We start from the raw sequence: 72,089 nt of genomic DNA on the forward strand, positions 1-72,089 counted from the left end.
TTTTATGTTTCCATTTTCTCGGTTTAAATAATTTCTCAAATTTCTTGCTTGTTAGCATTCCAACAATGATAGATCAGTCAAACGAATCGAACGCTGTGGATTCACATCATTTGGTATTCACAGCCTGACCATCTAGATTTGGAATAGGAAAGGAAGTTTCTGACACAAAGTGTTTAACCGAAGGCCTTCCATGTTTATTTGTATTCGATTACGGAAGCGAAAACAATGTTGTGAACCAAAGTTTGGGGGAGAAACTCCAGTTACCAGCAACGTTTCACCTGGATCAAGCATGGATCAAATTCAGTACATGGCAACGTGTGAAAGAAGTATTATGTGATATTGCTCCCATGGACTCTTGTCATCTTCTATTGGGATGGGCATGGCTTCATTTTAAAACACTTCATCTTGATGAACGTTCCCTTTATTTGAGGCATGAGGGACATCAAAAGAAGTACAAGTTTATGACACCAAGACAAGTCAGTAAGGATCAACGTAGGCTGAAGGAGAAAACAGAAAAAGAAAGAATAGAAAAAGAATTAATAGAAACGGCAGAAGGAAGGGAAAATAAAGAAAAAGAAATGGAACTAGAGAAAGTTTATTCGTCAAGGTTTTTTCTTCTACAGTTTGTGATATCATTTTACAAGAACAAAAGGATAAGCATGTGAAGGAAATACACGAACTTCCATGTTTGAAAAGGAATCTTGTTCATAGTGCTTTATCATGCATTTGGTCCGTCGATAAGAAGCAAATTCGTCAAGCACAACGCATGGATTTATTTATTGTTACAGATCAAGGTGGGGTACTGTTGCCAAGAAATGTTATCGACGGATTGCAACCATTGGAAAGTAACAAATATCAAGTTGAATTTGATCCTGGAAGAAGAGAATTAGTTTCAACTTGTGAAAATATACAATTCCTTCACAAGATCATAATAAAAAGTTACATTAAAACTAGTGTCTTAAGATTCGGGACAAATCTTCTCGAAGAAGGAGGGTATGATGTGAATTGCATATGGGTCAAATGGAGGATGACTAATGCACCGTGTTGATGCAGTTTCTTTTATTTAAATAAGGACCCAATCCTTTGTAAAATTGGCTTTCCAAATTGTGTTTGTGCTGAACCAATTAATGGGCTTTAGTTTTGCTTTATCTTCAAGTTGAAATAAGGGTCCAATTGCCAACTTAAGAACCAACCTTTGGAAGATCAAGAGGACCTTTGCTCAAAGTTTGTGGATGACTTTTGGTAGCCTTAAATTCAGTTACAATCAACCATTAAGTAGCAGATCATTATTAGCATGAGTGGATCATTAATTAATAGCTTTAAGCGGGATGATATTGAAATTTATGTGTCTTTTGTAATTCTGATGGTTAAAGGTCCTATATAAGTTGAACCATTTTCATCAATGAAGGCAAGCTGAGTTTTATTCAGAAAATAAACGAGTTTTATCTCATCTATCTTAGTGAGAGTGATTCTCCTAAGTTCTTGAGTGATTCAAGAATCCATGAGTTTAATCAAAGGTCCTTTATCCCTTTGTGTGTTTCAACTCTTAGGCTTATCTGCCATTCTTGGAAGTGTGATGTCTATCAATTTTCATTCCATCTTCTTTTATGTTTCCATTTTCTCGGTTTAAATAATTTCTCAAATTTCTTGCTTGTTAGCATTCCAACAATGATAGATCAGTCAAACGAATCGAACGCTGTGGATTCACATCATTTGGTATTCACAGCCTGACCATCTAGATTTGGAATAGGAAAGGAAGTTTCTGACACAAAGTGTTTAACCGAAGGCCTTCCATGTTTATTTGTATTCGATTACGGAAGCGAAAACAATGTTGTGAACCAAAGTTTGGGGGAGAAACTCCAGTTACCAGCAACGTTTCACCTGGATCAAGCATGGATCAAATTCAGTACATGGCAACGTGTGAAAGAAGTATTATGTGATATTGCTCCCATGGACTCTTGTCATCTTCTATTGGGATGGGCATGGCTTCATTTTAAAACACTTCATCTTGATGAACGTTCCCTTTATTTGAGGCATGAGGGACATCAAAAGAAGTACAAGTTTATGACACCAAGACAAGTCAGTAAGGATCAACGTAGGCTGAAGGAGAAAACAGAAAAAGAAAGAATAGAAAAAGAATTAATAGAAACGGCAGAAGGAAGGGAAAATAAAGAAAAAGAAATGGAACTAGAGAATGTTTATTCGTCAAGGTTTTTTCTTCTACAGTTTGTGATATCATTTAACAGGAACAAAAGGATAAGCATGTGAAGGAAATACACGAACTTCCATCTTTGAAAAGGAAGCTTGTTCATAGTGCTTTATCATGCATTTGGTCCGTCGATAAGAAGCAAATTCGTCAAGCACAACACATGGATTTATTTATTGTTACATATCAAGGTGGGGTACTGTTGCCAAGAAATGTTATCGACGGATTGCAACCATTGGAAAGTAACAAATATCAAGTTGAATTTGATCCTGGAAGAAGAGAATTAGTTTCAACTTGTGAAAATATACAATTCCTTCACAAGATCATAATAAAAAGTTACATTAAAACTAGTGTCTTAAGATTCGGGACAAATCTTCTCGAAGAAGGAGGGTATGATGTGAATTGCATATGGGTCAAATGGAGGATGACTAATGCACCGTGTTGATGCAGTTTCTTTATTTAAATAAGGACCCAATCCTTTGTAAAATTGGCTGACCAAATTGTATTTGTGCTGAACCAATTAATGGGCTTTAGTTTTGCTTTATCTTCAAGTTGAAATAAGGGTCCAATTGCCAACTTAAGAACCAACCTTTGGAAGATCAAGAGGACCTTTGCTCAAAGTTTGTGGATGACTTTTGGTAGCCTTAAATTCAGTTACAATCAACCATTAAGTAGCAGATCATTATTAGCATGAGTGGATCATTAATTAATAGCTTTAAGCGGGATGATATTGAAATTTATGTGTCTTTTGTAATTCTGATGGTTAAAGGTCCTATATAAGTTGAACCATTTTCATCAATGAAGGCAAGCTGAGTTTTATTCAGAAAATAAACGAGTTTTATCTCATCTATCTTAGTGAGAGTGATTCTCCTAAGTTCTTGAGTGATTCAAGAATCCATGAGTTTAATCAAAGGTCCTTTATCCCTTTGTGTGTTTCAACTCTTAGGCTTATCTGCCATTCTTGGAAGTGTGATGTCTATCAATTTTCATTCCATCTTCTTTTATGTTTCCATTTTCTCGGTTTAAATAATTTCTCAAATTTCTTGCTTGGTAGCATTCCAACAATGATAGATCAGTCAAACGAATCGAACGCTGTGGATTCACATCATTTGGTATTCACAGCCTGACCATCTAGATTTGGAATAGGAAAGGAAGTTTCTGACACAAAGTGTTTAACCGAAGGCCTTCCATGTTTATTTGTATTCGATTACGGAAGCGAAAACAATGTTGTGAACCAAAGTTTGGGGGAGAAACTCCAGTTACCAGCAACATTTCATCTGGATCAAGCATGGATCAAATTCAGTACATGGCAACGTGTGAAAGAAGTATTATGTGATATTGCTCCCATGGACTCTTGTCATCTTCTATTGGGATGGGCATGGCTTGATTTTAAAACACTTCATCTTGATGAACGTTCCCTTTATTTAAGGCATGAGGGACATCAAAAGAAGTACAAGTTTATGACACCAAGACAAGTCAGTAAGGATCAACGTAGGCTGAAGGAGAAAACAGAAAAAGAATTAATAGAAACGGCAGAAGGAAGGGAAAATAAAGAAAAAGAAATGGAACTAGAGAAAGTTTATTCGTCAAGGTTTTTTCTTCTACAGTTTGTGATATCATTTTACAGGAACAAAAGGATAAGCATGTGAAGGAAATACACGAACTTCCATGTTTGAAAAGGAATCTTGTTCATAGTGCTTTATCATGCATTTGGTCCGTCGATAAGAAGCAAATTCGTCAAGCACAACGCATGGATTTATTTATTGTTACAGATCAAGGTGGGGTACTGTTGCCAAGAAATGTTATCGACGGATTGCAACCATTGGAAAGTAACAAATATCAAGTTGAATTTGATCCTGGAAGAAGAGAATTAGTTTCAACTTGTGAAAATATACAATTCCTTCACAAGATCATAATAAAAAGTTACATTAAAACTAGTGTCTTAAGATTCGGGACAAATCTTCTCGAAGAAGGAGGGTATGATGTGAATTGCATATGGGTCAAATGGAGGATGACTAATGCACCGTGTTGATGCAGTTTCTTTTATTTAAATAGGGACCCAATCCTTTGTAAAATTGGCTGACCAAATTGTGTTTGTGCTGAACCAATTAATGGGCTTTAGTTTTGCTTTATCTTCAAGTTGAAATAAGGGTCCAATTGCCAACTTAAGAACCAACCTTTGGAAGATCAAGAGGACCTTTGCTCAAAGTTTGTGGATGACTTTTGGTAGCCTTAAATTCAGTTACAATCAACCATTAAGTAGCAGATCATTATTAGCATGAGTGGATCATTAATTAATAGCTTTAAGCGGGATGATATTGAAATTTATGTGTCTTTTGTAATTCTGATGGTTAAAGGTCCTATATAAGTTGAACCATTTTCATCAATGAAGGCAAGCTGAGTTTTATTCAGAAAATAAACGAGTTTTATCTCATCTATCTTAGTGAGAGTGATTCTCCTAAGTTCTTGAGTGATTCAAGAATCCATGAGTTTAATCAAAGGTCCTTTATCCCTTTGTGTGTTTCAACTCTTAGGCTTATCTGCCATTCTTGGAAGTGTGATGTCTATCAATTTTCATTCCATCTTCTTTTATGTTTCCATTTTCTCGGTTTAAATAATTTCTCAAATTTCTTGCTTGGTAGCATTCCAACAATGATAGATCAGTCAAACGAATCGAACGCTGTGGATTCACATCATTTGGTATTCACAGCCTGACCATCTAGATTTGGAATAGGAAAGGAAGTTTCTGACACAAAGTGTTTAACCGAAGGCCTTCCATGTTTATTTGTATTCGATTACGGAAGCGAAAACAATGTTGTGAACCAAAGTTTGGGGGAGAAACTCCAGTTACCAGCAACGTTTCATCTGGATCAAGCATGGATCAAATTCAGTACATGGCAACGTGTGAAAGAAGTATTATCTGATATTGCTCCCATGGACTCTTGTCATCTTCTATTGGGATGGGCATGGCTTGATTTTAAAACACTTCATCTTGATGAACGTTCCCTTTATTTAAGGCATGAGGGACATCAAAAGAAGTACAAGTTTATGACACCAAGACAAGTCAGTAAGGATCAACGTAGGCTGAAGGAGAAAACAGAAAAAGAAAGAATAGAAAAAGAATTAATAGAAACGGCAGAAGGAAGGGAAAATAAAGAAAAAGAAATGGAACTAGAGAAAGTTTATTCGTCAAGGTTTTTTCTTCTACAGTTTGTGATATCATTTTACAGGAACAAAAGGATAAGCATGTGAAGGAAATACACGAACTTCCATGTTTGAAAAGGAATCTTGTTCATAGTGCTTTATCATGCATTTGGTCCGTCGATAAGAAGCAAATTCGTCAAGCACAACGCATGGATTTATTTATTGTTACAGATCAAGGTGGGGTACTGTTGCCAAGAAATGTTATCGACGGATTGCAACCATTGGAAAGTAACAAATATCAAGTTGAATTTGATCCTGGAAGAAGAGAATTAGTTTCAACTTGTGAAAATATACAATTCCTTCACAAGATCATAATAAAAAGTTACATTAAAACTAGTGTCTTAAGATTCGGGACAAATCTTCTCGAAGAAGGAGGGTATGATGTGAATTGCATATGGGTCAAATGGAGGATGACTAATGCACCGTGTTGATGCAGTTTCTTTTATTTAAATAGGGACCCAATCCTTTGTAAAATTGGCTGACCAAATTGTGTTTGTGCTGAACCAATTAATGGGCTTTAGTTTTGCTTTATCTTCAAGTTGAAATAAGGGTCCAATTGCCAACTTAAGAACCAACCTTTGGAAGATCAAGAGGACCTTTGCTCAAAGTTTGTGGATGACTTTTGGTAGCCTTAAATTCAGTTACAATCAACCATTAAGTAGCAGATCATTATTAGCATGAGTGGATCATTAATTAATAGCTTTAAGCGGGATGATATTGAAATTTATGTGTCTTTTGTAATTCTGATGGTTAAAGCTCCTATATAAGTTGAACCATTTTCATCAATGAAGGCAAGCTGAGTTTTATTCAGAAAATAAACGAGTTTTATCTCATCTATCTTAGTGAGAGTGATTCTCCTAAGTTCTTGAGTGATTCAAGAATCCATGAGTTTAATCAAAGGTCCTTTATCCCTTTGTGTGTTTCAACTCTTAGGCTTATCTGCCATTCTTGGAAGTGTGATGTCTATCAATTTTCATTCCATCTTCTTTTATGTTTCCATTTTCTCGGTTTAAATAATTTCTCAAATTTCTTGCTTGGTAGCATTCCAACAATGATAGATCAGTCAAACGAATCGAACGCTGTGGATTCACATCATTTGGTATTCACAGCCTGACCATCTAGATTTGGAATAGGAAAGGAAGTTTCTGACACAAAGTGTTTAACCGAAGGCCTTCCATGTTTATTTGTATTCGATTACGGAAGCGAAAACAATGTTGTGAACTAAAGTTTGGGGGAGAAACTCCAGTTACCAGCAACGTTTCATCTGGATCAAGCATGGATCAAATTCAGTACATGGCAACGTGTGAAAGAAGTATTATGTGATATTGCTCCCATGGACTCTTGTCATCTTCTATTGGGATGGGCATGGCTTGATTTTAAAACACTTCATCTTGATGAACGTTCCCTTTATTTAAGGCATGAGGGACATCAAAAGAAGTACAAGTTTATGACACCAAGACAAGTCAGTAAGGATCAACGTAGGCTGAAGGAGAAAACAGAAAAAGAAAGAATAGAAAAAGAATTAATAGAAACGGCAGAAGGAAGGGAAAATAAAGAAAAAGAAATGGAACTAGAGAAAGTTTATTCGTCAAGGTTTTTTCTTCTACAGTTTGTGATATCATTTTACAGGAACAAAAGGATAAGCATGTGAAGGAAATACACGAACTTCCATCTTTGAAAAGGAATCTTGTTCATAGTGCTTTATCATGCATTTGGTCCGTCGATAAGAAGCAAATTCGTCAAGCACAACGCATGGATTTATTTATTGTTACAGATCAAGGTGGGGTACTGTTGCCAAGAAATGTTATCGACGGATTGCAACCATTGGAAAGTAACAAATATCAAGTTGAATTTGATCCTGGAAGAAGAGAATTAGTTTCAACTTGTGAAAATATACAATTCCTTCACAAGATCATAATAAAAAGTTACATTAAAACTAGTGTCTTAAGATTCGGGACAAATCTTCTCGAAGAAGGAGGGTATGATGTGAATTGCATATGGGTCAAATGGAGGATGACTAATGCACCGTGTTGATGCAGTTTCTTTTATTTAAATAGGGACCCAATCCTTTGTAAAATTGGCTGACCAAATTGTGTTTGTGCTGAACCAATTAATGGGCTTTAGTTTTGCTTTATCTTCAAGTTGAAATAAGGGTCCAATTGCCAACTTAAGAACCAACCTTTGGAAGATCAAGAGGACCTTTGCTCAAAGTTTGTGGATGACTTTTGGTAGCCTTAAATTCAGTTACAATCAACCATTAAGTAGCAGATCATTATTAGCATGAGTGGATCATTAATTAATAGCTTTAAGCGGGATGATATTGAAATTTATGTGTCTTTTGTAATTCTGATGGTTAAAGCTCCTATATAAGTTGAACCATTTTCATCAATGAAGGCAAGCTGAGTTTTATTCAGAAAATAAACGAGTTTTATCTCATCTATCTTAGTGAGAGTGATTCTCCTAAGTTCTTGAGTGATTCAAGAATCCATGAGTTTAATCAAAGGTCCTTTATCCCTTTGTGTGTTTCAACTCTTAGGCTTATCTGCCATTCTTGGAAGTGTGATGTCTATCAATTTTCATTCCATCTTCTTTTATGTTTCCATTTTCTCGGTTTAAATAATTTCTCAAATTTCTTGCTTGGTAGCATTCCAACAATGATAGATCAGTCAAACGAATCGAACGCTGTGGATTCACATCATTTGGTATTCACAGCCTGACCATCTAGATTTGGAATAGGAAAGGAAGTTTCTGACACAAAGTGTTTAACCGAAGGCCTTCCATGTTTATTTGTATTCGATTACGGAAGCGAAAACAATGTTGTGAACCAAAGTTTGGGGGAGAAACTCCAGTTACCAGCAACGTTTCATCTGGATCAAGCATGGATCAAATTCAGTACATGGCAACGTGTGAAAGAAGTATTATGTGATATTGCTCCCATGGACTCTTGTCATCTTCTATTGGGATGGGCATGGCTTCATTTTAAAACACTTCATCTTGATGAACGTTCCCTTTATTTGAGGCATGAGGGACATCAAAAGAAGTACAAGTTTATGACACCAAGACAAGTCAGTAAGGATCAACGTAGGCTGAAGGAGAAAACAAAAAAAGAAAGAATAGAAAAAGAATTAATAGAAACGGCAGAAGGAAGGGAAAATAAAGAAAAAGAAATGGAACTAGAGAAAGTTTATTCGTCAAGGTTTTTTCTTCTACAGTTTGTGATATCATTTTACAGGAACAAAAGGATAAGCATGTGAAGGAAATACACGAACTTCCATGTTTGAAAAGGAAGCTTGTTCATAGTGCTTTATCATGCATTTGGTCCGTCGATAAGAAGCAAATTCGTCAAGCACAACGCATGGATTTATTTATTGTTACAGATCAAGGTGGGGTACTGTTGCCAAGAAATGTTATCGACGGATTGCAACCGTTGGAAAGTAACAAATATCAAGTTGAATTTGATCCTGGAAGAAGAGAATTAGTTTCAACTTGTGAAAATATACAATTCCTTCACAAGATCATAATAAAAAGTTACATTAAAACTAGTGTCTTAAGATTCGGGACAAATCTTCTCGAAGAAGGAGGGTATGATGTGAATTGCATATGGGTCAAATGGAGGATCACTAATGCACCGTGTTGATGCAGTTTCTTTTATTTAAATAAGGACCCAATCCTTTGTAAAATTGGCTGACCAAATTGTGTTTGTGCTGAACCAATTAATGGGCTTTAGTTTTGCTTTATCTTCAAGTTGAAATAAGGGTCCAATTGCCAACTTAAGAACCAACCTTTGGAAGATCAAGAGGACCTTTGCTCAAAGTTTGTGGATGACTTTTGGTAGCCTTAAATTCAGTTACAATCAACCATTAAGTAGCAGATCATTATTAGCATGAGTGGATCATTAATTAATAGCTTTAAGCGGGATGATATTGAAATTTATGTGTCTTTTGTAATTCTGATGGTTAAAGCTCCTATATAAGTTGAACCATTTTCATCAATGAAGGCAAGCTGAGTTTTATTCAGAAAATAAACGAGTTTTATCTCATCTATCTTAGTGAGAGTGATTCTCCTAAGTTCTTGAGTGATTCAAGAATCCATGAGTTTAATCAAAGGTCCTTTATCCCTTTGTGTGTTTCAACTCTTAGGCTTATCTGCCATTCTTGGAAGTGTGATGTCTATCAATTTTCATTCCATCTTCTTTTATGTTTCCATTTTCTCGGTTTAAATAATTTCTCAAATTTCTTGCTTGGTAGCATTCCAACAATGATAGATCAGTCAAACGAATCGAACGCTGTGGATTCACATCATTTGGTATTCACAGCCTCACCATCTAGATTTGGAATAGGAAAGGAAGTTTTTGACACAAAGTGTTTAACCGAAGGCCTTCCATGTTTATTTGTATTCGATTACGGAAGCGAAAACAATGTTGTGAACCAAAGTTTGGGGGAGAAACTCCAGTTACCAGCAACGTTTCATCTGGATCAAGCATGGATCAAATTCAGTACATGGCAACGTGTGAAAGAAGTATTATGTGATATTGCTCCCATGGACTCTTGTCATCTTCTTTTGGGATGGGCATGGCTTCATTTTAAAACACTTCATCTTGATGAACGTTCCCTTTATTTGAGGCATGAGGGACATCAAAAGAAGTACAAGTTTATGACACCAAGACAAGTCAGTAAGGATCAACGTAGGCTGAAGGAGAAAACAGAAAAAGAAAGAATAGAAAAAGAATTAATAGAAACTGCAGAAGGAAGGGAAAATAAAGAAAAAGAAATGGAACTAGAGAAAGTTTATTCGTCAAGGTTTTTTCTTCTACAGTTTGTGATATCATTTAACAGGAACAAAAGGATAAGCATGTGAAGGAAATACACGAACTTCCATCTTTGAAAAGGAAGCTTGTTCATAGTGCTTTATCATGCATTTGGTCCGTCGATAAGAAGCAAATTTGTCAAGCACAACACATGGATTTATTTATTGTTACATATCAAGGTGGGGTACTGTTGCCAAGAAATGTTATCGACGGATTGCAACCATTGGAAAGTAACAAATATCAAGTTGAATTTGATCCTGGAAGAAGAGAATTAGTTTCAACTTGTGAAAATATACAATTCCTTCACAAGATCATAATAAAAAGTTACATTAAAACTAGTGTCTTAAGATTCGGGACAAATCTTCTCGAAGAAGGAGGGTATGATGTGAATTGCATATGGGTCAAATGGAGGATCACTAATGCACCGTGTTGATGCAGTTTCTTTTATTTAAATAAGGACCCAATCCTTTGTAAAATTGGCTGACCAAATTGTATTTGTGCTGAACCAATTAATGGGCTTTAGTTTTGCTTTATCTTCAAGTTGAAATAAGGGTCCAATTGCCAACTTAAGAACCAACCTTTGGAAGATCAAGAGCACCTTTGCTCAAAGTTTGTGGATGACTTTTGGTAGCCTTAAATTCAGTTACAATCAACCATTAAGTAGCAGATCATTATTAGCATGAGTGGATCATTAATTAATAGCTTTAAGCGGGATGATATTAAAATTTATGTGTCTTTTGTAATTCTGATGGTTAAAGCTCCTATATAAGTTGAACCATTTTCATCAATGAAGGCAAGCTGAGTTTTATTCAGAAAATAAACGAGTTTTATCTCATCTATCTTAGTGAGAGTGATTCTCCTAAGTTCTTGAGTGATTCAAGAATCCATGAGTTTAATCAAAGGTCCTTTATCCCTTTGTGTGTTTCAACTCTTAGGCTTATCTGCCATTCTTGGAAGTGTGATGTCTATCAATTTTCATTCCATCTTCTTTTATGTTTCCATTTTCTCGGTTTAAATAATTTCTCAAATTTCTTGCTTGTTAGCATTCCAACAATAATAGATCAGTCAAACGAATCGAACGCTGTGGATTCACATCATTTGGTATTCACAGCCTCACCATCTAGATTTGGAATAGGAAAGGAAGTTTCTGACACAAAGTGTTTAACCGAAGGCCTTCCATGTTTATTTGTATTCGATTACAGAAGCGAAAACAATGTTGTGAACCAAAGTTTGGGGGAGAAACTCCAGTTACCAGCAACGTTTCATCTGGATCAAGCATGGATCAAATTCAGTACATGGCAACGTGTGAAAGAAGTATTATGTGATATTGCTCCCATGGACTCTTGTCATCTTCTATTGGGATGGGCATGGCTTCATTTTAAAACACTTCATCTTGATGAACGTTCCCTTTATTTGAGGCATGATGGACATCAAAAGAAGTACAAGTTTATGACACCAAGACAAGTCAGTAAGGATCAACGTAGGCTGAAGGAGAAAACAGAAAAAGAAAGAATAGAAAAAGAATTAATAGAAACTGCAGAAGGAAGGGAAAATAAAGAAAAAGAAATGGAACTAGAGAAAGTTTATTCGTCAATGTTTTTTCTTCTACAGTTTGTGATATCATTTAACAGGAACAAAAGGATAAGCATGTGAAGGAAATACACGAACTTCCATCTTTGAAAAGGAAGCTTGTTCATAGTGCTTTATCATGCATTTGGTCCGTCGATAAGAAGCAAATTCGTCAAGCACAACGCATGGATTTATTTATTGTTACATATCAAGGTGGGGTACTGTTGCCAAGAAATGTTATCGACGGATTGCAACCATTGGAAAGTAACAAATATCAAGTTGACTTTGATCCTGGAAGAAGAGAATTAGTTTCAACTTGTGAAAATATACAATTCCTTCACAAGATCATAATAAAAAGTTACATTAAAACTAGTGTCTTAAGATTCGGGACAAATCTTCTCGAAGAAGGAGGGTATGATGTGAATTGCATATGGGTCAAATGGAGGATCACTAATGCACCGTGTTGATGCAGTTTCTTTTATTTAAATAAGGACCCAATCCTTTGTAAAATTGGCTGACCAAATTGTATTTGTGCTGAACCAATTAATGGGCTTTAGTTTTGCTTTATCTTCAAGTTGAAATAAGGGTCCAATTGCCAACTTAAGAACCAACCTTTGGAAGATCAAGAGCACCTTTGCTCAAAGTTTGTGGATGACTTTTGGTAGCCTTAAATTCAGTTACAATCAACCATTAAGTAGCAGATCATTATTAGCATGAGTGGATCATTAATTAATAGCTTTAAGCGGGATGATATTAAAATTTATGTGTCTTTTGTAATTCTGATGGTTAAAGCTCCTATATAAGTTGAACCATTTTCATCAATGAAGGCAAGCTGAGTTTTACTCAGAAAATAAACGAGTTTTATCTCATCTATCTTAGTGAGAGTGATTCTCCTAAGTTCTTGAGTGATTCAAGAATCCATGAGTTTAATCAAAGGTCCTTTATCCCTTTGTGTGTTTCAACTCTTAGGCTTATCTGCCATTCTTGGAAGTGTGATGTCTATCAATTTTCATTCCATCTTCTTTTATGTTTCCATTTTCTCGGTTTAAATAATTTCTCAAATTTCTTGCTTGTTAGCATTCCAACAATAATAGATCAGTCAAACGAATCGAACGCTGTGGATTCACATCATTTGGTATTCACAGCCTCACCATCTAGATTTGGAATAGGAAAGGAAGTTTCTGACACAAAGTGTTTAACCGAAGGCCTTCCATGTTTATTTGTATTCGATTACAGAAGCGAAAACAATGTTGTGAACCAAAGTTTGGGGGAGAAACTCCAGTTACCAGCAACGTTTCATCTGGATCAAGCATGGATCAAATTCAGTACATGGCAACGTGTGAAAGAAGTATTATGTGATATTGCTCCCATGGACTCTTGTCATCTTCTATTGGGATGGGCATGGCTTCATTTTAAAACACTTCATCTTGATGAACGTTCCCTTTATTTGAGGCATGATGGACATCAAAAGAAGTACAAGTTTATGACACCAAGACAAGTCAGTAAGGATCAACGTAGGCTGAAGGAGAAAACAGAAAAAGAAAGAATAGAAAAAGAATTAATAGAAACTGCAGAAGGAAGGGAAAATAAAGAAAAAGAAATGGAACTAGAGAAAGTTTATTCGTCAATGTTTTTTCTTCTACAGTTTGTGATATCATTTAACAGGAACAAAAGGATAAGCATGTGAAGGAAATACACGAACTTCCATCTTTGAAAAGGAAGCTTGTTCATAGTGCTTTATCATGCATTTGGTCCGTCGATAAGAAGCAAATTCGTCAAGCACAATGCATGGATTTATTTATTGTTACATATCAAGGTGGGGTACTGTTGCCAAGAAATGTTATCGACGGATTGCAACCATTGGAAAGTAACAAATATCAAGTTGACTTTGATCCTGGAAGAAGAGAATTAGTTTCAACTTGTGAAAATATACAATTCCTTCACAAGATCATAATAAAAAGTTACATTAAAACTAGTGTCTTAAGATTCGGGACAAATCTTCTCGAAGAAGGAGGGTATGATGTGAATTGCATATGGGTCAAATGGAGGATCACTAATGCACCGTGTTGATGCAGTTTCTTTTATTTAAATAAGGACCCAATCCTTTGTAAAATTGGCTGACCAAATTGTATTTGTGCTGAACCAATTAATGGGCTTTAGTTTTGCTTTATCTTCAAGTTGAAATAAGGGTCCAATTGCCAACTTAAGAACCAACCTTTGGAAGATCAAGAGCACCTTTGCTCAAAGTTTGTGGATGACTTTTGGTAGCCTTAAATTCAGTTACAATCAACCATTAAGTAGCAGATCATTATTAGCATGAGTGGATCATTAATTAATAGCTTTAAGCGGGATGATATTAAAATTTATGTGTCTTTTGTAATTCTGATGGTTAAAGCTCCTATATAAGTTGAACCATTTTCATCAATGAAGGCAAGCTGAGTTTTATTCAGAAAATAAACGAGTTTTATCTCATCTATCTTAGTGAGAGTGATTCTCCTAAGTTCTTGAGTGATTCAAGAATCCATGAGTTTAATCAAAGGTCCTTTATCCCTTTGTGTGTTTCAACTCTTAGGCTTATCTGCCATTCTTGGAAGTGTGATGTCTATCAATTTTCATTCCATCTTCTTTTATGTTTCCATTTTCTCGGTTTAAATAATTTCTCAAATTTCTTGCTTGTTAGCATTCCAACAATAATAGATCAGTCAAACGAATCGAACGCTGTGGATTCACATCATTTGGTATTCACAGCCTCACCATCTAGATTTGGAATAGGAAAGGAAGTTTCTGACACAAAGTGTTTAACCGAAGGCCTTCCATGTTTATTTGTATTCGATTACAGAAGCGAAAACAATGTTGTGAACCAAAGTTTGGGGGAGAAACTCCAGTTACCAGCAACGTTTCATCTGGATCAAGCATGGATCAAATTCAGTACATGGCAACGTGTGAAAGAAGTATTATGTGATATTGCTCCCATGGACTCTTGTCATCTTCTATTGGGATGGGCATGGCTTCATTTTAAAACACTTCATCTTGATGAACGTTCCCTTTATTTGAGGCATGATGGACATCAAAAGAAGTACAAGTTTATGACACCAAGACAAGTCAGTAAGGATCAACGTAGGCTGAAGGAGAAAACAGAAAAAGAAAGAATAGAAAAAGAATTAATAGAAACTGCAGAAGGAAGGGAAAATAAAGAAAAAGAAATGGAACTAGAGAAAGTTTATTCGTCAATGTTTTTTCTTCTACAGTTTGTGATATCATTTAACAGGAACAAAAGGATAAGCATGTGAAGGAAATACACGAACTTCCATCTTTGAAAAGGAAGCTTGTTCATAGTGCTTTATCATGCATTTGGTCCGTCGATAAGAAGCAAATTCGTCAAGCACAATGCATGGATTTATTTATTGTTACATATCAAGGTGGGGTACTGTTGCCAAGAAATGTTATCGACGGATTGCAACCATTGGAAAGTAACAAATATCAAGTTGAATTTGATCCTGGAAGAAGAGAATTAGTTTCAACTTGTGAAAATATACAATTCCTTCACAAGATCATAATAAAAAGTTACATTAAAACTAGTGTCTTAAGATTCGGGACAAATCTTCTCGAAGAAGGAGGGTATGATGTTAATTGCATACGGGTCAAATGGAGGATCACTAATGCACCGTGTTGATGCAGTTTCTTTTATTTAAATAAGGGCCCAATGCTTTGTAAAATTGGCTGACCAAATTGTGTTTGTGCTGAACTAATTAATGGGCTTTAGTTTTGCTTTATCTTCAAGTTGAAATAAGGGTCCAATTGCCAACTTAAGAACCAACCTTTGGAAAATCAAGAGGACCTTTGCTCAAAGTTTGTGGATGACTTTTGGTAGCCTTAAATTCAGTTACAATCAACCATTAAGTAGAAGATCATTATTAGCATGAGTGGATCATTAATTAATAGCTTTAAGCGGGATGATATTGAAATTTATGTGTCTTTTGTAATTCTGATGGTTAAAGCTCCTATATAAGTTGAACCATTTTCATCAATGAAGGCAAGCTGAGTTTTATTCAGAAAATAAACGAGTTTTATCTCATCTATCTTAGTGAGAGTGATTCTCCTAAGTTCTTGAGTGATTCAAGAATCCATGAGTTTAATCAAAGGTCCTTTCTCCCTCTGTGTGTTTCAATTCTTAGGCTTATCTTCCATTCTTGGAAGTGTGATGTCTATCAATTTCCGTTCCATCTTCTTTTATGTTTCCATTTTCTCGTTTTAAATAATTTCTCAAATTTCTTGCTTGTTAGCATTCCAACAATGATAGATCAGTCAAACGAATCGAACGCTGTGGATTCACATCATTTGGTATTCACAGCCTGGCCATCTAGACCTAGAATAGGAAAGGAAGTTTATTATACAAAGTGTTTAACCGAAGGCCATCCATGTTTAGTTGCATTCGATTACGGAAGCGAAAACAATGTTGTGAGCCAAAGATTGGTGGAGAAACTCCAGTTACCAGCAACGTTTCATCTGGATCAAGCATGGATCAAATTCAGTACATGGCAACGTGTGAAAGAAGTATTATGTGATATTGCTCCCATGGACTCTTGTCATCTTCTTTTGGGATGGGCATGGCTTCATTTTAAAACACTTCATCTTGATGAACGTTCCCTTTATTTGAGGTATGAGGGACATCAAAGGAAGTACAAGTTTATGACACCAAGACAAGTCAGTAAGGATCAACGTAGGCTGAAGGAGAAAACAGAAAAACAAAGAATAGAAAAAGAATTAATAGAAACTGCAGAAGGAAGGGAAAATAAAGAAAAAGAAATGGAACTAGAGAAAGTTTATTCGTCAATGTTTTTTCTTCTACAGTTTGTGATATCATTTAACAGGAACAAAAGGATAAGCATGTGAAGGAAATACACGAACTTCCATCTTTGAAAAGGAAGCTTGTTCATAGTGCTTTATCATGCATTTGGTCCGTCGATAAGAAGCAAATTCGTCAAGCACAACGCAATGATTTATTTATTGTTACATATCAAGGTGGGGTACTGTTGTCAACAAGTGTTATTGACGGATTGCCACCATTGGAAAGTAACAAATATCAAGTTGAATTTGATCCTGGAAGAAGAAAATTAGTTTCAACTTGTGAAAATATACAATTCCTTCACAAGATCATAATAAAAAGTTACATTAAAACTAGTGTCTTAAGATTCGGGACAAATCTTCTCGAAGAAGGAGGGTATGATGTGAATTGCATATGGGTCAAATGGAGGATGACTAATGCACCGTGTTGATGCAGTTTCTTTTATTTAAATAAGGGCCCAATTCTTTGTAAAATTGGCTGATCAAATTGTGTTTGTTCTGAACCAATTAATGGGCTTTAGTTTTGCTTTATCTTCAAGTTGAAATAAGGGTCCAATTGCCAACTTAAGAACCAACCTTTGGAAAATCAAGAGGACCTTTGCTCAAAGTTTGTGGATGACTTTTGGTAGCCTTAAATTCAGTTACAATAAACCATTAAGTAGCAGATCATTATTAGCATGAGTGGATCATTAATTAATAGCTTTAAGCGGGATAATATTGAAATTTATGTGTCTTTTGTAATTCTGATGGTTAAAGCTCCTATATAAGTTGAACCATTTTCATCAATGAAGGCAAGCTGAGTTTTATTCAGAAAATAAACGAGTTTTATCTCATCTATCTTAGTGAGAGTGATTCTCCTAAGTTCTTGAGTGATTCAAGAATCCATGAGTTTAATCAAAGGTCCTTTATCCCTTTGTGTGTTTCAACTCTTAGGCTTATCTGCCATTCTTGGAAGTGTGATGTCTATCAATTTTCATTCCATCTTCTTTTATGTTTCCATTTTCTCGTTTTAAATAATTTCTCAAATTTCTCGCTTGTTAGCATTCCAACAATGATAGATCAGTCAAACGAATCGAACGCTGTGGATTCACATCATTCGGTATTCACAGCCTGGCCATCTAGACCTGGAATAGGAAAGGAAGTTTATTATACAAAGTGTTTAACCGAAGGCCATCCATGTTTAGTTGCATTCGATTACGGAAGCGAAAACAATGTTTTGAGCCAAAGATTGGTGGAGAAACTCCAGTTACCAGCAACCTTTCATCTGGATCAAGCATGGATCAAATTCAGTACATGGCAATGTGTGAAAGAAGTATTATGTGATATCGCTCCCATGGACTCTTGTCATCTTCTTTTGGGATGGGCTTGGCTTCATTTTAAAACACTCCATCTTGATGAACGTTCCCTTTATTTGAGGCATGAGGGACATCAAAGGAAGTAGAAGTTTATGACACCAAGACATGTCAGTAAGGATCAACGTAGGCTGAAGGAGAAAACAAAAAAAAGAAAGAATAGAAAAAGAAGTAATAGAAACTGCAGAAGGAAGGGAAAATAAAGAAAAAGAAATGGAACTAGAGAAAGTTTATTCGTCAATGTATTTTCTTCTACAGTTTCTGATATCATTTTACAGGAACAAAAGGATAAGCATGTGAAGGAAATACACGAACTTCCATGTTTGAAAAGGAAGCTTGTTCATAGTGCTTTATCACGCATTTGGTCCGTCGATAAGAAGCAAATTCGTCAAACACAACGCATGGAATTATTTATTGTTACATATCAAGGTGGGGTACTGTTGTCAACAAGTGTTATCGACGGATTGCCATCATTGGAAAGTAACAAATATCAAGTTTAATTTGATCCTGGAAGAAGAAAATTACTTTCAACTTGCGAAAAAGTAAATTTCCTTCACAAGATCATAATAAAAACTTACTTTACAACTAGTGTCTTAAGATTCGGGACAAATCTTCTCGAAGAAGGAGGGTATGATGTGAATTGCATATGGGTCAAATGGAGGATGACTAATGCGCCGTGTTGATGCAGTTTCTTTTATTTAAACAAGGGCCCAATGCTTTGTAAAATTGGTTGACCAAATTGTGTTTGTGCTTAACCAATTAATGGGCTTTAGTTTTGCTTTATCTTCAAGTTGAAATAAGGGTCCATATGCCAACCTATGAACCAACCTTTGGAAGATCAAGAGGACCTTTGCTCAAAGTTTGTGGATGACTTTTGGTAGCCTTAAATTCAGTTACAATCAACCATTAAGTAGCGGTTCATTATTAGCTTGAGTGGATCATTAATTAATAGCTTTTAGCGGGATGATATTGAAATTTATGTGTCTTTTGTAATTCTGATGGTTAAAGCTCCTATATAAGTTGAACCATTTTCATCAATGAAGGCAAGCTGAGTTTTATTCAGAAAATAAACGAGTTTTATCTCATCTATCTTAGTGAGAGTGATTCTCCTAAGTTCTTGAGTGATTCAAGAATCCATGAGTTTAATCAAAGGTCCTTTCTCCCTCTGTGTGTTTCAATTCTTAGGCTTATCTTCCATTCTTGGAAGTGTGATGTCTATCAATTTCCGTTCCATCTTCTTTTATGTTTCCATTTTCTCGTTTTAAATAATTTCTCAAATTTCTTGCTTGTTAGCATTCCAACAATGATAGATCAGTCAAACGAATCGAACGCTGTGGATTCACATCATTTGGTATTCACAGCCTGGCCATCTAGACCTAGAATAGGAAAGGAAGTTTATTATACAAAGTGTTTAACCGAAGGCCATCCATGTTTAGTTGCATTCGATTACGGAAGCGAAAACAATGTTGTGAGCCAAAGATTGGTGGAGAAACTCCAGTTACCAGCAACGTTTCATCTGGATCAAGCATGGATCAAATTCAGTACATGGCAACGTGTGAAAGAAGTATTATGTGATATTGCTCCCATGGACTCTTGTCATCTTCTTTTGGGATGGGCATGGCTTCATTTTAAAACACTTCATCTTGATGAACGTTCCCTTTATTTGAGGTATGAGGGACATCAAAGGAAGTACAAGTTTATGACACCAAGACAAGTCAGTAAGGATCAACGTAGGCTGAAGGAGAAAACAGAAAAACAAAGAATAGAAAAAGAATTAATAGAAACTGCAGAAGGAAGGGAAAATAAAGAAAAAGAAATGGAACTAGAGAAAGTTTATTCGTCAATGTTTTTTCTTCTACAGTTTGTGATATCATTTAACAGGAACAAAAGGATAAGCATGTGAAGGAAATACACGAACTTCCATCTTTGAAAAGGAAGCTTGTTCATAGTGCTTTATCATGCATTTGGTCCGTCGATAAGAAGCAAATTCGTCAAGCACAACGCAATGATTTATTTATTGTTACATATCAAGGTGGGGTACTGTTGTCAACAAGTATTATTGACGGATTGCCACCATTGGAAAGTAACAAATATCAAGTTGAATTTGATCCTGGAAGAAGAAAATTAGTTTCAACTTGTGAAAATATACAATTCCTTCACAAGATCATAATAAAAAGTTACATTAAAACTAGTGTCTTAAGATTCGGGACAAATCTTCTCGAAGAAGGAGGGTATGATGTGAATTGCATATGGGTCAAATGGAGGATGACTAATGCACCGTGTTGATGCAGTTTCTTTTATTTAAATAAGGGCCCAATTCTTTGTAAAATTGGCTGATCAAATTGTGTTTGTTCTGAACCAATTAATGGGCTTTAGTTTTGCTTTATCTTCAAGTTGAAATAAGGGTCCAATTGCCAACTTAAGAACCAACCTTTGGAAAATCAAGAGGACCTTTGCTCAAAGTTTGTGGATGACTTTTGGTAGCCTTAAATTCAGTTACAATCAACCATTAAGTAGCAGATCATTATTAGCATGAGTGGATCATTAATTAATAGCTTTAAGCGGGATGATATTGAAATTTATGTGTCTTTCGTAATTCTGATGGTTAAAGCTCCTATATAAGTTGAACCATTTTCATCAATGAAGGCAAGCTGAGTTTTATTCAGAAAATAAACGAGTTTTATCTCATCTATCTTAGTGAGAGTGATTCTCCTAAGTTCTTGAGTGATTAAAGAATTCATGAGTTTAATCAAAGGTCCTTTCTTCCTCTGTGTGTTTCAATTCTTAGGCTTATCTTCCATTCTTGGAAGTGTGATGTCTATCAATTTCCGTTCCATCTTCTTTTATGTTTCCATTTTCTCGTTTTAAATAATTTCTCAAATTTCTCGCTTGTTAGCATTCCAACAATGATAGATCAGTCAAACGAATCGAACGCTGTGGATTCACATCATTCGGTATTCACAGCCTGGCCATCTAGACCTGGAATAGGAAAGGAAGTTTATTATACAAAGTGTTTAACCGAAGGCCATCCATGTTTAGTTGCATTCGATTACGGAAGCGAAAACAATGTTTTGAGCCAAAGATTGGTGGAGAAACTCCAGTTACCAGCAACCTTTCATCTGGATCAAGCATGGATCAAATTCAGTACATGGCAATGTGTGAAAGAAGTATTATGTGATATTGCTCCCATGGACTCTTGTCATCTTCTTTTGGGATGGGCATGGCTTCATTTTAAAACACTCCATCTTGATGAACGTTCCCTTTATTTGAGGCATGAGGGACATCAAAGGAAGTAGAAGTTTATGACACCAAGACATGTCAGTAAGGATCAACGTAGGCTGAAGGAGAAAACAAAAAAAGAAAGAATAGAAAAAGAAGTAATAGAAACTGCAGAAGGAAGGGAAAATAAAGAAAATGAAATGGAACTAGAGAAAGTTTATTCGTCAATGTATTTTCTTCTACAGTTTGTGATGTCATTTTACAGGAACAAAAGGATAAGCATGTGAAGGAAATACACGAACTTCCATGTTTGAAAAGGAAGCTTGTTCATAGTGCTTTATCACGCATTTGGTCCGTCGATAAGAAGCAAATTCGTCAAACACAACGCATGGAATTATTTATTGTTACATATCAAGGTGGGGTACTGTTGTCAACAAGTGTTATTGACGGATTGCCACCATTGGAAAGTAACAAATATCAAGTTGAATTTGATCCTGGAAGAAGAAAATTAGTTTCAACTTGCGAAAAAGTAAAATTCCTTCACAAGATCATAATAAAAACTTACTTTACAACTAGTGTCTTAAGATTCGGGACAAATCTTCTCGAAGAAGGAGGGTATGATGTGAATTGCATATGGGTCAAATGGAGGATGACTAATGCGCCGTGTTGATGCAGTTTCTTTTATTTAAACAAGGGCCCAATGCTTTGTAAAATTGGCTGACCAAATTGTGTTTGTGCTTAACCAATTAATGGGCTTTAGTTTTGCTTTATCTTCAAGTTGAAATAAGGGTCCATATGCCAACCTATGAACCAACCTTTGGAAGATCAAGAGGACCTTTGCTCAAAGTTTGTGGATGACTTTTGGTAGCCTTAAATTCAGTTACAATCAACCATTAAGTAGCGGTTCATTATTAGCTTGAGTGGATCATTAATTAATAGCTTTAAGCAGGATGATATTGAAATTTATGTGTCTTTTGTAATTCTGATGGTTAAAGCTCCTATATAAGTTGAACCATTTTCATCAATGAAGGCAAGCTGAGTTTTATTCAGAAAATAAACGAGTTTTATCGCATCTATCTTAGTGAGAGTGATTCTCCTAAGTTCTTGAGTGATTCAAGAATCCATGAGTTTAATCAAAGGTCCTTTCTCCCTCTGTGTGTTTCAACTCTTAGGCTTATCTTCCATTCTTGGAAGTGTGATGTCTATCAATTTCCGTTCCATCTTCTTTTATGTTTCCATTTTCTCTTTTTAAATAATTTCTCATATTTCTTGCTTGTTAGCATTCCAACAATGATAGATCAGTCAAACGAATCGAACGCTGTGGATTCACATCATTTGGTATTCACAGCCTGGCCATCTAGACCTGGAATAGGAAAGGAAGTTTATTATACAAAGTGTTTAACCGAAGGCCATCCATGTTTAGTTGCATTCGATTACGGAAGCGAAAACAATATTTTGAGCCAAAGATTGGTGGAGAAACTCCAATTACCAGCAACCTTTCATCTGGATCAAGCATGGATCAAATTCAGTACATGGCAATGTGTGAAAGAAGTATTATGTGATATCGCTCCCATGGACTCTTGTCATCTTCTTTTGGGATGGGCATGGCTTCATTTTAAAACACTCCATCTTGATGAACGTTCCCTTTATTTGAGGCATGAGGGACATCAAAGGAAGTAGAAGTTTATGACACCAAGACATGTCAGTAAGGATCAACGTAGGCTGAAGGAGAAAACAAAAAAAAGAAAGAATAGAAAAAGAAGTAATAGAAACTGCAGAAGGAAGGGAAAATAAAGAAAAAGAAATGGAACTAGAGAAAGTTTATTCGTCAATGTATTTTCTTCTACAGTTTCTGATATCATTTTACAGGAACAAAAGGATAAGCATGTGAAGGAAATACACGAACTTCCATGTTTGAAAAGGAAGCTTGTTCATAGTGCTTTATCACGCATTTGGTCCGTCGATAAGAAGCAAATTCGTCAAACACAACGCATGGAATTATTTATTGTTACATATCAAGGTGGGGTACTGTTGTCAACAAGTGTTATCGACGGATTGCCATCATTGGAAAGTAACAAATATCAAGTTTAATTTGATCCTGGAAGAAGAAAATTACTTTCAACTTGCGAAAAAGTAAATTTCCTTCACAAGATCATAATAAAAACTTACTTTACAACTAGTGTCTTAAGATTCGGGACAAATCTTCTCGAAGAAGGAGGGTATGATGTGAATTGCATATGGGTCAAATGGAGGATGACTAATGCGCCGTGTTGATGCAGTTTCTTTTATTTAAACAAGGGCCCAATGCTTTGTAAAATTGGCTGACCAAATTGTGTTTGTGCTTAACCAATTAATGGGCTTTAGTTTTGCTTTATCTTCAAGTTGAAATAAGGGTCCATATGCCAACCTATGAACCAACCTTTGGAAGATCAAGAGGACCTTTGCTCAAAGTTTGTGGATGACTTTTGGTAGCCTTAAATTCAGTTACAATCAACCATTAAGTAGCGGATCATTATTAGCTTGAGTGGATAATTAATTAATAGCTTTCAGCGGGATGATATTGAAATTTATGTGTCTTTTGTAATTCTGATGGTTAAAGCTCCTATATAAGTTGAACCATTTTCATCAATGAAGGCAAGCTGAGTTTTATTCAGAAAATAAACGAGTTTTATCTCATCTATCTTAGTGAGAGTGATTCTCCTAAGTTCTTGAGTGATTCCAGAATCCATGAGTTTAATCAAAGGTCCTTTCTCCCTCTGTGTGTTTCAATTCTTAGGCTTATCTTCCATTCTTGGAAGTGTTATGTCTATCAATTTTCATTCCATCTTCTTTTATGTTTCCATTTTCTCATTTTAAATAATTTCTCAAATTTCTTGCTTGTTAGCATTCCAACAATGATAGATCAGTAAAACAAATTGAACGCTGTGGATTCACATCATTTGGTATTCACAGCGTGGCCATCTAGATTTGGAATAGGAAAGGAAGTTTATTATACAAAGTGTTTAACCGAAGGCCATCCATGTTTAGTTGCATTCGATTACGGAAGCGAAAACAATGTTGTGAGCCAAAGATTGGTGGAGAAACTCCAGTTACCAGCAACCTTTCATCTGGATCAAGCATGGATCAAATTCAGTACATGGATATGTGTGAAAGAAGTATTATGTGATATCGCTCCCATGGACTCTTGTCATCTTCTTATGGGATGGGCATGGCTTCATTTTAAAACACTCCATCTTGATGAACGTTCCCTTTATTTGAGGCATGAGGGACATCAAAGGAAGTAGAAGTTTATGACACCAAGACATGTCAGTAAGGATCAACGTAGGCTGAAGGAGAAAACAGAAAAAGAAAGAATAGAAAAAGAAGTAATAGAAACTGCAGAGGGAAGGGAAAATAAAGAAAAAGAAATGGAACTAGAGAAAGTTTATTCGTCAATGTATTTTCTTCTACAGTTTGTGATGTCATTTTACAGGAACAAAAGGATAAGCATGTGAAGGAAATACACGAACTTCCATGTTTGAAAAGGAAGCTTGTTCATAGTGCTTTATCATGCATTTGGTTCGTCGATAAGAAGCAAATTCGTCAAAGACAACGCATGGAATTATTTATTGTTACATATCAAGGTGGGGTACTATTGCCAAGAAATGTTATCGACGGATTGCAACCATTGGAAAGTAACAAATATCAAGTTGAATTTGATCCTGGAAGAAGAGAATTAGTTTCAACTTGTGAAAAAATAAAATTCCTTCAGAAGATCAGTATAAAAACTTACTTTAAAACTAGTGTCTTAAGATTCGGGACAAATCTTCTCGAAGAAGGAGGGTATGATGTGAATTGCATATGGGTCAAATGGAGGATGACTAATGCGCCGTGTTGATGCAGTTTCTTTTATTTAAATAAGGGCCCAATGCTTTGTAAAATTGGCTGACCAAATTATGTTTGTGCTTAATGATGGAGGCGTGGTTCGGGATCGTCACATGGTTTTCAGAGCAGTTGATGGGATCATGCCCAAGACCTTTAAAGAGATCTCGGATTAGCTTTAGATCATAGAATAGGAACTCTTATAATTCTTGTAATGTTTTTGTTTGGGCTTTACCGGACCTTTAGTTATGTTGGGCCTTTTTGGTGTTTCGGCCCATAGTATATAAGCCATTGTGAGACACATTTGTATGGAGATTTGAGTTTTATGAAACAGTGAGTTTTCTCTCAAGTCTCGAGGTTCTCCTGAGAACCACCGATCCTTATCTTTGAATCTCCGATTCAAAGTGGCGGATCTTCCTCACTTATCTTGGAATCTCCTCCAAGTGGCGTGATTTCCTTCCGTTCCGCAAAAACCCCCAATCGACGTCCTCCATTTTCCCCCTTTTCGTTTTAGGGTTCATACCCATTTTCGTTCTAGATGAATTCCTCCCCAAATCCGAGACGATCCTTCATCATCTGGTAATCAGAGCTCGGTTAGTTCTTCTTTCAAGATTGATTTTGGATTTTGTCGTTTCTCCTTCCAAAATAGTTCGTGCTACATTCGTTTGTTCGCGACTTGTTCGTTCTTTGTGGCTTCTGTCTCGTCTTCGATTGTGCACGTGTTTAGGAAGTTTGAGAAGGGGATTCCACGAACTGATTGCTTGGTTCATCTTTGGGCATCCTCGGCGCCGGATGTTTTGAAGTAGAAATTGTTATTCTTTCGTTTGTGTTGAGGGCGAACTGATTTCATAGGGTGTTGCACGTGTTTTGACCAGAATTGGAAGCTACTTCAAAATTAAGGTGTTATGTCTGAATCCGTGGCGATTGGAGGCAAATTGGTCAATGGAATTCGATGCATACCAAGTGCTTGTTCGCAATAGCTAGTTTGTTGAGGCAGTAGAGTAGCGTGAAGTGGGGAAGACATGTTGAGTTGGTGAATTGCTGCCACGTGAAGCTTGAACCCTTTGTTAAATTCTTACCATTGGACAGACTCATTTGGTGGACAGACTCATTTGGTGCATAGTTGTTTTGAAGCTAGCTGTTCAGGCCTGCCTTAGTTATGTTGTGCAGCAGCTCTCCTAAGTAAACAGTGCAATTTGGCAAGATTTTAGTGGAGCAGAGTTTCATTTTATGAAATCCCAGTCGGTGGGCTTGTGCTTGAAGCGGTTATGGGACAGTAGCTTGCTTAGTCTTTCGGTGCAGCAGCTCTTGGTCCAAGCGGTGTCCAAACTTTTGGTGCATTTTTCTGGTTTTTTTTTGTGCAAAATCTAGTGCAGACGGGTCCAGCAGAGTATTCATGCGGTCAACAAAGTGAGCTTATTACAAACCTCTTTTCAATTTGGTGCTGATTGTGGTAACGGGACAGTGGACTTATCAAGGACTGTTTGTGCTATGATTGGCTGATGTGTGGGGCATGAATTGAGTTGTTCAAACGGTGACAGCAGCTGGTTGGATTGGTCCAATTGACAGCAACATACACTGTTTTCGAGCGGTGGTGGCAGGAAAATTGGTGCTTGATGATTCTGAAACTGTTAAAGCAATTTTGGATAAGGGAAATCCCCATTACGTCTGTGAATCACGGGTTCTTGTGAAACCTTATAAAGAGAAGCCAAAACTTATGCTCAGAAAGCACTCAGATAGAGTTGAGCACCAGCACCCTGCTTATTACGCAGCACACTACCTAGATGTTGACACTGAACCTACGCCAATTCCAAGAGGTTGCAGGAACCCTCGATCTCTGAGGAGCCTGATCATTGAACAGCAAGAGGAGGCTGCATTTGAATTTCAGAGAAGACGTTTTGCAGAGCTGCAGTTGGCCCAAAAATCTTTCACCATTTCACCCCATTTAGGCTTTAACGCAGCAAAAACTTCAAATGATCATTTCAATGTCCATTCTGCAGAATCTCTCAATCATGTTCTGAATGACAAATCCGGATATATGGATAACAATTACACTGCTGAGGACAGCAATCAAGGACTGAATCTCCCAGATAGCCCATTTTCATTTCCAGTAGATAGTGGAATTTCAGCAGTTAAATAATGCTTGGAAGCAAAACATCTCTAGTTTTCTTGGTGCATCGGTGACAGAACAGAAATTTTGTGTAGTGCAGCAACCATTTCTTTATTTCAGTTGGTGGCAGCCTTTTTATTTTGATGTGGCAGCAGCCTTCAATCGTGTTTCGGTACAGCAGGTGTAGTGAATTGCCACGTGAAATTGGAGTTAGAAGTGCTAAAACAGTTTGGACTCACTGCAGCAGCGTGGCTTAGTCCTTTTGGTGCAGAAGTTTCACTTGAGTATCTAGTTCATGCGGCATTTCTTTGATTGGCACGTGAAATAGGCTAGCAGTGCAGCATGGTGAAAGTGGCAGATTCAAGTTGTTGGTGATTGTGATTGGCACATTTTTTTTGGTTTTGGTTTGTTTAATGTCAGGTGCAGATTTGTTTAAGCTGCCACATGGTGATGCATAATTAGACAGCAGCTACTTTCATTGGTGCAGCGGATATTAGTACCTTATTTGTTTTAGTGCTTTTTTTTACCAAACGGTGGCAGCAATAGGCTGGATTGGGTGCCTGTATCCCTTTAATTTCATTCGGTGCTTAGTCATTTTGGTGTAGGACATCAACCCCTCGCTTAAGAGAAACAATTTTGGTGCTGCTTCATTGGCTAAACAGTGCAGTTTTGGGTCGTGTTTTGGCTGGTTTGGATAGCAAGCGTGCTTGCTGGTTTGTTGCAGCTTTGCAGCTGTCTCACTTTGTTTTGGGCATGGATTGAGTTGATTTTTTTTTGGATGCTGTTGTGATTACTCTCCATTATGCATATGGTACTTATTCTTGTCAGTATAAGTCCTTTTCTTGAATTTCTAACTTTGTTTGAGTCTCTTGTCCATCAATTCTTTTCGAGTTTGATTTTCCCTTGGATTCTTGTGTTGTGGGACAATGTACCTTGAGCTAAATTGTTGGAAGTATTGCTTGTGTAAGTTTGTATTAATCATCACAATTTAGCTTGAGTATTTTGTTTCATATTTCCAGTAGTAATTCTAAATACTTTGTTTAGATTACACTTGTCTTTTAAAGTGCTTTTCTCGTTGTCAGAATCTTAGTTTGTCACATATTCACTCTCTTTGGTTTAACGCTTTCTTGCTTTTGGTGCTTTTTAGTTTGTCTTTAAATTTCCTTGGTTTTGTCTTGGAGTCATCCTTTCCTTGGCCTCCTGAGTTGAGCCTAGATTCATTACGTCTTTCACTTTGATGTTGATTTCTAGATGGGTTGATTGGCGGTTCTTTGAAGAACTGAACAAGAACTTGAGAGCGAGTGAATACACTTTGAGAGTGAAACACGAGTGGAATTGAGTGTAAACACGTAAGGAGTGGTGAGGCCCATTTAATAATTTTATCCCCATTACTTTTGCTAACCACTTACTGTGTTTTGTGTTAGTTCTTGTTTCCTCTCTTTCACTGCAGGAATTAGGAATTTTGAGCACTCCAGAATGTTCCATACACGTTCAACCTTGATAGAAGATATCAACTTCATTGTGTCCAGAATTATCAAGTTGAATAGCAAACTTGGGAATCTTAGAAAGGAGCACCATGAAGAAAGACGATCATTACCAAAAGACAAAACAAGTGTTATTAGCTGCACCAAGTGTGAAGGTTATGGACACGAAAATTATCAATGTCCTAATTGGAACGCAAAGTACATGAATCTTCAGGAACTCCAGGATTACATTGTATACTTGAAAGAGGTAAAGAGGAGTGTTAGGCGAAAGCTCGAAGTTAGGCAAGAGCAACGAGCAAAAAGGGAGCATGAAAAGGCGGAAAGAGCATTAAAGGAAATGTGGGAAAAAGCAAGACAAAAGAGAGAGCTAAAAGAGAGAAAGGAGCAAGAGCTAAGAGAACAAAAGATGAAAGAGCTTAGAGAAAGAAAAGAAAAACTGCTAAGAGAGCGAGAAGAGAAAGAACAAAGAGAGAAACACGAGAATGAGTCTCTCCTCACACCCGTGGCATGCATGGTTGAGATGAAATCCTTAAAGGGGGATGATAATATGTTAAATTGTTGTTCCCATTCACATCATGATTTTTCATTGGGAACACTTACTAATCCCTCTCTTTTTGTCTTAATGCCTAGGGAAGACTTATACATTAAGGAGCAATGGCATAAGCGATGGGGTGAGGAAAGGATGATAGAAAAGGCAACAACAACATGGGCAACACATGAACCTGCATTTAATCATCTGTTTGTGTGTTTGTCCTATCATGAAAATCCTGAAGGATTTCAGGGACACTCTTTTTCTATTCTGATTATTATGGGTTGTTCTCCTTTTTGTTCCACAGTGAATAGTATACTTGTGGTTAAACTTTTTGACGTGTTCTGCAGGTTTATCTTTGATCCTGGAAGACAATCTTTTAACACCTTGATAATAAGAGATTGGCCTCTTTTATGATTCCCATCTCCTTTTTTATATATATAGCATTTCATTTCTGTCTTTAGACTATTATGGTTTTTGTGTGCTTTCACACTTATGTTTGTGTGTCTGGTTGTAGGAAATAAAGCGCTAAAATTCGAGGTCGAATTTTGTCCAACCTGGAGGCAATGATGGAGGCGTGGTTCGGGATCGTCACATGGTTTTCAGAGCAGTTGATGGGATCATGCCCAAGACCTTTAAAGAGATCTCGGATTAGCTTTAGATCATAGAATAGGAACTCTTATAATTCTTGTAATGTTTTTGTTTGGACTTTACCGGACCTTTAGTTATGTTGGGCCTTTTTGGTGTTTCGGCCCATAGTATATAAGCCATTGTGAGACACATTTGTATGGAGATTTGAGTTTTATGAAACAGTGAGTTTTCTCTCAAGTCTCGAGGTTCTCCTCAGAACCACCGATCCTTATCTTTGAATCTCCGATTCAAAGTGGCGGATCATCCTCACTTATCTTGGAATCTCCTCCAAGTGGCGTGATTTCCTTCCGTTCCGCAAAAACCCCCAATCGACGTCCTCCATTTTCCCCCTTTTCGTTTTAGGGTTCATACCCATTTTCGTTCTAGATGAATTCCTCCCCAAATCCGAGACGATCCTTCATCATGCTTAACCAATTAATGGGCTTTAGTTTTGCTTTATCTTCAAGTTGAAATAAGGGTCCATATGCCAACTTAAGAACCAACCTTTGGAAGATCAAGAGGACCTTTGCTCAAAGTTTGTGGATGACTTTTGGTAGCCTTAAATTCAGTTACAATCAACCATTAAGTAGTGAATCATTATTAGCTTGAGTGGATCATTAATTAATAGCTTTTAGCGGAATGATATTGAAATTTATGTGTCTTTTGTAATTCTGATGGTTAAAGCTCCGATATAAGTTGAATCATTTTCATCAATGAAGGCAAGCTGAGTTTTATTCAGAAAATAAACGAGTTTTATCTCATCTATCTTAGTGAGAGTGATTCTCCTAAGTTCTTGAGTGATTCAAGAATCCATGAGTTTAATCAAAGGTCCTTTATCCCTTTGTGTGTTTCAACTCTTAGGCTTATCTTCCATTCTTGGAAGTCTGATGTCTATCAATTTCCATTCCATCTTCTTTTATGTTTCCATTTTCTCATTTTAAATAATTTCTCCAATTTCTTGCTTGTTAGCATTCCAACAATGATAGATCAGTCAAACGAATCGAACACTGTGGATTCACATCATTTGGTATTCACAGCCTGGCCATCTAGATTTGGAATAGGAAAGGAAGTTTATTATACAAAGTGTTTAACCGAAGGCCATCCATGTTTAGTTGCATTCGATTACGGAAGCGAAAATAATGTTGTGAACCAAAGTTTGGTGGAGAAACTCCAGTTACCAACAACCTTTAATCTGGATCAAGCATGGATCAAATTCAGTACATGGCAATGTGTGAAAGAAGTATTATGTGATATTGCTCCCATGGACTCTTGTCATCTTCTTTTGGGATGGGCATGGCTTTATTTTAAAACACTCCATCTTGATGAACGTTCCCTTTATTTGAGGCATGAGGGACATCAAAAGAAGTAGAAGTTTATGACACCAAGACAAGTCAGTAAGGATCAACGTAGGCTGAAGGAGAAAACAGAAAAAGAAAGAATAGAAAAAAAGTAATAGAAATTGCAGAAGGAAGGGAAAATAAAGAAAAAGAAATGGAACTAGAGAAAGTTTATTCGTCAATGTTTTTTCTTCTATAGTTTATGATGTCATTTTACAGGAACAAAAGGATAAGCATGTGAAGGAAATACACGAACTTCCATGTTTGAAAAGGAAGCTTGTTCATAGTGCTTTATCATGCATTTGGTCCGTCGATAAGAAGCAAATTCGTCAAACACAACGTATGGAATTATTTATTGTTACATATCAAGGTGGGGTACTGTTGCCAAGAATTGTTATCGACGGATTGCAACCATTGGAAAGTAACAAATATCAAGTTGAATTTGATCCTGGAAGAAGAGAATTAGTTTCAACTTGTGAAAAAATAAAATTCCTTCACAAGATCAGTATAAAAACTTACTTTAAAACTAGTGTCTTAAGATTCGGGACAAATCTTCTCGAAGAAGGAGGGTATGATGTGAATTGCATATGGGTCAAATGGAGGATGACTAATGCACCGTGTTGATGCAGTTTCTTTTATTTAAATAAGGGCCCAATGCTTTGTAAAATTGGCTGACCAAATTGTGTTTGTGCTTAACCAATTAATGGGCTTTAGTTTTGCTTTATCTTCAAGTTGAAATAAGGGTCCATATGCCAACTTAAGAACCAACCTTTGGAAGATCAAGAGGACCTTTGCTCAAAGTTTGTGGATGACTTTTGGTAGCCTTAAATTCAGTTACAATCAACCATTAAGTAGCGAATCATTATTAGCTTGAGTGGATCATTAATTAATAGCTTTTAGCGGAATGATATTGAAATTTATGTGTCTTTTGTAATTCTGATGGTTAAAGCTCCGATATAAGTTGAATCATTTTCATCAATGAAGGCAAGCTGAGTTTTATTCAGAAAATAAACGAGTTTTATCTCATCTATCTTAGTGAGAGTGATTCTCCTAAGTTCTTGAGTGATTCAAGAATCCATGAGTTTAATCAAAGGTCCTTTATCCCTTTGTGTGTTTCAACTCTTAGGCTTATCTTCCATTCTTGTAAGTCTGATGTCTATCAATTTCCATTCCATCTTCTTTTATGTTTCCATTTTCTCGTTTTAAATAATTTCTCCAATTTCTTGCTTGTTAGCATTCCAACAATGATAGATCAGTCAAACGAATCGAACACTGTGGATTCACATCATTTGGTATTCACAGCCTGGCCATCTAGATTTGGAATAGGAAAGGAAGTTTATTATACAAAGTGTTTAACCGAAGGCCATCCATGTTTAGTTGCATTCGATTACGGAAGCGAAAATAATGTTGTGAACCAAAGTTTGGTGGAGAAACTCCAGTTACCAACAACCTTTAATCTGGATCAAGCATGGATCAAATTCAGTACATGGCAATGTGTGAAAGAAGTATTATGTGATATTGCTCCCATGGACTCTTGTCATCTTCTTTTGGGATAGGCATGGCTTTATTTTAAAACACTCCATCTTGATGAACGTTCCCTTTATTTGAGGCATGAGAGACATCAAAAGAAGTAGAAGTTTATGACACCAAGACAAGTCGGTAAGGATCAACGTAGGCTGAAGGAGAAAACAGAAAAAGAAAGAATAGAAAAGAAAGTAATAGAAATTGCAGAAGGAAGGGAAAATAAAGAAAAAGAAATGGAACTAGAGAAAGTTTATTCGTCAATGTTTTTTCTTCTATAGTTTGTGATGTCATTTTACAGGAACAAAAGGATAAGCATGTGAAGGAAATACACGAACTTCCATGTTTGAAAAGGAAGCTTGTTCATAGTGCTTTATCATGCATTTGGTCCGTCGATAAGAAGCAAATTCGTCAAAGACAACGCATGGAATTATTTATTGTTACATATCAAGGTGGGGTACTGTTGCCAAGAAATGTTATCGACGGATTGCAACCATTGGAAAGTAACAAATATCAAGTTGAATTTGATCCTGGAAGAAGAGAATTAGTTTCAACTTGTGAAAAAATAAAGTTCCTTCAGAAGATCAGTATAAAAACTTACTTTAAAACTAGTGTCTTAAGATTCGGGACAAATCTTCTCGAAGAAGGAGGGTATGATGTGAATTGCATATGGGTCAAATGGAGGATGACTCATGCGCCGTGTTGATGCAGTTTCTTTTATTTAAATAAGGGCCCAATGCTTTGTAAAATTGGCTGACCAAATTGTGTTTGTGCTTAACCAATTAATGGGCTTTAGTTTTGCTTTATCTTCAAGTTGAAATAAGGGTCCATATGCCAACTTAAGAACCAACCTTTGGAAGATCAAGAGGACCTTTGCTCAAAGTTTGTGGATGACTTTTGGTAGCCTTAAATTCAGTTACAATCAACCATTAAGTAGCGAATCATTATTAGCTTGCGTGGATCATTAATTAATAGCTTTTAGCGGAATGATATTGAAATTTATGTGTCTTTTGTAATTCTGATGGTTAAAGCTCCGATATAAGTTGAATCATTTTCATCAATGAAGGCAAGCTGAGTTTTATTCAGAAAATAAACGAGTTTTATCTCATCTATCTTAGTAAGAGTGATTCTCCTAAGTTCTTGAGTGATTCAAGAATCCATGAGTTTAATCAAAGGTCCTTTATCTCTTTGTGTGTTTCAACTCTTAGGCTTATCTTCCATTCTTGGAAGTGTGATGTCTATCAATTTTCATTCCATCTTCTTTTATGTTTCCATTTTCTCGTTTTAAATAATTTCTCAAATTTCTTGCTTGTTAGCATTCCAACAATGATAGATCATTCAAACGAATCGAACGTAGTGGATTCATAGCCTGGCCATCTAGATTTGGACTAGGAAAGGAAGTTTATTATACAAAGTGTTTAGCCGAAGGCCATCCATGTTTAGTTGCATTCGATTACGGAAGCGAAAACAATGTTGTGAACCAAAGTTTGGTGGAGAAACTCCAGTTACCAACAACCTTTCATCTGGATCAAGCATGGATCAAATTCAGTACATGGCAATGTGTGAAAGAAGTATTATGTGATATTGCTCCCATGGACTCTTGTCATCTTCTTTTGGGATGGGCATGACTTTATTTTAAAACACTCCATCTTGATGAACGTTCCCTTTATTTGAGGCATGAGGGACATCAAAAGAAGTAGAAGTTTATGACACCAAGACAAGTCGGTAAGGATCAACGTAGGCTGAAGGAGAAAACAGAAAAAGAAAGAATAGAAAAAAAAGTAATAGAAATTGCAGAAGGAAGGGAAAATAAAGAAAAAGAAATGGAACTAGAGAAAGTTTATTCGTCAATGTTTTTTCTTCTATAGTTTGTGATGTCATTTTACAGGAACAAAAGGATAAGCATGTGAAGGAAATACACGAACTTCCATGTTTGAAAAGGAAGCTTGTTCATAGTGCTTTATCATGCATTTGGTCCGTCGATAAGAAGCAAATTCGTCAAACACAACGCATGGAATTATTTATTGTTACATATCAAGGTGGGGTACTGTTGCCAAGAAATGTTATCGACGGATTGCAACCATTGGAAAGTAACAAATATCAAGTTGAATTTGATCCTGGAAGAAGAGAATTAGTTTCAACTTGTGAAAAAATAAAATTCCTTCACAAGATCATTATAAAAACTTACTTTAAAACTAGTGTCTTAAGATTCGGGACAAATCTTCTCGAAGAAGGAGGGTATGATGTGAATTGCATATGGGTCAAATGGAGGATGACTAATGCGCCGTGTTGATGCAGTTTCTTTTATTTAAATAAGGGCCCAATGCTTTGTAAAATTGGCTGACCAAATTGTGTTTGTGCTTAACCAATTAATGGGCTTTAGTTTTGCTTTATCTTCAAGTTGAAATAAGGGTTCATATGCCAACTTAAGAACCAACCTTTGGAAGATCAAGAGGACCTTTGCTCAAAGTTTGTGGATGACTTTTGGTAGCCTTAAATTCAGTTACAATCAACCATTAAGTAGCGGATCATTATTAGCTTGAGTGGATCATTAATTAATAGCTTTTAGTGAGATGGTATTGAAATTTATGTGTCTTTTGTAATTCTGATGGTTAAAGCTCCGATATAAGTTGAATCATTTTCATCAATGAAGGCAAGCTGAGTTTTATTCAGAAAATAAACGAGTTTTATCTCATCTATCTTAGTGAGAGTGATTCTCCTAAGTTCTTGAGTGATTCAAGAATCCATGAGTTTAATCAAAGGTCCTTTATCTCTTTGTGTGTTCAACTCATAGGCTTATCTTCCATTCTTGGAAGTGTGATGTCTATCAATTTTCATTCCCTCTATTATGTTTCCATTTTCTCGTTTTAAATAATTTCTCAAATTTCTTGCTTGTTAGCATTCCAAGAATGATAGATCAGTCAAACGAATCGAACGTTGTGGATTCATAGCCTGGCCATCTAGATTTGGAATAGGAAAGGAAGTTTATTATACAAAGTGTTTAACCGAAGGCCATCCATGTTTAGTTGCATTTGATTACGGAAGCGAAAACAATGTTGTGAACCAAAGTTTGGTGGAGAAACTCCAGGTACCAACAACCTTTCATCTGGATCAAGCATGGATCAAATTCAGTACATGGCAATGTGTGAAAGAAGTATTATGTGATATTGCTCCCATGGACTCTTGTCATCTTCTTTTGGGATGGGCATGGCTTTATTTTAAAACACTCCATCTTGATGAACGTTCCCTTTATTTGAGGCATGAGGGACATCAAAAGAAGTAGAAGTTTATGACACCAAGACAGGTCGGTAAGGATCAACGTAGGCTGAAGGAGAAAACAGAAAAAGAAAGAATAGAAAAGAAAGTAATAGAAATTGCAGAAGGAAGGGAAAATAAAGAAAAAGAAATGGAACTAGAGAAAGTTTATTTGTCAATGTTTTTTCTTCTATAGTTTGTGATGTCATTTTATAGGAACAAAAGGATGAGCATGTGAAGGAAATACACGAACTTCCATGTTTGAAAAGGAAGCTTGTTCATAGTGCTCTATCATGCATTTGGTCCGTCGATAAGAAGCAAATTCGTCAAACACAACGCATGGAATTATTTATTGTTACATATCAAGGTGGGGTACTGTTGCCAAGAAATGTTATCGACGGATTGCAACCATTGGAAAGTAACAAATATCAAGTTGAATTTGATCCTGGAAGAAGAGAATTAGTTTCAACTTGTGAAAAAATAAAATTCCTTCACAAGATCATTATAAAAACTTACTTTAAAACTAGTGTCTTAAGATTCGGGACAAATCTTCTCGAAGAAGGAGGGTATGATGTGAATTGCATATAGGTCAAATGGAGGATGACTAATGCGCCGTGTTGATGCAGTTTCTTTTATTTAAATAAGGGCCCAATGCTTTGTAAAATTGGCTGACCAAATTGTGTTTGTGCTTAACCAATTAATGGGCTTTAGTTTTGCTTTATCTTCAAGTTGAAATAAGGGTCCATATGCCAACTTAAGAACCAACCTTTGGAAGATCAAGAGGACCTTTGCTCAAAGTTTGTGGATGACTTTTGGTAGCCTTAAATTCAGTTACAATCAACCATTAAGTAGCGGATCATTATTAGCTTGAGTGGATCATTAATTTATAGCTTTTAGTGAGATGGTATTGAAATTTATGTGTCTTTTGTAATTCTGATGGTTAAAGCTCCGATATAAGTTGAATCATTTTCATCAATGAAGGCAAGCTGAGTTTTATTCAGAAAATAAACGAGTTTTATCTCATCTATCTTAGTGAGAGTGATTCTCCTAATTCTTGAGTGATTCAAGAATCCATGAGTTTAAACAAAGGTCCTTTATCCCTTTGTGTGTCTCAACTCTTAGGCTTATCTTCCATTCTTGGAAGTGTGATGTCTATCAATTTTCATTCCATCTTCTTTTATATTTCCATTTTCTCGTTTTAAATAATTTCTCAAATTTCTTGCTTGTTAGCATTCCAACTATGATAGATCAGTCAAACGAATCGAACGTTGTGGATTCACAGCCTGGCCATCTAGATTTGGAATAGGAAAGGACGTTTATTATACAAAGTGTTCAACCGAAGGCCATCCATGTTTAGTTGCATTCGATTACGGAAGCGAAAACAATGTTGTGAACCAAAGTTTGGTGGAGAAACTCCACTTACCAGCAACCTTTCATCTGGATCAAGCATGGATCAAATTCAGTACATGGCAATGTGTGAAAGAAGTATTATGTGATATTGCTCCCATGGACTCTTGTCATCTTCTTTTGGGATGGGCATGGCTTCATTTTAAAGCACTCCATCGTGATGAACGTTCCCTTTATTTGAGGCATGAGGGACATCAAAAGAAGTAGAAGTTTATGACACCAAGACAAGTCAGTAAGGATCAACGTAGGCTGAAGGAGAAAACAGAAAAAGAAAGAATAGAAAAAGAAGTAATAGAAACTGCAGAAGGAAGGGAAAATAAAGAAAAAGAAATGGAACTAGAGAAAGTTTATTCGTCAATGTTTTTCCTTCTACAGTTTGTGATGTCATTTTACAGGAACAAAAGGATAAGCATGTGAAGGAAATACACGAACTTCCATGTTTGAAAAGGAAGCTTGTTCATAGTGCTCTATCATGCATTTGGTCCGTCGATAAGAAGCAAATTCGTCAAACACAACGCATGGAATTATTTATTGTTACATATCAAGGTGGGGTACTGTTGCCAAGAAATGTTATCGACGGATTGCAACCATTGGAAAGTAACAAATATCAAGTTGAATTTGATCCTGGAAGAAGAGAATTAGTTTCAACTTGTGAAAAAATAAAATTCCTTCACAAGATCATTATAAAAACTTACTTTAAAACTAGTGTCTTAAGATTCGGGACAAATCTTCTCGAAGAAGGAGGGTATGATAAGAATTGCATATGGGTCAAATGGAGGATGACTAATGCGCCGTGTTGATGCAGTTTCTTTTATTTAAATAAGGGCCCAATGCTTTGTAAAATGGGCTGACCAAATTGTGTTTGTGCTTAACCAATTAATGGGCTTTAGTTTTGCTTTATCTTCAAGTTGAAATAAGGGTCCATATGCCAACTTAAGAACCAACCTTTGGAAGATCAAGAGGACCTTTGCTCAAAGTTTGTGGATGACTTTTGGTAGCCTTAAATTCAGTTACAATCAACCATTAAGTAACGGATCATTATTAGCTTGAGTGGATCATTAATTAATAGCTTTTAGTGAGATGGTATTGAAATTTATGTGTCTTTTGTAATTCTGATGGTTAAAGCTCCGATATAAGTTGAATCATTTTCATCAATGAAGGCAAGCTGAGTTTTATTCAGAAAATAAACGAGTTTTATCTCATCTATCTTAGTGAGAGTGATTCTCCTAAGTTCTTGAGTGATTCAAGAATCCATGAGTTTAATCAAAGGTCCTTTATCCCTTTGTGTGTTTCAACTCTTAGGCTTATCTTCCATTCTTGGAAGTGTGATGTCTATCAATTTTCATTCCATCTTCTTTTATATTTCCATTTTCTCGTTTTAAATAATTTCTCAAATTTCTTGCTTGTTAGCATTCCAACTATGATAGATCAGTCAAACGAATCGAACGTTGTGGATTCACAGCCTGGCCATCTAGATTTGGAATAGGAAAGGACGTTTATTATACAAAGTGTTTAACCGAAGGCCATCCATGTTTAGTTGCATTCGATTACGGAAGCGAAAACAATGTTGTGAACCAAAGTTTGGTGGAGAAACTCCAGTTACCAGCAACCTTTCATCTGGATCAAGCATGGATCAAATTCAGTACATGGCAATGTGTGAAAGAAGTATTATGTGATATTGCTCCCATGGACTCTTGTCATCTTCTTTTGGGATGGGCATGGCTTCATTTTAAAGCACTCCATCGTGATGAACGTTCCCTTTATTTGAGGCATGAGGGACATCAAAAGAAGTAGAAGTTTATGACACCAAGACAAGTCAGTAAGGATCAACGTAGGCTGAAGGAGAAAACAGAAAAAGAAAGAATAGAAAAAGAAGTAATAGAAACTGCAGAAGGAAGGGAAAATAAAGAAAAAGAAATGGAACTAGAGAAAGTTTATTCGTCAATGTTTTTCCTTCTACAGTTTGTGATGTCATTTTACTGGAACAAAAGGATAACCATGTGTAGGAAATACACGAACTTCCATGTTTGAAATGGAAGCTTGTTCATAGTGCTTTATCATGCATTTGGTCCATCGATAAGAAGCAAATTTGTCAAACACAACGCATGGAATTATTTATTGTTACATATCAAGGTGGGGTACTGTTGCCAAGAAATGTTATCGACGGATTGCAACCATTGGAAAGTAACAAATATCAAGTTGAATTTGATCCTGGAAGAAGAGAATTAGTTTCAACTTGTGAAAAAATAAAATTCCTTCACAAGATCATTATAAAAACTTACTTTAAAACTAGTGTCTTAAGATTCGGGACAAATCTTCTCGAAGAAGGAGGGTATGATAAGAATTGCATATGGGTCAAATGGAGGATGACTAATGCGCCGTGTTGATGCAGTTTCTTTTATTTAAATAAGGGCCCAATGCTTTGTAAAATGGGCTGACCAAATTGTGTTTGTGCTTAACCAATTAATGGGCTTTAGTTTTGCTTTATCTTCAAGTTGAAATAAGGGTCCATATGCCAACTTAAGAACCAACCTTTGGAAGATCAAGAGGACCTTTGCTCAAAGTTTGTGGATGACTTTTGGTAGCCTTAAATTCAGTTACAATCAACCATTAAGTAGCGGATCATTATTAGCTTGAGTGGATCATTAATTAATAGCTTTTAGTGAGATGGTATTGAAATTTATGTGTCTTTTGTAATTCTGATGGTTAAAGCTCCGATATAAGTTGAATCATTTTCATCAATGAAGGCAAGCTGAGTTTTATTCAGAAAATAAACGAGTTTTATCTCATCTATCTTAGTGAGAGTGATTCTCCTAAGTTCTTGAGTGATTCAAGAATCCATGAGTTTAATCAAAGGTCCCTCATCCCTTTGTGTGTTTCAACTCTTAGGCTTATCTTCCATTCTTGGAAGTGTGATGTCTATCAATTTTCATTCCATCTTCTTTTATATTTCCATTTTCTCGTTTTAAATAATTTCTCAAATTTCTTGCTTGTTAGCATTCCAACAATGATAGATCAGTCAAACGAATCGAACGTTGTGGATTCACAGCCTGGCCATCTAGATTTGGAATAGGAAAGGAAGTTTATTATACAAAGTGTTTAACCGAAGGCCATCCATGTTTAGTTGCATTCGATTACGGAAGCGAAAACAATGTTGTGAACCAAAGTTTGGTGGAGAAACTCCAGTTACCAGCAACCTTTCATCTGGATCAAGCATGGATCAAATTCAGTACATAGCAATGTGAGAAAGAAGTACTATGTAAGATTGCTCCCATGGACTCTTGTCATCTTCTTTTGGGATGGGCATGGCTTCATTTTAAAGCACTCCATCTTGATGAACGTTCCCTTTATTTAAGGCATGAGGGACATCAAAAGAAGTAGAAGTTTATGACCCCAAGACAAGTCAGTAAGGATCAACGTAGGCTGAAGGAGAAAACAGAAAAAGAAAGAATAGAAAAAGAGGTAATAGAAACAGCAGAAGGAAGGGAAAATAAAGAAAAAGAAATGGAACTAGAGAAAGGTTATTCGTCAATGTTTTTCCTTCTACAGTTTCTGATGTCATTTTACTGGAACAAAAGGATAAGCATGTGAAGAAAATACACGAACTTCCATGTTTGAAATGGAAGCTTGTTCATAGTGCTTTATCATGCATTTGGTCCGTCGATAAGAAGCAAATTCGTCAAACACAACGCATGGAATTATTTATTGTTACATATCAAGGTGGGGTACTGTTGCCAAGAAATGTTATCGACGGATTGCAACCATTGGAAAGTAACAAATATCAAGTTGAATTTGATCCTGGAAGAAGAGAATTAGTTTCAACTTGTGAAAAAATAAAATTCCTTCACAAGATCATTATAAAAACTTACTTTAAAACTAGTGTCTTAAGATTCGGGACAAATCTTCTCGAAGAAGGAGGGTATGATAAGAATTGCATATGGGTCAAATGGAGGATGACTAATGCGCCGTGTTGATGCAGTTTCTTTTATTTAAATAAGGGCCCAATGCTTTGTAAAATGGGCTGACCAAATTGTGTTTGTGCTTAACCAATTAATGGGCTTTAGTTTTGCTTTATCTTCAAGTTGAAATAAGGGTCCATATGCCAACTTAAGAACCAACCTTTGGAAGATCAAGAGGACCTTTGCTCAAAGTTTGTGGATGACTTTTGGTAGCCTTAAATTCAGTTACAATCAACCATTAAGTAGCGGATCATTATTAGCTTGAGTGGATCATTAATTAATAGCTTTTAGTGAGATGGTATTGAAATTTATGTGTCTTTTGTAATTCTGATGGTTAAAGCTCCGATATAAGTTGAATCATTTTCATCAATGAAGGCAAGCTGAGTTTTATTCAGAAAATAAACGAGTTTTATCTCATCTATCTTAGTGAGAGTGATTCTCCTAAGTTCTTGAGTGATTCAAGAATCCATGAGTTTAATCAAAGGTCCCTCATCCCTTTGTGTGTTTCAACTCTTAGGCTTATCTTCCATTCTTGGAAGTGTGATGTCTATCAATTTTCATTCCGTCTTCTTTTATGTTTCCATTTTCTCGTTTTAAATAATTTCTCAAATTTCTTGCTTGTTAGCATTCCAACAATGATAGATCAGTCAAACGAATCGAACGTTGTGGATTCACAGCCTGGCCATCTAGATTTGGAATAGGAAAGGAAGTTTATTATACAAAGTGTTTAACCGTAGGCCATCCATGTTTAGTTGCATTCGATTACGGAAGCGAAAACAATGTTGTGAACCAAAGTTTGGTGGAGAAACTCCAGTTACCAGCAACCTTTCATCTGGATCAAGCATGGATCAAATTCAGTACATGGCAATGTGTGAAAGAAGTATTATGTGATATTGCTCCCATGGACTCTTGTCATCTTCTTTTGGGATGGGCATGGCTTCATTTTAAAGCACTCCATCGTGATGAACGTTCCCTTTATTTGAGGCATGAGGGACATCAAAAGAAGTAGAAGTTTATGACACCAAGACAAGTCAGTAAGGATCAACGTAGGCTGAAGGAGAAAACAGAAAAAGAAAGAATAGAAAAAGAAGTAATAGAAACTGCAGAAGGAAGGGAAAATAAAGAAAAAGAAATGGAACTAGAGAAAGTTTATTCGTCAATGTTTTTCCTTCTACAGTTTCTGATGTCATTTTACTGGAACAAAAGGATAAGCATTTGACGGAAATACACGAACTTCCATGTTTGAAATGGAAGCATGTTCATAGTGCTTTATCATGCATTTGGTCCGTCGATAAGAAGCAAATTCGTCAAACACAACGCATGGAATTATTTATTGTTACATATTAAGGTGGGGTACTGTTGCCAAGAAATGTTATCGACGGATTGCAACCATTGGAAAGTAACAAATATCAAGTTGAATTTGATCCTGGAAGACGAGAATTAGTTTCAACTTGTGAAAAAATAAAATTCCTTGACAAGATCATTATAAAAACTTACTTTAAAACTAGTGTCTTAAGATTCGGGACAAATCTTCTCGAAGAAGGAGGTTATGATGTGAATTGGATATGGGTCAAATGGAGGATGACTAATGCGCCGTGTTGATGCAGTTTCTTTTATTTAAATAATGGCCCAATGCTTTGTAAAATTGGCTGACCAAATTGTGTTTGTGCTTAACCAATTAGTAGGCTTTAGTTTTGCTTTATCTTCAAGTTGAAATAAGGGTCCATATGCCAACTTAAGAACCAACCTTTGGAAGATCAAGAGGACCTTTGCTCAAAGTTTGTGGATGACTTTTGGTAGCCTTAAATTCAGTTACAATCAACCATTAAGTAGCGGATCATTATTAGGTTAACTGGATCATTAATTAATAGCTTTAAGCGCGATGATATTGAAATTTATCTGTCTTTTGTAATTCTGATGGTTAAAGCTCCTATATAAGTTGGACCATTTTCATCAATGAAGGCAAGCTCAGTTTTATTCAAAAAATAAACGAGTTTTATCTCATTTATCTTAGTGAGAGTGATTCTCCTAAGTTCTTGAGTGATTCAAGAATCCATGAGTTTAATCAAAGGTCCTTTATCCCTTTGTGTGTTTCAACTCTTAGGCTTATCTTCCATTCTTGGAAGTGTGATGTCTATCAATTTTCATTCCATCTTCTTTTATGTTTCCATTTTCTCGTTTTAAATAATTTCTCAAATTTCTTGCTTGTTAGCATTCCAACAATGATAGATCAGTCAAAGGAATCGAACGCTGTGGATTCACATCATTTGGTTTTCATAGCCTGACCATCTAGATTAGGAATACGAAAGGAAGTTTATTATACAAAGTGTTTAACCGAAGGCCATCCATGTTTAGTTGCATTCGATTACGGAACCGAAAACAATGTTGTGAACCAAAGTTTGGTGGAGAAACTCCAGTTACCAGCAACCTTTCATCTGGATCAAGCATGGATCAAATTCAGTACATGGCAATGTGTGAAAGAAGTATTATGTGATATTGCTCCCATGGACTCTTGTCATCTTCTTTTGGGATGGGCAAGGCTTCATTTTAAAGCACTCCATCGTGATGAACGTTCCCTTTATTTGAGGTATGAGGGACATCAAAAGAAGTAGAAGTTTATGACACCAAGACAAGTCAGTAAGGATCAACGTAGGCTGAAGGAGAAAACAGAAAAAGAAAGAATAGAAAAAGAAGTAATAGAAACTGCAGAAGGAAGGGAAAATAAAGAAAAAGAAATGGAACTAGAGAAAGTTTATTCGTCAATGTTTTTCCTTCTACAGTTTGTGATGTCATTTTACTGGAACAAAAGGATAAGCATGTGACGGAAATACACGAACTTCCATGTTTGAAATGGAAGCTTGTTCATAGTGCTTTATCATGCATTTGGTCCATCGATAAGAAGCAAATTCGTCAAACACAACGCATGGAATTATTTATTGTTACATATCAAGGTGGGGTACTGTTGCCAAGAAATGTTATCGACGGATTGCAACCATTGGAAAGTAACAAATATCAAGTTGAATTTGATCCTGGAAGAAGAGAATTAGTTTCAACTTGTGAAAAAATAAAATTCCTTCACAAGATCATTATAAAAACTTACTTTAAAACTAGTGTCTTAAGATTCGGGACAAATCTTCTCGAAGAAGGAGGTTATGATGTGAATTGCATATGGGTCAAATGGAGGATGACTAATGCGCCGTGTTGATGCAGTTTCTTTTATTTAAATAGTGGCCCAATGCTTTGTAAAATTGGCTGACCAAATTGTGTTTGTGCTTAACCAATTAGTGGGCTTTAGTTTTGCTTTATCTTCAAGTTGAAATAAGGGTCCATATGCCAACTTAAGAACCAACCTTTGGAAGATCAAGAGGACCTTTGCTCAAAGTTTGTGGATGACTTTTGGTAGCCTTAAATTCAGTTACAATCAACCATTAAGTAGCGGATCATTATTAGCTTGAGTGCATCATTAATTAATAGCTTTAAGCGCGATGATATTGAAATTTATGTGTCTTTTGTAATTCTGATGGTTAAAGCTCCTATATAAGTTGAACCATTTTCATCAATGAAGGCAAGCTGAGTTTTATTCAGAAAATAAAGGAGTTTTATCTCATTTATCTTAGTGAGAGTGATTCTCCTAAGTTCTTGAGTGATTCAAGAATCCATGAGTTTAATCAAAGGTCCTTTATCCCTTTGTGTGTTTCAACTCTTAGGCTTATCTTCCATTCTTGGAAGTGTGATGTCTATCAATTTTCATTCCATCTTCTTTTATGTTTCCATTTTCTCGTTTTAAATAATTTCTCAAATTTCTTGCTTGTTAGCATTCCAACAATGGTAGATCAGTCAAACGAATCGAACGCTGTGGATTCACATCATTTGGTATTCACAGCCTGGCCATCTAGACCTGGAATAGGAAAGGAAGTTTATTATACAAAGTGTTTAACCGAAGGCCATCCATGTTTAGTTGCATTCGATTACGGAAACGAAAACAATGTTGTGAACCAAAGTTTTTGATGAAGGATTATCTTGTCTTCTTTTAAGATTATTGAATATGGTATGAGTTGATTAAGAAAGCTAAGTGAAATCCCCACTGGACATTAAGATAGCAAGCTATCTAGATGTGAAGGTTCCTTTCACAAAGCTCAAGAGAAGAAGATGATGGATTGATTCAAACAAAAAGGAAATGGAAAGCACATAAACCATAGAAAATCAAGAACAATTAAAGGAAGAAGAAAACATAAAATGGAAAGGAAAGGAATGGTAAAAATGTGAGAAGCACGCCACTACAAGGCTAGGCTAGAAGCCATGGCAACCTTGAAGATGAGTGGATGTGTGCCGCCACTTGCTATGCAAGATAAGGCTTAGAAGTATTCACTCCCAAGGGAGGAAACTCTCACAAATGGTTGAGACACAAGAGTGTTTTTACTTCAAAATGTTCAACCCTTTTACATGTCTAGGAGCACCCCTTATATAGAAGAGTTTAGGGGCCTCTAAGCAAATAAAAGATACCTAAGGATGTCTCTACAAAAACCTAACCCTATCTTCTAGAAACTAGGTCAAATAAGGTTACAAAAATGAGAGACAAAAGAGCCAACTATGGTGTGTGCAAGGCTAATTTCGTTCTAGCACAAAAGGAGACAAAGAATGTGTCTCATATGTCTCCAAAAAGTGGCTAAAGTGTGCTAAAAACAAAGGAGACCAAAGGTACATAGGTACACTTGTTTTATGCCTTTTACTTTATGCTTTATGCCTTTGCTTTACTCTCTCATCCACATCATTTATGCTCCCCAATCACCATGCACCACCTAGCATTACTTTCTTACTCCTAATTAACCTACAAAGCAAATAAACATATATTAGCATGTTGGCTTAAGTCAAGTCAACTATAGTCAACAAGTCAAACCTAGTCAAAGGTCAACAAGTCAACTAAAGTTGATTCAACTAAGTCAACTTAGGGAATCAAAAATAACAAACACAAATGAAAGGGATGAAGGATTAGTGAACTTCCTTTCTAAACATGCTTAGTCTTCTTAAGCATGTGCCTTCATCCTTGGTTGGGGTCATTCCTTCATCATCCTCCCCTTCTTGGAGAGAATTTGACCACAAATTCTTTGAGCCTTTGTAGATGGAGCTTGACTTGATTTGGGGGAGGATTTGCGCCTCCCTTTTATGAGCTCTTGTTCCATCCTTTCTAAGGGTATTACCCCTAGCCTTAGTTAGCCCATTTTTGTTTTCTACACTACTCTTCCTCTCTTGCTTGTGCTTTGGGCCTTCCTTTTTGGCTTGGGAAGAGAAGGAAGGGTGATGCACATCTTGCTTTTGAAGAATTTTTTTGTAGGCAAGTAACACCTTAGTGAAAGCTTGCCCCTTTTGTTTTTCTTCTTTATCTTTTCTTATTATATTTCTATCCTTATTAACTTCTTGAGGTGATAGAGGTAGTAAAGTTGTCTTTTTCCCATTTTTGAAGAAAATGTATTGGTTGGTATGACCATCATGTAAAGTTTGTTTATCAAATTGCCATGGCCTACCTAGTAAGATATGTGTGACTTCCATGGGAACAACATCACATAGCACCTCATCTTTGTAGCTTCCTATAGATAAGTTAATTAGGACTTGTTTATTGACATCTATTTCTCCCTCTTTACTTATCCAAGCAAGCTTGTAAGGCTTAGCATGAGGAATGGTCTCTAAGCTAAGCTTTTCCACCAACCTTGTGCTAGCTACATTGGTACTACTTCCTCTATCAATAATTAGAGAGCAAACCCATTTGTTAATTTTGCATCTAGATTGAAAAATGTTTTCTCTTTGAGTTGGCTCAAGCTCACTTTGATCTTGACCTATCATGCGACTTAATAACATAGGGTCTTTCTCAAAAATTTTAGTTTTACTAGAGGAAGAAGATTCTTTTGAAAGAGAATGGGGAGATGAGTGTTCACTTTCAACATCATTACTCTTCTTTAAGATCATGGTCCTCTTGGTTGGGCAATTTAAAGCAATGTGATTATAACCCAAACATTTAAAACATTTAATGGAACTTGATCTTGAAGAAGTGGAATGGTGAATGTGATCACTTGGAGACTTACTTTTACTTGGTGGTTCTTGATGAGAGTTAGAAGGGAACTTATCATGTTTCTTTTTATCCTTTCCCTTCCATGAGTGACTAAAGTAGTGGTTGGGTGAGTAACTCTTCTTTGCCCTTCTTTTTCTTTTCAATTGAATTTCAATCCCAAGGGCAAGTGTGAAAACATTTTCAAGAGTGGAGTACTCATACAACTCTACTTGGTCTTTTATGTCTCTCCTAAGACCACTCACAAATCTTTTTATTTTTTCTTTGTTAGTTTTTTTTATTTCAACCCTACGCATTTGAGACTCTAATTCTTTAAAGTATTCACTCACACTCATAGAACCTTGGTGAAGCCTTTGGAGCTTTAAAATAAGTTCCTTCCTATAGGAGGGAGGAACAAATCTAGCGCGCATAAGAGTTTTAATGTCCATCCAAGAAGCCGTGGGTGGCCCTTGGTCATAATTCTTACAAACTTTATGCCACCAAGTATTGGCGTACTCCAAAAATCCTAAAACTACTAGATCAACTTGTGTTTGATCCTTTACATGATTTTCAATGAAAATTTGATCAACTTTAGCTTCCCAATCAAGGAAGATTTTGGGATCACTTCCACCATAGAACTTAGGAATCTTTGGAGTTTGCTTCTCTTATGATGGGTTGCGCCTAGAATGCCCTCTTTTCCTAGGCTCTCTTTCTTTCTCCCTAGCTTCAAGCCTTTGAATGTGCTCTTGGATTCTTAGGTCACTTTGCTCCTTGTCTTTTCTCAATTGTTCAAAGGCCTCCTTCCTAGACAACTCCAAATCCCGAAGCAATCTCATCAATGTATTGTTTTTGTTTGGTGTAGGTGCATTTGATGAACTTGCCATGATTCCTACAACAAAAACACTCAAATCCGAGACAAAATAAATTGATTAGAGGTTAGACAACATGAAAACCAAGACCAAATCCAACCCAAATTGTAACCCAAGTGTTTAGATCACTCTCCCAAAGTAACAAGGCAAGGCTAGCACTCAAAATCCACCAAAGGAGTGAAGCAAACACGTTTAAAAACTTGTTCAAAACCTTTCAAATGCAAGACAAGTGATTCGGCCACAACATCCCAAGAGTTTCAAGAAAAGAAAACTACTAAGACACAACAAAGAACACCTAGTGACAAGCAAGAAAAGCACAAAAACAAGAAAGTTTAACTTCTAAGGAATTTTTTTTTTTTAAAGACAAAACTTGAACAAGACTAAAGCAATGAAAAACACTTTTAAAGACTCTATGGAAAGCATTTGAACAAGCCAAGATTATACCTCAAATTATGCATACACCAAGAAAGATCATAACCAAGTTAAAACATGGAATTAATTTGCCAATATCACCCAAAATCCAAGTATAAAATTTGGTAGCATAACACCTAGTAAAAATGGCCAAATGGATTCACCAAGCAACACATTAGCTCTCTTCCAAACTGTTTTTGGTCATGAAAATAATTTTTCTTTTCAAAACTAGGTACTTAAGATGATGAGAAGGATATTTTAGGGTGTCTTGAACACTTAGTTCCTTAAAATTAGGTCAAAATCAATTTCAAGGAGCATGCTACAACAAAAGGCATAGATCTCATGCAATAGCTCAAATACTTAGAAACAAGAATAAGAAAACTCAAAGAAGCATATGACATATGACTCAAGCAAAAGTTAGACACATTTAAAGACTCAACATGACATACACAAAGACACAAACATGTAGCTATCATGCATTTAAACTCATGGATTTGAGGCTCAAAGACTAAGCATCAAAATACATGTTATCCAACCACATTTAGGAGCAAAAGAGTCACAAAACCGAAGCCAAAATTGCCACAACATAACCTGAAAGCGTTGTTTTTCGTATTCTAGGCAGCTCTGACCTTTGCTCACCCATTTGATCATAACTCTCTCCACAGAACTCCAAATCCGTTAATTCTTTTTTTGTTGGAAACTAGACTCACAGAGATTTCTTTTGATATAAAGAACGTTACTTTTGGACCACTGAGCTAGCTGCAGTATTTTTTTCAAAAACGCACACGTTGCTGCCAGCACTGTTTTTATGTGGACCATTCAAAGATAGCTACACAAGACAAGGTTAGAACATGAAACCACCATATTCAAGGACAACCAAAGCTCTAGATACCAAATGATGAAGGATTATCTTGTCTTCTTTTAAGATTATTGAATATGGTATGAGTTGATTAAGAAAGCTAAGTGAAATCCCCACTGGACATTAAGATAGCAAGCTATCTAGATGTGAAGGTTCCTTTCACAAAGCTCAAGAGAAGAAGATGATGGATTGATTCAAAAAAAAAGGAAATGGAAAGCACATAAACCATAGAAAATCAAGAACAATTAAAGGAAGAAGAAAACATAAAATGGAAAGGAAAGGAATGGTAAAAATGTGAGAAGCACGCCACTACAAGGCTAGGCTAGAAGCCATGGCAACCTTGAAGATGAGTGGATGTGTGCCGCCACTTGCTATGCAAGATAAGGCTTAGAAGTATTCACTCCCAAGGGAGGAAACTCTCACAAATGGTTGAGACACAAGAGTGTTTTTACTTCAAAATGTTCAACCCTTTTACATGTCTAGGAGCACCCCTTATATAGAAGAGTTTAGGGGCCTCTAAGCAAATAAAAGATACCTAAGGATGTCTCTACAAAAACCTAACCCTATCTTCTAGAAACTAGGTCAAATAAGGTTACAAAAATGAGAGACAAAAGAGCCAACTATGGTGTGTGCAAGGCTAATTTCGTTCTAGCACAAAAGGAGACAAAGAATGTGTCTCATATGTCTCCAAAAAGTGGCTAAAGTGTGCTAAAAACAAAGGAGACCAAAGGTACATAGGTACACTTGTTTTATGCCTTTTACTTTATGCTTTATGACTTTGCTTTACTCTCTCATCCACATCATTTATGCTCCCCAATCACCATGCGCCACCTAGCATTACTTTCTTACTCCTAATTAACCTACAAAGCAAATAAACATATATTAGCATGTTGGCTTAAGTCAAGTCAACTATAGTTAACAAGTCAAACCTAGTCAAAGGTCAACAAGTCAACTAAAGTTGATTCAACTAAGTCAACTTAGGGAATCAAAAATAACAAACACAAATGAAAGGGATGAAGGATTAGTGAACTTCCTTTCTAAACATGCTTAGTCTTCTTAAGCATGTGCCTTCATCCTTGGTTGGGGTCATTCCTTCATCAGTTTTGGTGGAGAAACTCCAGTTACCAGCAACCTTTCATTTGGATCAAGCATGGATCAAATTCAGTACATGGCAATGTGTGAAAGAAGTATTATGTGATATTGCTCCCATGGACTCTTGTCATCTTCTTTTAGGATGGGAATGGCTTCATTTTAAAACACTCCATCTTGATGAACGTTCCCTTTATTTGAGGCATGAGGGACATCAAAGGAAGTAGAAGTTTATGACACCAAGACAAGTCAGTAAGGATAAACGTAAGCTGAAGGAGAAAACAGAAAAAGAAAGAATAGAAAAAGAAGTAATAGAAACTGTAGAAGGAAGGGAAAATAAAGAAAAAGAAATGGAACTAGAGAAAGTTTATTCGTCAATGTATTTTCTTCTACAATTTGTGATGTCATTTTACAGGAACAAAAGGTTAAGCATGTGAAGGAAATACACGAACTTCCATGTTTGAAAAGGAAACTTGTTCATAGTGCTTTATCATGCATTTGGTCCGTCGATAATAAGCAAATTCGTCAAACACAACGCATGGAATTATTTATTGTTACATATCAAGGTGGGGTATTGTTGTCAAGAAATGTTATCGACGGATTGCAACCATTGGAAAGTAACAAATATCAAGTTGAATTTGATCCTGGAAGAAGAGAATTAGTTTCAACTTGCGAAAAAATAAAATTCCTTCACAAGATCATAATAAAAACTTACTTTAAAACTAGTTGATGAAGGATTATCTTGTTCCTTTTTAAGATTATTGAATATGGTGAGTTGATTAAGAAAACCAAGGAAATCCCCACTGGACATTAAGATAGCAAGCTATCTAGATGTGAAGGTTCCTTTCCAAGGTTCTAGAGAGGAGGAGAATGGATTGATGGGGAGTAAGAAATCAAAAGGAAAAACATATAATAGAAACAATATAAACCAAGAAGAGTAAAGAAACATAAAATGAAAAACAAGGGAAATGGGAGGAATGGAGGATTCACGCCACTACAAGGCTATGCTAGAAGAAGCCATGGCAACCTTGAAGATGAGTGGTGTATGCCGCCACTTGCCAAGGCAAGAGAAGGCTTGAAAGAACTCCACTCCCTAAGGAGGAATGCTCTCATAAAAGGTTGAAACACAAAGTGTATAATTTCTCCAAAATGTTCAACCCTTGTACAAGTGTTAGAGGTCCCCTTAAATAGACAAGTCTATGGGCCCCTTAGCAAAACAACTAAGTTAAAGGATTACAAAAGAAACCTAGCATGTTCTAGAAAGTAAATCATCCTAGGGTGCACATGGGTGAATTTTCGTCCAAGCCATCTAGGTGGCAAGTCTTCATGGCCAAGGCTCCCAAAGGAAGGTTCTAAAACATTATAGAAGACTTGGTGTCCAAGGCATGTGGGCCTCCCCTTTCTAGATGCTTCTAGAAAGTCTTATTCCTTCTCTCTCTTCCTTAGGACGCCAAGTGTCTCCTATGTGGTCCTCCTCCTTTCTTATTCCTACAAAAGCAAATTAAGGAATTTATTAGCATGTTGGTTTAAGGTTAAGCTAATCTTTTGAGTCAACAAGTCAACCCAAAGTCAAGGTCAACAAGTCAACTCAAAAATAGTCAACCAAGCCAACTTAAAGGAATTTTAAACTAAAGAAAATAAAAGCAAAGGAAGGGATCAAGGAACTCCCTTTCTTCTAAGCATGTGCCATGAGCCATCATCCTTGGTAGGGATCAATCCTTTATCATTCTCCCCTTGTTGGAGAGAATTTGACCTCAAATTCTTGAAGTCTTTGTTGATGGAGCTTGACTTGAGTTGATGAGAACTTTCTTCATCTTTAATGATTTGATCCCTAGTCTTAGAGATGCCCTCTTTCTTTTTAATGCCACTCTCCTTTTCTTGCTTGTGTTTTTGTTCATCTCTCTTTGTTTGGGAAGAGAATGAAGAGTGGTGTTGCACCTCGTGCTTTGAAAAACTCTTTTTGTAGTCAAGTAACTCCTTGGTGAAAGCTTGCCCCTTTTCTTTTTCTTTTTCTTCTTTTATTTTATTTTTGTCCTCATTTTCTTGTGGAGGTGGGAGAGGTAGGATTGTGAACTTCTTTCCTAGGGAGGAGAAAACATAAGTGTTTGCATGGCCATCATAAACAACTTTTCTATCAAATTGCCATGGCCTACCTAGCAAAATATGGTTGGCTTCCATAGGCACAATGTCACATAATACCTCATCCTTAAAATTGCCAATTGAAAAGTTAATGAGGACTTGTTTTGTTACTTTTATTTCTTCTTGTTAAGCCATGATGGGTTGTAGGGTTTGACATGAGGAATGGTTTTCAAGCCAAACTTGTCCACCACCCTTGGGCTAGCCATATTTACACAACTTCCACTATCTATGATGAAGTGACATATCTTGTCATTGATAAGGCATCCTCCATGAAAAAGGTTTTGTCTTTGAGAAGGATCAAGTTCTTTGGGAACTTGTCCTAGTTGGCGCCTTACCATTAACAATCCACTTTCAAAGGGTTTAGTCCTTTCAATTGAAGAAGAAGTGTGGGAAGAAGTATTTTGGGGGGAAGGGGAAGAAAAATGTTCACTCTCATCATCACTCTTCTTTAAGATCATTGTCCTCTTGATTGGGCAATTCAAAGCAATGTGTTTATACCCCAAACATTTAAAACATTTAATGGAACTTGATCTTTGAGAAGTGGAATGGTGAGTGTGACCACTTGGTAACTTATTTTTACTTGATGGTACTTGGTGAGACTTAGAAGGAAATTTATCATGTTTCTCTTTAGTTTTTCCCTTCCATGAGTGACTATAGTAGTGGTTGGGTGAGTAACTCTTCCTTGCCCTATTCTTTCTTTTCAAATGAGTTTCAATCCTAAGAGCAAGTGTGAAATCATTTTGAAGAGTGGAGTACTCATACAACTCTACTTGGTCTTGTATGTCTCTCCTAAGACCATTCACAAACCTTTTCATTTTTTCTTTGTTAGTTTCTCTTATTCCAACCCTAAACATTTGAGACTCTAATTCTTTAAAGTACTCACTCACACACATAGGACCTTGGTGAAGCCTTTGGAGCTTCAAAAGAAGTTCCTTCCTATAGGAGGGAGGAACAAATCTAGCGCGCATAAGAGTTTTAATGTCCATCCAAGAAGCCGCGGGTGGCCCTTGGTCATAATTTTTACAAACTTTATCCCACCAAGTTTTGGCATACTCAAAAAATCCTAACACTACTAGATCAACTTGTGTTTGATCCTTTACATGATTTTCATTGAAAATTTGATCAACTTTAGCTTCCCAATCAAGGAAGATTTTGGGATCACTTCCTCCATAGAACTTAGGAATCTTTGGAGTTTGCTTCTCTTGTGATGGGTTGCGCCTAAAATGCCCTCTTTTCCTAGCCTCTCTTTCTTGCTCTTTAGCTTCAAGCCTTTGAATGTGCTCTTGGATTCTTAGGTCACTTTGCTCCTTGTCTTTTCTTAATTGTTCAAAGGCCTCCTTCCTAGATAACTCCAAATCCCGAAGCAATCTCATCAATGTATTGTTTTTGTTTGGTGTAGGTGCATTTGATGAACTTGCCATGATTCCTACAACAAAAACACTCAAATCCGAGACAAAATAAATGAATTAGGGGTTAGACAACATGAAAACCGAGACCAATTCCAACCCAAAATGTGACCCAAGTGTTTACATCACTCTCCCAAAGTAACAAGGCAAGGCTACACTCAAAGCTCCTCCAAGGAGTGAAGAAAACACTTTGTTCAAAAATCCTTTTCTTGCGTACAAGTGGCTCGGTTCAAACACTCAAGAATTTCAAGAAGACAAACTTACTATGACAAAACCAAGAGTACCTAAAGACAAGCAAGAAAAGCACAAAAACAAGAAATGCTAAACTCTAAAGAAGAAAAGTTTGAGACAAACTTTTAACAAGACTAAAACAAGAAAAGCACATTATAAGAATGACATGGAAAATACTTGAACATGCATTCCTAGTCCTAAATCATGCATACACCAAGAAAGATCATAACCAAGTCAAAGAATGGAACTAATTTGCCAATATCACCCATTTCTCAAGCATGAAAACTACTAGCATAACACTTAGTGACAAACACACTTTTGGTTCATCAAAGAGCCATCTTGCTCTTAGTAAGATTGTAAAAGTGTACCAAAATTTTTCTTCTTTCAAAAACTAGTTTCACAAAATGATGAGAAAGGTGTTTTGGGTAGCTTGGACACTTAGTTCCCAAATTTTAGGCCAAAATCAAGTCCAAGGAGCATACATCAAACAAGACATAAGGTGAATGCAATATTCAAATACTTGGAATAACAAGAATAAGAAAACTTCAAGCTAACATATGACATATGACTCAAGCAAAAGTTAGACACATTTAAAGACTCAAACATGTAGCTATCATGCATTTAAACTTTTGGAAATGAAGGTCAATGATTAAGAACACAAAGACATGTTATCCAACAACATTTAGGAGTAAGAAGAGTAACAAAAACAGTAGCCAAAACTGCCCAACATAACCTGAAAAACGTTGATTGGCGGTGATCTCGGCAGCTCTGACCTTTGCTTACTATTTTAATCATAACTCTCTCCACAGAACTCCAAATGCATTGGTTATTTTTTTTTTAAAACTAGACTAACAGAGCTTTCTTTTGACATCAAGAACGTAACTTTTGGACAACTGAGCAGGTGCAGTTTAATCTTTTAAAATCGTGAACAGTTTCTGCCAGCATTGTTTTTATGTGGACCATTCAAAGATAGCTACACAAGACAAGGTTAGAACATGAAAACACCATACTCAAGGACAACCAAAGCACTAGATAGCAAATGATGAAGGATTCTCCTGTTTCTTTTTGAGATTATTGAATATGGTGAGTTGATTAAGAAAACCAAGGAAATCCCCACTGGACATTAAGATAGCAAGCTATCTAGATGTGAAGGTTCCTTTCCAAGGTTCTAGAGAGGAGGAGAATGGATTGATGGGGAGTAAGAAATCAAAAGGAAAAACATATCATAGAAACAATATAAACCAAGAAGAGTAAAGAAACATAAAATGAAAAACAAGGGAAATGGGAGGAATGGAGGATTCACGCCACTACAAGGCTATGCTAGAAGAAGCCATGGCAACCTTGAAGATGAGTGGTGTATGCCGCCACTTGCCAAGGCAAGAGAAGGCTTGAAAGAACTCCACTCCCTAAGGAGGAATGCTCTCATAAAAGGTTGAAACACAAAGTGTATAATTTCTCCAAAATGTTCAACCCTTGTACAAGTGTTAGAGGTCCCCTTAAATAGACAAGTCTATGGGCCCCTTAGCAAAACAACTAAGTTAAAGGATTACAAAAGAAACCTAGCATGTTCTAGAAAGTAAATCATCCTAGGGTGCACATGGGTGAATTTTCGTCCAAGCCATCTAGGTGGCAAGTCTTCATGGCCAAGGCTCCCAAAGGAAGGTTCTAAAACATTATAGAAGACTTGGTGTCCAAGGCATGTGGGCCTCCCCTTTCTAGATGCTTCTAGAAAGTCTTATTCCTTCTCTCTCTTCCTTAGGACGCCAAGTGTCTCCTATGTGGTCCTCCTCCTTTCTTATTCCTACAAAAGCAAATTAAGGAATTTATTAGCATGTTGGTTTAAGGTTAAGCTAATCTTTTGAGTCAACAAGTCAACCCAAAGTCAAGGTCAACAAGTCAACTCAAAAATAGTCAACCAAGCCAACTTAAAGGAATTTTAAACTAAAGAAAATAAAAGCAAAGGAAGGGATCAAGGAACTCCCTTTCTTCTAAGCATGTGCCATGAGCCATCATCCTTGGTAGGGATCAATCCTTTATCACTAGTGTCTTAAGATTCGAGAACAAATCTTCTCGAAGAAGGAGGGTATGATGTGAATTGCATATGGGTCAAATGGAGGATGACTAATGCGCCGTGTTGATGCAGTTTCTTTTATTTAAACAAGGGCCCAATGCTTTGTAAAATTGGCTGACCAAATTGTGTTTGTGCTTAACCAATTAATGGGCTTTAGTTTCGCTTTATCTTCAAGTTGAAATAAGGGTCCATATGCCAACTTAAGAACCAACCTTTGGAAGATCAAGAGGACATTTGCAAAAAAGATTGTGGATGACTTTTGGTAGCCTTAAATTCAGTTACAATCAACCATTAAGTAGCGGATCGTTATTAGCTTGAGTGGATCATTAATTAATAGCTTTAAGCGGGATGATATTGAAATTTATGTGTCTTTTGTAATTCTGATGGTTAAAGCTCCTATATAAGTTGAACCATTTTCATCAATGAAGGCAAGCTGAGTTTTATTCAGAAAATAAACGAGTTTTATCTCATCTATCTTAGTTGGAGTGATTCTCCTAAGTTCTTGAGTGATTCAAGAATCAATGAGTTTAATCAAAGGTCCTTTATCCCCTTGTGTGTTTCAACTCTTAGGCTTATCTTCCATTCTTGGAAGTGTGATGTCTATAAATTTTCATTCCATCTTCTTTTATGTTTCCATTTTCTCGTTTTAAATAATTTCTCAAATTTCTTGCTTGTTAGCATTCCAACAATGATAGATCAGTCAAACGAATCGAACGTTGTGGCTTCACATCATGTGGTATTCACAGCCTGGCCATCTAGATTTGGAATAGGAAAGGAATTTTATTATACAAAGTGTTTAACCGAAGGCCATCCATGTTTAGTTGCATTCAATTACGGAAGCGAAAACAATGTTGTGAGCCAAAGATTGGTGGAGAAACAACAGTTACCAGCAACCTTTCATCTGGATCAGGCATGGATCAAATTCAGTACATGGCAATGTGTGAAAGAAGTATTATGTGATATTTGCTCCCATGGACTCTTGTCATTTTCTTTTGGGATGGGCATGGCTTCATTAGAAAACACTCGATGTTGATGAACGTTCACTTTATTTTAGGCATGAGGGACATCAAAAGAAGTACAAGTTTATGACACCAAGACAAGTCAGTAAGGATCAACGTAGGCTGAAGGAGAAAACAGAAAAAGAAAGAATAGAAAAAGAAGTAATAGAAACTGCAGAAGGAAGGGAAAATAAAGAAAAAGAAATGGAACTAGAGAAAGTTTATTCGTCAATGTTTTTTCTTCTACAGTTTGTGATGTCATTTTACTGGAACAAAAGGATAAGCATGTGAAGGAAATACACGAACTTCCATGTTTGAAAAGGAAGCTTGTTCATAGTGCTTTATCATGCATTTGGTCCGTCGATAAGAAGCAAATTCGTCAAACACAACTCATGGAATTATTTATTGTTACATATCAAGTTGGGGTACTGTTGCCAAGAAATGTTATCGACGGATTGCAACCATTGGAAAGTAACAAATATCAAGTTGAATTTGATCCTGGAAGAAGAGAATTAGTTTCAACTTGTGAAAAAATAAAATTCCTTCACAAGATCATAATAAAAACTTACTTTAAAACTACTGTTTTCAGATTCGGGACAAATCTTCTCGAAGAAGGAGGGTATGATTTGAATTGCATATGGGTCAAATGGAGGATGACTAATGCGCCGTGTTGATGCAGTTTCTTTTATTTCAATAAGGGACCAATGCTTTGTAAAATTGGCTGACCAAATTGTGTTGTGCTTAAACAATTAATGCGCTTTACTTTTGCTTTATCCTCAAGTTGAAATAAGGGTCCATATGCCAACTTAAGAACCAACCTTTGGAAGATCAAGAGGACCTTTGCTCAAAGTTTGTGGATGACTTTTGGTAGCCTTAAATTCAGTTACAATCAACCATTAAGTAGCAGATCATTATTAGCTTGAGTGGATCATTAATTAATAGCTTTAAGCGGGATGATATTGAAATTTATGTGTCTTTTGTAATTCTGATGGTTAAAGCTCCTATATAAGTCGAACCATTTTCATCAATGAAGGCAAGCTGAGTTTTATTCAGAAAATAAACGAGTTTTAACTCATCTATCTTAGTGAGAGTGATTCTCCTAAGTTCTTGAGTGATTCAAGAATCCATGAGTTTAATCAAAGGTCCTTTATCCCCTTGTGTGTTTGAACTCTTAGGCTTATCTTCCATTCTTAGAAGTGTGATGTCTATCAATTTTCATTCCATCTTCTTTTATGTTTCCATTTTCTCGTTTTAAATAATTTCTCAAATTTCTTGCTTGTTAGCATTCCAACAATGATAGATCAGTCAAACGAATCGAACGCTGTGGATTCACATCATTTAGTATTCACAGCCTGGCCATCTAGACCTGGAATAGGAAAGGAAGTTTATTATACAAAGTGTTTAACCGAAGGCCATCCATGTTTAGTTGCATTCGATTACGGAAGCGAAAACAATGTTGTGAGCCAAAGATTGGTGGAGAAACAACAGTTACCAGCAACCTTTCATCTGGATCAGGCATGGATCAAATTCAGTACATGGAAATGTGTGAAAGAAGTATTATGTGATATTGCTCCCATGGACACTTGTCATCTTCTTTTGGGATGGGCATGGCTTCATTTTAAAACACTCCATCTTGATGAACGTTCCCTTTATTTGAGGCTTGGGGGACATCAAAGGAAGTAGAAGTTTATGACACCAAGACAAGTCAGTAAGGATCAACGCAGGCTGAAGGAGAAAACAGAAAAAGAAAGAATAGAAAAAGAAGTAATAGAAACTACAGAAGGAAGGGAAAATAAAGAAAAAGAAATGGAACTAGAGAAAGTTTATTCGTCAATGTGTTTTCTTCTACAGTTTGTGGTGTCATTTTACAGGAACAAAAGGATAAGCATGTGAAGGAAATACACGAACTTCCATGTTTGAAAAGGAAGCTTGTTCATAGTGCTTTATCATGCATTTGGTCCGTCGATAAGAAGCAAATTCGTCAAACACAATGCATGGAATTATTTATTGTTACATATCAAGGTGGGGTACTGTTGTCAAGAAATGTTATCGACGGATTGCAACCATTGGAAAGTAACAAATATCAAGTTGAATTTGATCCTGGAAGAAGAGAATTAGTTTCACCTTGCGAAAAAGTAAAATTCCTTCACAAGATCATAATAAAAACTTACTTTAAAACTAGTGTCTTAAGATTCGGGACAAATCTTCTCGAAGAAGGAGGGTATGATGTGAATTGCATATGGGTCAAATGGAGGATGACTAATGCGCCGTGTTGATGAAGTTTCTTTTATTTAAACAAGGGCCCAATGCTTTGTAAAATTGGCTGACCAAATTGTGTTTGTGCTTAACCAATTAATGGGCTTTAGTTTTGCTTTATCTTCAAGTTGAAATAAGGGTCCATATGCCAACCTAAGAACCAACCTTTGGAAGATCAAGAGGACCTTCTCTCAAAGTTTGTGGATGACTTTTGGTAGCCTTAAATTCAGTTACAATCAACCATTAAGTAGCGGATCGTTATTAGCATGAGTGGATCATTAATTAATAGCTTTAAGCGGGATGATATTGAAATTTATGTGTCTTTTGTAATTCTGATGGTTAAAGCTCCTATATAAGTTGAACCATTTTCATCAATGAAGGCAAGCTGAGTTTTATTCAGAAAATAAACGAGTTTTATCTCATCTATCTTAGTGAGAGTGATTCTCCTATGTTCTTGAGTGATTCAAGAATCCATGAGTTTAATCAAAGGTCCTTTATCCCCTTGTGTGTTTCAACTCTTAGGCTTATCTTCCATTCTTAGAAGTGTGATGTCTATCAATTTCCGTTCCATCTTCTTTTATGTTTCCATTTTCTCGTTTTAAATAATTTCTCAAATTTCTTGCTTGTTAGCATTCCAACAATGATAGATCAGTCAAACGTATCGAACGCTGTGGATTCACATCATTTGGTATTCACAGCCTGGCCATCTAGACCTGGAATAGGCAAGGAAGTTTATTATACAAAGTGTTTAACCGAAGGCCATCCATGTTTAGTTGCATTCGATTACGGAAGCGAAAACAATGTTGTGAGCCAAAGATTGGTGGAGAAACTCCAGTTACCAGCAACCTTTCATCTGGATGAAGCATGGATCAAATTCAGTACATGGCAACGTGTGAAAGAAGTATTATGTGATATTGCTCCCATGGACTCTTGTCATCTTCTTTGGGGATGGGCATGGCTTCATTTTAAAACACTCCATCTTGATGAACGTTCACTTTATTTGACGCATGAGGGACATCAAAAGAAGTACAAGTTTATGACACCAAGACAAGTCAGTAAGGATCAACGTAGGCTGAAGGAGAAAGCAGAAAAAGAAAGAACAGAAAAAGAAGTAATAGAAACTACAGAAGGAAGGGAAAATAAAGAAAAAGAAATGGAACTAGAGAAAGTTTATTCGTCAATGTTTTTTCTTCTACAGTTTGTGATGTCATTTTACAGGAACAAAAGGATAAGCATGTGAAGGAAATAGACGAACTTCCATGTTTGAAAAGGAAGCTTGTTCATAGTGCTTTATCATGCATTTCGTCCGTCGATAAGAAGCAAATTCGTCAAACACAACGCATGGAATTATTTATTGTTACATATAAAGCTGGGGTACTGTTGCGAAGAAATGTTATCGACGGATTGCAACCATTGGAAAGTAACAAATATCAAGTTGAATTTGATCCTGGAAGAAGAGAATTAGTTTCAACTTGTGAAAATATACAATTCCTTCACAAGATCATAATAAAAACTTACATTAAAACTAGTGTCTTAAGATTCGGGTCAAATCTTCTCGAAGAAGGAGGGTATGATGTGAATTGCATACGGGTCAAATGGAGGATGACTAATGCACCGTGTTGATGCAGTTTGTTTTATTTAAACAAGGGCCCAATGCTTTGTAAAATTGGCTGACCAAATTGTGTTTGTGCTTAACCAATTAATGGGCTTTAGTTTTGCTTTATCTTCAAGTTGAAATAAGGGTCCATATGCCAACTTAAGAACCAACCTTTGGAAGATCAAGAGGACCTTTGCTCAAAGTTTGTGGATGACTTTTGGTAGCCTTAAATTCAGTTACAATCAACCATTAAGTAGCGGATCGTTATTAGCTTGAGTGGATCATTAATTAATAGCTTTAAGCGGGATGATATTGAAATTTATGTGTCTTTTGTAATTCTGATGGTTAAAGCTCCTATATAAGTTGAACTATTTTCATCAATGAAGGCAAGTTGAGTTTTATTCAGAAAAAAAACGAGTTTTATCTCATCTATCTTAGTGAGAGTGATTCTCCAAAGTTCTTCAGTGATTCAAGAATCCATGAGTTTAATCAAAGGTCCTTTATCCCTTTGTGTGTTTCAACTCTTAGGCTTATCTTTCATTCTTGGAAGTGTGATGTCTATCAATTTCCTTTCCATCTTCTTTTATGTTTCCACTTTCTCGTTTTAAATAATTTCTCAAATTTCTTGCTTGTTAGCATGCCAACAATGATAGAGCAGTCAAACGAATCGAACCCTGTGGATTCACATCATTTGGTATTCACAGCCTGGCCATCTAGATTTGGAATAGGAAAGGAAGTTTCTTACACAAGTGTTTAACCGAAGGCCTTCCATGTTTATTTGTATTTGATTACGAAAGCGAAAACAATGTTGTGAACCAAAGTTTGGGGGAGAAACTCCAGTTACCAGCAACCTTTCATCTGGATGAAGCATGGATCAAATTCAGTACATGGCAATGTGTGAAAGAAGTATTATGTGATATTGCTCCCATGGACTCCTGTCATCTTCTTTTGGGATGGGCATGGCTTCATTTTAAAACACTCCATCTTGATGAACGTTCCCTTTATTTGAGGCATGAGGGATATCAAAGGAAGTAGAAGTTTAGGACACCAAGACATGTCAGTAAGGATCAACGTAGGCTAAAGGAGAAAACGGAAAAAGGAAGAATAGAAAAAGAAGTAATAGAAACTGCAGAAGGAAGGGAAAGTAAAGAAAAAGAAATGGAACTAGAGAAAGTTTATTCTTTTCAATGTATTTTCTTCTACAGTTTGTGATGTCATTTTACAGGAACAAAAGGATAAGCATGTCAAGGAAATACACCAACTTCCATGTTTGAAAAGGAAGCTTGTTCATAATGCTTTATCACGCATTTGGTCCGTCGATAAGAAGCAAATTCGTCAAACACAACGCATGGAATTATTTATTGTTACATATCAAGGTGGGGTACTGTTGTCAAGAAATGTTATCGACGGATTGCCACCATTGGAAAGTAAGAAATATCAAGTTGAATTTGATCCTGGAAGAAGAGAATTAGTTTCAACTTGCGAAAAAGTAAAATTCCTTCACAAGATCATAATAAAAACTTACTTTAAAACTAGTGTCTTAAGATTCGGGACAAATCTTCTCGAAGAAGGAGGGTATGATATGAATTGCATATGGGTCAAATGGAGGATGACTAATGCGCCGTGTTGATGCAGTTTCTTTTATTTAAACAAGGGCCCAATGCTTTGTAAAATTGGCTGACCAAATTGTGTTTGTGCTTAACCAATTAATGTGCTTTAGTTTTGCTTTATCTTCAAGTTGAAATAAGGGTCCATATGCCAACCTAAGAACCAACCTTTGGAAGATCAAGAGGACCTTTGCTCAAAGCTTGTGGATGACTTTTGGTAGCCTTAAATTCAGTTACAATCAACCATTAAGTAGCGGATCATTATTAGCTTGAGTGGATAATTAATTCATAGCTTTAAGCGGGATGATATTGAAATTTATGTGTCTTTTGTAATTCTGATGGTTAAAGCTCCTATATAAGTTAAATCATTTTCATCAATGAAGGCAAGCTGAGTTTTATTCAGAAAATAAACGAGTTTTATCTTATCTATCTTAGTGAGAGTGATTCTCCTAAGTTCTTGAGTGATTCAAGAATCCATGAGTTTAATCAAAGGTCCTTTCTCCCTCTGTGTGTTTCAATTCTTAGGCTTATCTTCCATTCTTGGAAGTGTGATGTCTATCAATTTCCGTTCCATCTTCTTTTATGTTTCCATTTTCTCGTTTTAAATAATTTCTCAAATTTCTTGCTTGTTAGCATTCCAACAGTGATAGATCAGTCAAACGAATAGAACGGTGTGGATTCACATCATTTGGTATTCACAGCCTGGCCATCTAGACCTGGAATAGGAAAGGAAGTTTATTATACAAAGTGTTTAACAGAAGGCCATCCATGTTTGGTTGCATTCGATTACAGAAGCGAAAACAATGTTGTGAGCCAAAGATTGGTGGAGAAACTCCAGTTACGAGCAACCTTTCATCTGGATCAAGGATGGATCAAATTCAGTACATGGCAATGTGTGAAAGAAGTATTATGTGATATTGCTCCCATGGACTCTTGTCATCTTCTTTTGGGATGGGCATGGCTTCATTTTAAAACACTCCATCTTGATGAACGTTCCCTTTATTTGAAGCACGAGGGACATCAAAGGAAGTAGAAGTTTATGACACCAAGACAAGTCAGTAAGGATCAACGTAGGCTGAAGGAGAAAACAGAAAAAGAAAGAATAGAAAAAGAAGTAATAGAAACTGCAGAAGGAAGGGAAAATAAAGAAAAAGAAATGGAACTAGAGAAAGTTTATTCGTCAATGTTTTTTCTTCTACAGTGTGTGATGTCATTTTATAGGAACAAAAGGATAAGCATGTGAAGGAAATACACGAACTTCCATGTTTGAAAAAGAAGCTTGTTCATAGTGCTTTATCATGCATTTGGTCCGTCGATAAGAAGCAAATTCGTCAAAGACAACGCATGGAATTATTTATCGTTACATATCAAGGTGGGGTACTGTTGCCAAGAAATGTTATCGACGGATTGCAACCATTGGAAAGTAACAAATATCAAGTTGAATTTCATCCTGGAAGAAGAGAATTAGTTTCAACTTGTGAAAAAATAAAATTCCTTCACAAGATCAGTATAAAAACTTACTTTAAAACTAGTGTCTTAAGATTCGGGACAAATCTTCTCGAAGAAGGAGGGTATGATGTGAATTGCATATGGGTCAAATGGAGGATGACTAATACGCCGTGTTGATGCAGTTTCTTTTATTTAAATAAGGGCCCAATACTTTGTAAAATTGGCTGACCAAATTGTGTTTGTGCTTATCCAATTAATGGGCTTTAGTTTTGCTTTATCTTCAAGTTGAAATAAGGGTCCATATGCCAACTTAAGAACCAACCTTTGGAAGATCAAGAGGACCTTTGCTCAAAGTTTGTGGATGACTTTTAGTAGCCTTAAATTCAGTTACAATCCACCATTAAGTAGCGGATCATTATTAGCTTGAGTGGATCATTAATTAATAGCTTTTAGCGGGATGATATTGAAATTATTGTGTCTTTTGTAATTCTGATGGTTAAAGCTCCAATATAAGTTGAATCATTTTCATCAATGAAGGCAAGCTGAGTTTTATTCAGAAAATAAACGAGTTTTATCTCATCTATCTTAGTGATAGTGATTCTCCTAAGTTCTTGAGTGATTCAAGAAACCATGAGTTTAATCAAAGGTCCTTTATCCCTTTGTGTGTTTCAACTCTTAGGCTTATCTTCCATTCTTGGAAGTGTGATTTCTATCAATTTTCATTCCATCTTCTTTTATGTTTCCATTTTCTCGTTTTAAATAATTTCTCAAATTTCTTGCTTGTTAGCATTCCAACAATGATAGATCAGTCAAACGAATCGAACGTTGTGGATTCACAGCCTGGCCATCTAGATTTGGAATAGGAAAGGAAGTTTATTATACAAAGTGTTTAACCGAAGGCCATCCATGTTTAGTTGCATTCGATTACGGAAGCGAAAACAATGTTGTGAACCAAAGTTTGGTGGAGAAACTCCAGTTACCAGCAACCTTTCATCTGGATCAAGCATGGATCAAATTCAGTACATGGCAATGTGTGAAAGAAGTATTATGTGATATTGCTCCCATGGACTCTTGTCATCTTCTTTTGGGATGGGAATGGCTTTATTTTAAAACACTACATCTTGATGAACGTTCCCTTTATTTGAGGCATGAGGGACATCAAAAGAAGTACAAGTATATGACACCAAGACAAGTCAGTAAGGATCAACGTAGGCTGAAGGAGAAAACAGAAAAAGAAAGAATAGAAAAAGAAGTAATAGAAACTGCAGAAGGAAGGGAAAATAAAGAAAAAGAAATGGAACTAGAGAAAGTTTATTCGTCAATGTTTTTTCTTCTACAGTTTGTGATGTCATTTTACAGGAACAAAAGGATAAGCATGTGAAGGAAATACACGAACTTCCATGTTTGAAAAGGAAGCTTGTTCATAGTGCTTTATCATGCATTTGGTCCGTCGATAAGAAGCAAATTCGTCAAAGACAACACATGGAATTATTTAATGTTACATATCAAGGTGGGGCACTGTTGCCAAAAAATGTTATCGACGGATTGCAACCATTGGAAAGTAACAAATATCAAGTTGAATTTGATCCTGGAAGAAGAGAATTAGTTTCAACTTGTGAAAAAATAAAATTCCTTCACAAGATCATTATAAAAACTTACTTTAAAACTAGTGTCTTAAGATTCGGGACAAATCTTCTCGAAGAAGGAGGGTATGATGTGAATTGCATATGGGTCAAATGGAGGATGACTAATGCGCCGTGTTGATGCAGTTTCTTGTATTTAAATAAGGGCCCAATGCTTTGTAAAATTGGCTGACCAAATTGTGTTTGTGCTTAACCAATTAATGGGCTTTAGTTTTGCTTTATCTTCAAGTTGAAATAAGGGTCCATATGCCAACTTAAGAACCAACCTTTGGAAGATCAAGAGGACCTTTGCTCAAAGTTTGTGGATGACTTTTGGTAGCCTTAAATTCAGTTACAATCAACCATTAGGTAGCGGATCATTATTAGCTTGAGTGGATCATTAATTAATAGCTTTTAGCGGGATGATATTGAAATTTATGTGTCTTTTGTAATTCTGATGGTTAAAGCTCCGATATAAGTTGAATCATTTTCATCAATGAAGGCAAGCTGAGTTTTATTCAGAAAATAAACGAGTTTTATCTCATCTATCTTAGTGAGAGTGATTCTCCTAAGTTCTTGAGTGATTCAAGAATCCATGAGTTTAATCAAGGGTCCTTTATCCCTTTGTGTGTTTCAAGTCTTAGGCTTATCTTCCATTCTTGGAAGTGTGATGTCTATCAATTTTCATTCCATCTTCTTTTATGTTTCCATTTTCTCGTTTTAAATAATTTCTCAAATTTCTTGCTTGTTAGCATTCCAACAATGATAGATCAGTCAAACGAATCGAACGTTGTGGATTCACAGCCTGGCCATCTAGATTTGGAATAGGAAAGGAAGTTTATTATACAAAGTGTTTAACCGAAGGCCATCCATGTTTAGTTGCATTCCATTACGGAAGCGAAAACAATGTTGTGAACCAAAGTTTGGTGGAGAAACTCCAGTTACCAGCAACCTTTCATCTGGATCAAGCATGGATCAAATTCAGTACATGGCAATGTGTGAAAGAAGTATTATGTGATATTGCTCCCATGGACTCTTGTCATCTTCTTTTGGGATGGGAATGGCTTTATTTTAAAACACTACATCTTGATGAACGTTCCCTTTATTTGAGGCATGAGGGACATCAAAAGAAGTACAAGTATATGAGACCAAGACAAGTCAGTAAGGATCAACGTAGGCTGAAGGAGAAAACAGAAAAAGAAAGAATAGAAAAAGAAGTAATAGAAACTGCAGAAGGAAGGGAAAATAAAGAAAAAGAAATGGAACTAGAGAAAGTTTATTCGTCAATGTTTTTTCTTCTACAGTTTGTGATGTCATTTTACAGGAACAAAAGGATAAGCATGTGAAGGAAATACACGAACTTCCATGTTTGAAAAGGAAGCTTGTTCATAGTGCTTTATCATGCATTTGGTCCGTCGATAAGAAGCAAATTCGTCAAAGACAACACATGGAATTATTTAATGTTACATATCAAGGTGGGGCACTGTTGCCAAAAAATGTTATCGACGGATTGCAACCATTGGAAAGTAACAAATATCAAGTTGAATTTGATCCTGGAAGAAGAGAATTAGTTTCAACTTGTGAAAAAATAAAATTCCTTCACAAGATCATTATAAAAACTTACTTTAAAACTAGTGTCTTAAGATTCGGGACAAATCTTCTCGAAGAAGGAGGGTATGATGTGAATTGCATATGGGTCAAATGGAGGATGACTAATGCGCCGTGTTGATCCAGTTTCTTGTATTTAAATAAGGGCCCAATGCTTTGTAAAATTGGCTGACCAAATTGTGTTTGTGCTTAACCAATTAATGGGCTTTAGTTTTGCTTTATCTTCAAGTTGAAATAAGGGTCCATATGCCAACTTAAGAACCAACCTTTGGAAGATCAAGAGGACCTTTGCTCAAAGTTTGTGGATGACTTTTGGTAGCCTTAAATTCAGTTACAATCAACCATTAGGTAGCGGATCATTATTAGCTTGAGTGGATCATTAATTAATAGCTTTTAGCGGGATGATATTGAAATTTATGTGTCTTTTGTAATTCTGATGGTTAAAGCTCCGATATAAGTTGAATCATTTTCATCAATGAAGGCAAGCTGAGTTTTATTCAGAAAATAAACGCGTTTTATCTCATCTATCTTAGTGAGAGTGATTCTCCTAAGTTCTTGAGTGATTCAAGAATCCATGAGTTTAATCAAGGGTCCTTTATCCCTTTGTGTGTTTCAAGTCTTAGGCTTATCTTCCATTCTTGGAAGTGTGATGTCTATCAATTTTCATTCCATCTTCTTTTATGTTTCCATTTTCTCGTTTTAAATAATTTCTCAAATTTCTTGCTTGTTAGCATTCCAACAATGATAGATCAGTCAAACGAATCGAACGTTGTGGATTCACAGCCTGGCCATCTAGATTTGGAATAGGAAAGGAAGTTTATTATACAAAGTGTTTAACCGAAGGCCATCCATGTTTAGTTGCATTCCATTACGGAAGCGAAAACAATGTTGTGAACCAAAGTTTGGTGGAGAAACTCCAGTTACCAGCAACCTTTCATCTGGATCAAGCATGGATCAAATTCAGTACATGGCAATGTGTGAAAGAAGTACTATGTAAGATTGCTCCCATGGACTCTTCTCATCTTCTTTTGGGATGGGCATGGCTTCATTTTAAAGCACTCCATCTTGATGAACGTTCCCTTTATTTGAGGCATGAGGGACATCAAAAGAAGTAGAAGTTTATGACACCAAGACAAGTCAGTAAGGATCAACGTAGGCTGAAGGAGAAAACAGAAAAAGAAAGAATAGAAAAAGAGGTAATAGAAACAGCAGAAGAAAGGGAAAATAAACAAAAAGAAATGGAACTAGAGAAAGTTTATTCGTCAATGTTTTTCCTTCTACAGTTTGTGATGACATTTTACTGGAACAAAAGGATAAGCATCTGAAGAAAATACACGAACTTCCATGTTTGAAATGGAAGCTTGTTCATGGTGCTTTATCATGCATTTGGTCCGTCGATAAGAAGCAAATTCGTCAAACACAACGCATGAAATTATTTATTGTTACATATCAAGGTCGGGTACTGTTGCCAAAAAATGTTATCGATGGATTGCAACCATTGGAAAGTAACAAATATCAAGTTGAATTTGATCCTTGAAGAAGAGAATTAGTTTCAACTTGTGAAAAAATAAAATTGCTTCACAAGATCATTATAAAAACTTACTTTAAAACTAGTGTCTTAAGATTCGGGACCCATCTTCTCGAAGAAGGAGGTTATGATGTGAATTGCATATGGGTCAAATGGAGGATGACTAATGCGCCGTGTTGAGGCAGTTTCTTTTATTTAAATAAGGGCCCAATGCTTTTTAAAATTGGCTGACCAAATTGTGTTTGTGCTTAAACCAATTAATGGGCTTTAGTTTTGCTTTATCTTCAAGTTGAAATAAGGGTCCATATGCCAACTTAAGAACCAACCTTTGGAAGATCAAGAGGACCTTTGCTCAAAGTTTGTGGATGACTTTTGGTAGCCTTAAATTCAGTTACAATCAACCATTAAGTAGCGGATCATTATTAGCTTGAGTGCATCATTAATTAATAGCTTTTAGCGAGATGATATTGAAATTTATGTCTCTTTTGTAATTCTGATGGTTAAAGTTCCGATATAAGTTGAATCATTTTCATCAATGAAGGTAAGCTGAGTTTTATTCAAAAAATAGACGAGTTTTATCTCATCTATCTTAGTGAGAATGATTCTCCTAAGTTCTTGAGTGATTCAAGAATCCATGAGTTTAATCAAAGGTCCTTTATCCCTTTGTGTGTGTCAACTCTTAGGCTTATCTTCCATTCTTGGAAGTGTTATGTCTATCAATTTTCATTCCATCTTCTTTTATGTTTCCATTTTCTCGTTTTAAATAATTTCTCAAATTTCTTGCTTGTTAGCATTCCAACAATGATAGATCAGTCAAAGGAATCGAACGCTGTGGATTCATATCATTTGGTACTCACACCCTGGTCATCTAGATTAGGAATAGGAAAGGAAGTTTATTATACAAAGTGTTTAACCGAAGGCAATCCATGTTTAGTTGCATTCGATTACGGAAGCGAAAACAATGTTGTGAACCAAAGTTTGGTGGAGAAACTCCAGTTACCAGCAACCTTTCATCTCGATCAAGCATGGATCAAATTCAGAACATGGCAATGTGTGAAAGAAGTATTATGTGATATTGCTCCCATGGACTCTTGTCAACTTCTTTTGGGATGGGCATGGCTTCATTTTAAAGCACTCCACCTTGATGAACGTTCCCTTTATTTGAGGCATGAGGGACATCAAAAGAAGTAGAAGTTTATGACACCAAGACAAGTCAGTAAGGATCAACGTAGGCTGAAGGAGAAAACAGAAAAAGAAAGAATAGAAAAAGAAGTAATAGAAACTGCAGAAGGAAGGGAAAATAAAGAAAAAGAAATGGAACTAGAGAAAGTTTATTCGTCAATGTTTTTTCTTCTACAGTTTGTTATGTCATTTTACAGGAACAACAGGATAAGCATTTGAAGGAAATACACGAACTTCCATGTTTGAAAAGGAAGCTTGTTCATAGTGCTTTATCATGCATTTGGTCCGTCGATAAGAAGCAAATTCGTCAAACATAACGCATGAAATTATTTATTGTTACATATCAAGATAGGGTACTGTTGCCAACAAATGTTATCGACGGATTGCAACCATTGGAAAGTAACAAATATCAAGTTGAATTTGATCCTGGAAGAAGAGAATTAGTTTCAACTTGTGAAAAAATAAAATTCCTTCACAAGATCATAATAAAAACTTACTTTAGAACTAGTGTCTTAAGATTCGGGACAAATCTTCTCGAAGAAGGAGGGTATGATGTGAATTGCATATGGGTCAAATGGAGGATGACTAATGCGTCGTGTTGATGCAGTTTCTTTTATTTAAATAAGGGCCCAATGCTTTGTAAAATTGGCTGGCCAAATTGTGTTTGTGCTTAACCAATTAATGGGCTTTAGTTTTGCTTTATCTTCAAGTTGAAATAAGGGTCCATATGCCAACTTAAGAACCAACCTTTGGAAGATCAAGAGGACCTTTGCTCAAAGTTTCTGGATGACTTTTGGTAGCCTTAAGTTCAGTTACAATCAACCATTAAGTAGCGGATCATTATTAGCTTGAGAGGATCATTAATTAATAGCTTTTAGCGGGATGATATTGAAATTTATGTGTCTTTTGTAATTCTGATGGTTAAAGCTCCTATATAAGTTGAACCATTTTCATCAACGAAGGCAAGCTGAGTTTTATTCAGAAAATAAACAAGTTTTATCTCATCTATCTTAGTGAGAGTGATTCTCCTAAGTTCTTGAGTGATTCAAGAATCCATGAGTTTAATCAAAGGTCCTTTACCCTTTGTGTGTTTCCACTCTTAGGCTTATCTTCCATTCTTGGAAGTGTGATGTCTATCAATTTTCATTCCATCTTCTTTTATGTTTCCATTTTCTCGTTTTAAATAATTTCTCAAATTTCTTGCTTGTTAGCATTCCAACAATGATAGATCAGTAAAACGAATCGAACGCTGTGGATTCACATCATTTGGTATTCATAGCCTGGCCATCTAGATTTGGAATAGGAAGGGAAGTTTATTATACAAAGTTTTTAACCGAAGGCAATCCATGTTTAGTTGCATTCGATTACGGAAGCGAAAACAATGTTGTGAACCAAAGTTTGGTGGAGAAACTCCAGTTACCAGCAACCTTTCATCTCGATCAAGCATGGATCAAATTCAGAACATGGCAATGTGTGAAAGAAGTATTATGTGATATTGCTCCCATGGACTCTTGTCATCTTCTTTTGGGATGGGCATGGCTTCATTTTAAAGCACTCCATCTTTGTGAACGTTCCCTTTATTTGAGGCATGAGGGACATTAAAAGAAGTAGAAGTTTATGACACCAAGACAAGTCAGTAAGGATCAACGTACGCTGAAGGAGAAAACAGAAAAAGAAAGAATAGAGAAAGAAGTAATAGAAACTGCAGAAGGAAGGGAAAATAAAGAAAAAGAAATGGAAGTAGAGAAAGTTTATTCGTCAATGTTTTTTCTTCTACAGTTTGTGATGTCATTTTACAGGAACAAAAGGATAAGCATTTGAAGGAAATACAC

The 72,089-nt window shown here is 36.2% G+C and overlaps 1 protein-coding gene across 1 annotated transcript; it reads left to right on the forward strand.

Moving 5' to 3' along the window:
• The first annotated feature begins 25,968 nt into the window (after window positions 1-25,968).
• Window positions 25,969-27,203, forward strand: LOC146881620 (zinc finger CCCH domain-containing protein 18-like). Its single transcript, XM_085669259.1, has 2 exons — window positions 25,969-26,032; window positions 26,605-27,203. The coding sequence occupies exons 1-2, from the start codon at window positions 25,969-25,971 to the stop codon at window positions 27,201-27,203; spliced, it is 663 nt and encodes a 220-aa protein (XP_085525385.1).
• The last annotated feature ends 44,886 nt before the right edge of the window (window positions 27,204-72,089 follow it).

Source organism: Vigna unguiculata, chromosome 11 (assembly GCF_037176805.1).
Source record: "Vigna unguiculata cultivar grain cowpea cultivar isolate G323 ecotype 2 chromosome 11, ASM3717680v1, whole genome shotgun sequence".
NCBI lineage: Eukaryota > Viridiplantae > Streptophyta > Magnoliopsida > Fabales > Fabaceae > Vigna > Vigna unguiculata.

Bases quoted from the DNA above. Each gene is read 5' to 3' on its own strand.
- LOC146881620 (XM_085669259.1), top strand. From the start codon at position 25,969: ATGTCTGAATCCGTGGCGATTGGAGGCAAATTGGTCAATGGAATTCGA. The intron at 26,033-26,604 runs GTTCGCAATAGC...AAACGGTGACAG, and splicing joins TCGATGCATACCAAGTGCTT to CAGCTGGTTGGATTGGTCCA.